Raw genomic sequence first — 72,089 nt, 5'->3', positions numbered from 1 at the left:
GCGATTCGTCAACAACAGAGGATTCTCGCATAGCGGAGACGTATACTGGGACCCGCGTTGCCAGACGCCTACGCACACACGCGCAGTGGCAACTCATTGCCCCACCCCTGCCACTGCGCACGCGTAGTGGGCGTCCGGCAAACCGGTATACGTCTACTCAAATGTATGCATATTTCCCCGCTAAAATAGACGTCTCGGCTTACGAAGAGACTGACCTGGAGTCTGGCAGGTAGAAATCTTCCTCATTGTCGCGTCGTTCGCTGTGCTCGTTTGCATGTATGTTTTTGTCTGCTATCAATAGTAGCCGCCTTCTTTTGATCTCCCCGACGACTTGTCGAGAAGTCAACAATTTTATTTTCAGTTACGGAACAGCCATTAGGGAATGCGACACTGTTAAGGATTGTGCATTCGCCAAGGTACTATGCATGCACGCGGTGTGATCTATGTCAGTTGTCCATATCGACATCCGTCGCCTTCACATTTATACGCGCTGTCGATCACTTGGGTGATAATGTACTCAAAAGGCTTTCATTTTTAAAGGGGCGGGGTTGAACTACATATGCAGCATTTCTATAACTGCATCAATTATTACAAGTGGTAGGGACGCTTTTTTTTTTTTTTTTTCTTTAAGCGATTTCCGTGTCTTGTTGGAAAATGAAAAGAAGTGTCGAGGCCATGAAACTTCCTAAACGAAAAAAAAAAAAAAAGTCTTAAATTATGATAACTGTGCTCTGAATGGTGCTTGCGATAAATAACACGCATCCTTGCAGACAAAGAGCGCCATTCATGGCAATTAATATGGGTAGCAAGTTCAACACAGCGTACAAAAATTTAGATTTCGAAGTTCCTTGTGGCAGACATCGCATTTATTTATTTTGTGACTTCAAAGACCCCAGTAAAGGCAGTTACATGAGAGGTGGATATTCAGGACTCCGCTCGTTGTTTCTTGATGAACGCGGGCGGTACGTTAAATATTAACTTTTAAAGCCACTCGTTACACGTGAACTTATAATACAGGTAACGAGTTCAGTGCGAGCAAGGGAATTCTACATGGTGAGCATACTAAATGAGCTTGTTCGCTGACTGTGATCTCGAATATCATTTATTAAGTATTACAGACAAGAACCAAAAGCGACAGCTGGCATTGCCTCCATACTATTCTAGAACAAAAAAAAAAAATGAATACCAGCCAAGGTATCGTGGCCACAGTGCATGAAGACAGGCATTAAAAGAACTGATGACGGCACGTGCGTTTAAATATACCTTAAATGTTGACAGCTCAACGAAGGATTACGAGCGAACCATTTTTCTCATTTACGAATTATTACGGCTGTATTTCTGACCCCGAATACCAGCGTCAATGTTTTCGCATTACGCTAGATTACGAAAACGTGCAGCGCCACGTCGTCCGCTGGGACGGAGTGATTTCATAAATGTTAAACTGGTTTCACCGCGTGGGCAGGTTTTCCTGCTGTACGCGAAATTTAGGCACCAGTTTAGGGACGAAATATACAAGTAAGGATGCTCAAGAGATGCTAATGAAGGCTCTTCGAAACTGCACTCAGCGGCCGTTAGCAAAATAAAACAACTCCAGTGTGAACCATGAGCAGAAGAGCTGTCGATGCTCACAAGAGAACTTACCGATTTATGCGAATGGGTTGTTGCGTTATCAAGTAGCCGCGAGCTACAATTTCTGTGCTACGTTTCACTGAAGCGGGTGGTTACCGCGTGTGACGAACACTGAACAACACTGCACCAGCAACTGAAAATCATTTCGCCAATCTGAGTATTACATATGTAAGAAAGGAAAAAGCCCGCTACACCTTTACCATATTCTGCAGTACATTTCAGACACGTTGTTACGCGCGTGGCCCGTCTTGTTGATACTGAAGGAAGCGCCTAAGCCAAAAGGCATGAAAGACAGATCCTTGCGCGCCGTTGCGTCATAGTTGCGGCTGGCTGTGGCAGGAAACGTCCGCGCCCCGACGCAACTCATCCGTCCGTCAGAGGACACGCCCGCCGGCCACCGCTGCTCCGCCTGTCGACATATGCCCGCAACCCTTCAGCCAGTGGCACTCGAGGAACAATGACGTCTTCGGTGCGTCAACTCGCCTGGGCTGCCAATTTGGAGAGCGCTGCCTCCGCGCTTCCGATGGGTGGCAGAGGTCACACCGTCGACGCGCGGGCATGCTTACCAGCGGGGAGGGGGCGGCAGAGCAAACAGGAACCCGCAAACGCCACCGCTCTTAACCTTCACGCCTCCCTGACAGACAGGCCGGCCGGCTGACCGGCGCACTTCCTGCTGAGAGCCTGAGAGCGCCGAAGGGCGAGCGACTCTGCTTCGCGTAAGCGGGGGAGCATGCGGGGAAGGGAGCGATGACAGAATCAAGGCACGCGCAGCGCGCCGGGAAAGCCCGCGACGACCCAGACTAGGCGACCGGAACGCACTGGAGCGGTTTCGGGCGGGAAACGCGGAATTAAGGCGCTTCCGTCGTGCATATATGCGCAAGTCGCGTGAGCATTCGCGGGCGTTCCGTTCTCGCGTCGCAGTTCGCTGGCTCGCTGCATATCTGCTGCGCTCGCCGGATGACCCAATTGACGAAGCAGCCAGCATAAGGATCACGGCCACCACGCTCATGCACCCATTTGCTTGATACGGCCTCGCAAGGCGAGAAAGAGTTGGTGGAGATTGCCTCCGTGCGGAGCGCTTGCTGTTGGCGCAGAGTGCGTGATCGTGAAACACCATCTGTAACACACGGGTCATAAGTTGTGTTAGGCATTCTGTCTGCGAAACCAGAAATGACGAGGAAGGAAGTAAAGTTTTCAGTGGATGGGGGTCAAGCTTGAGCCCAGTTTACTTGGCACTATTGGGAATATTTATCTCGACTCTTCACGTCTTCGCTGTGATAACTGCTCTTAGAACAGCGGTCAGGAAATCGAAATCAACATGCAATCAATGGCAAATGCCTCTGTGCACTGGATATGCATCCAGAGAGTGAGTTGAAGGTCGAGCAAAAGAAGCGATTGGTCGTTTCCTAGCAGTTGTTTATTGGTTGACGCTTAGTCTTTCCTTACCCCAAAAAAGAAAAAAAAAAAGAGAGAGAGGGGAGTCGTATTTTCTGGTGGGAATAACAGTTATTTTGTTGCTGCTGCCACAGCTTCTTTCCACAAAAGGAAAAGGAAAGAACTAGTCAGTAATCAAAAACACGCTACGCATAAACGTAAAGCGCAATGCGTGCAGAAATGTTTTGTAAGCAAAAAAGTATTTGGTTATTATGCTTCGTAGAGCAAGACCTGTGAATTTATCCTTCTGCCTCCAGTGATGTAATAATCTCGAAATTCAGACATGGGTTGAAGTTTCACAATGCAATCAGCAACACTTCTGCAGCGTAGAACGTCCCACCTCCAAAATCATGACCCCAAGAAGATATTTCTCCTATTATGCAGGTTCTGGCATGTTGACGCCAGTCAGCATTACTTTTTCCCCTGGATATACTTACTACTCAGACTTAGAATACCAAACTGGTTTGAATGAAATATTTGACTGCTAGCCGTATTGTTTTCTGAGAACATTCCGTCACAATGAGAGTAGAAGTTGCAACGGCATGCAGTAATTAGGACCAGTTGTTTGATCAAAACTGTTATGTAACGTTCCATTCTCTCTGGTCAAGGACATTTGTGTGCATAAAATCCCCGGAACATTCTGCTTACAGAGTGTAACCTATTGATAACGCGCAGTATACGTTAGGAAACCTAAAGGGGGGAAAAGCGGAGGATGAGGCACATATATGGAAACGAGGGTGGTTAATGAAATGTTCAGCTTTTTCATCATTTGTTGAGACTTCTATCACATACAGCACCATAACAAAGGCGGCAATAAAGACAAGAAAAGAGAAAGCAAGAAAGGACAGGAAAGGAAGTTTAAAGGTGCAGAGGAGGAAAGAACAACCGAAACTTACGGTCTTGCGAATGACAAACGGTGAGACACGGGCGTGTGCTTGTAAACCATTGTTTCGAGTCCGCGGACGCCACCGTACGGCTTCAGGCATATAGCTAGAGCAACTGGGCGTTATAATACGCGGCCAATTGTTAAAGAGCGGCAATTTTCGCTTTAATGGGGGTGTACTACTAGAGCAAGTGCGCGTAATGAGGCAGCGCAATTCTTAGTGCTGGTGCCTTTTCTAGTAGCGGACTTCCTTTACGCTTTAGCCATGGTCGCATCACTGATCAACTGCGTTAAAACGGTGCATGCTGCAAATTCGTAGAAGCTTGCCCATTTTGTGCCACGTTCTTGGTGTTTAAAGGAGTTTCCTACCAACGACTTCCACTATACTGTGTCGAGCAACATCAGAGCGAGAACAAAGAACGAACGACCCAATTTCCAGGGGTATTAGGAGGCATCTAGCTCTAAGCCTCGGATTGGTGTCGTGCGCTAGGAAACGACGCCTCCATAGTCACTAGAACAGAGGCCAGGTAAAATCGGAGCATCACTGCGGTCACCTATACATGCCGCCCTGTGTGAGACCTTCGGGTGCAACGCATGCATCGGGAGCAAAAATGATTACTGCTGCTTCTTCGGGGTGCTTGCAAATGATGCGAGACGGTTCCTGCGCAGGCGTGCAAAATGATATTATAAAACCGCACAAAATAAGGACATCGAGGCGGCATAGTTGTAGGAGAGGAAATTAACGGAAAGATAAATTTGTGAATGTGTTTAGGCCCAAATAGTTTGCTGCAACGCTCTACAAAAACAGCAAATGCCACACACACACACACACACACACACACACACACACACACACACACACACACACACACACACACACACACACACACACACACACACACACACACACACACACACACACACACACACACACACACACACACACACACACACACACACGCACGCACGCACGCACGCACGCACGCACGCACGCACGCACGCACGCACGCACGCACGCACGCACGCACGCACGCACACACACACACACACACACACACACACACACACACACACACACACACACACACACACACACACACACACACACACACACACACACACACACACACACACACACACACACACACACACACACACACACACACACACGCACGCACACACACACACACACACACACACACACACACACACACACACACACACACACACACACACACACACACAATGAGAGACCAGCTCTTAAAAAACAACTCGTGCATGCGCCATTTTTTTCATGCGCTTTTATATTTTCTGTATTAACAAGCTTTGCCCGCTTCAGGATATTGAATGGGAGTGAGCATTTCACTTTTGCTATTTGCAGTTATTCTGAAGTACACAGAACCGGCTAAGCGAACGGTTGGGGCCCGACGCCGTATATTAATATCTTTACCGGCTCAGACGGGCATTAGCGTTCGCTCTAGACCAGCCTGCACTGCAATGACAAACTTGACGTCGAAAGATCACACGTGGCAGGGAGTAAAGAGTGCAGTGAATACTGTTTACAACCTTGAATTCAGCAGTCAATGCAATAGTACCAATGCTGGCGTTATGGCACACTTGTCGTTGTCAAACTCGTTATATACATGGGTGAGGCGAAACAAAGTGGGAAAAGGGATAAATGCAGCTAATATAAAGTGCATGAAATAATAAATCTTAGACAGACAGCAGAAATTCACGAGCATGCTTGCGAACAGGGAAAAACATCCGTTTTGAGGAAATTGTACGGGGTTAGTCCAGTGAAGCAGCGCTGGCCTTTCAGTTAAGGGGTGATGATAATGATAATTTCCATTTAATTTTCAGGGTCCAACTGCGCTGAAAAGTGTCACGGCTGTGTGTTTATGTTTACACAAGCTAAGGTTCCAGACCCAGTTTCCATGCATTTCATTCTCCAAGGGAGGCAAGCTAGGAGAAAACTTGGGGGGAGTTTGTACGCATCGGAAAACCTGTGGTATATTCGCAGACAGGGGAGTTAAACCTCGAACGTCCCGTCCCGCTTACGAGGCGGGTGCTCAAACCATTAGACCACCGTTGGTGTGAATGACGTGTCATTAATGTATTGACCGATTGATGGGTAGAATGCTTCATTGATTTAAGTGTCTTTCTTACTTGATATTTACATTATACAGTTCATTACTTACATTGTGTGCAAGTTGCGGGGTGCTTTTTTTTTTTACTTTTTTTTTTTTTTGTTAGAGAGCCAAGTGTTCCATGAGACAGCTTTGCGCGAGATGTAGTGATAGCCAACGAGAAAGCTTGCAGTGAAGCATACGTTTGTGGAAATGTGCGATCAGGTGACACTATTGCACCGCTGCACAAACACGACGTGTTTACAAGAGGCATTCGGAAGTTTGCATTAGGGAAAGCTGGGGATGAATAAGTGAAGAACACCTTAGTATGTTTCGTTCTTCTCATGGCATTGATGTAATAAAGAAAAAAAAAAGATGGGGCCGAACTCGAGCCCACGATTTAGGACCGAAACACTAAAGAAAGCTGTGAGACGAAAAATTTACACGGATACAACAAGGGGATTGTTCAGCGGTATTGAAAGGGCAGCAAGGTATTATGGAAGCGATGACTGAATAGCTGAGGGAATAAGAGATCTTTTGAATATGGCATTTTCCCTGCACGCAATGAACGTAACGGAACAGGCAGCGGCCGTTAATGATGACGACACTTACGAACATTTCTCGTCAAGACGAAATACAACATGCATTATCAACAGTGACGGCTTGTAGCTGATAGTGCTTCCGCGATTCACATTGACCTATATCGCGTATGTTGTCGACTTCGGTGTGGTACGTCTCTCACAGTTTACATGTACAAGCTCCATAGAGTTAATACAAAGACACTAGAGGGGAAGCTGGGCAGGGAAACGAGCTTCCCACTGGTCCGTCGCCATCAGCAAATTCGTCATTGTTGTCAGCACAGTTTCTGCTCACTGCGTAAAAAATGAATGAAGGTTCGAATAAAAATTTTAAAAACCGCTGCAGATAACACAATTGTAGAAAATTTCTATACATTGTTTTCAAGTTTCAAGCACATTATATGATCTTTCAGACACCTTCTTGGTCGTAAAGGGATGATGTAGAACGATTGGAAACCATGTTTGCGAGCAGACGTAGCAGACGCCCTTTGAGTTTCGGTTTCAAATTTCAGTTTTCGAGCGCCTCGAGGTCAGACACTTGAAACAACGAGTTTATAGCAAACAGGTGCTTGCTCTTTCATGCATCGCGATGGCGCCTTCCTGCGCTGTATGCAAGGCAACAGCTATAAAAGGATCCGGCATATCACTTCACGTGTGTGTAGACGTGCCACATTTTATATTTGCAAATTTCATAATAGGTGTTCATAATAATACTTGTGCCAACTACAGTTTTCTTTCAAGCAAGTCAAGTTATGCTAGATTAGATTTGTATGCTTGATTTTTTCCCCTCTTGTTCTCTTTCTTTTTTCCTGCTTAATCTTTAGTTTTACTTTTTTCTTTTTTCTTCATGTCAGCTGACAGTCACGTATGCTCAGACTTGTCTTACGCTGCTAAAAACTGCCCTACAAGCCTTCTGTTGGCTTTGGCAGGCCCATATATGCATCATGGCATTCCACGAATGAATCATTATTATGATATACTTACATGATCTCGTTTACTGCTACATGACTGTGAAAGTGCACACTATGAGATTACTAAAATGCTCAGTCCCTTTCGGGCTGCAACTCGAATAAAAGGTCTTCAGTGATATGCCTTACCGCTGTGTGCATGTCTTGCCATGAGATGCACAAAAACCATTATGATCCTGTTTACTTTTAAGTATATTCAGCTTTCTTATCGCCATTTCCTCAGCCTGCTAGGGGACACATTATGCTAATTTTAAAAGGTGAAGGATCGAGTGTTTTCAGTGGCATCTAAATTTGTTTTAGAGTAATGTTTTGCATCGCTAATACATGCGAAATAAAGACGATATTATTTAGCGCATTTCTGATTTATCATAACTGCTACTCCGTATACTGAAGAACAAAGAGCTGTTAAAATGGCTGGAGATGATGCTGTGGTGAGATAATCCCACTGCGACATCGTCCCGCGCCAGAAAAGATACGTCAACTTCATCCTATGCGAAACGCAAGGTTAAAAAATGCACAAGATCCACAGGAGTTAAGAAGCCTTTGACATTTATAAAAGGAAACAAAATAAAAAATACGCACACAAGGCAAATCAACAGTAATTAAACACACACGAGCACCCTTTGACATTTACTGTATGCAGCACTAGCCATCCCGGATAGACCAAAAAGGGCCGTTGCTGAAGGAATTCGTCATTTTTTTTTTTTTAATATACTGTGGTCGCCGTCTTGCGCCAAAGCAAATTTCAGACGTGTTTTCAGGTGATCGGGCACAGAGCAGATGCATGTGTCCTCGACAGACGAAATGCATGCGAAGCGCGTAACAATCGCAGGGATAGCCCGCCTTACGATAACAACTCGGAAGAGGCAGGACACCTATGTGATGTTACAGTAGGTACGCGACGCAACATACCACCAGAAATGCTCCAGACGCGACGATTCTGGCGTTGTTTACAGCACCTATACAGTAGCCGCCAGTCATGGAGGAAGGAAAGAACTTAGGAGAGGCCCTGACGTCATTTTTTTGAAGCCGGCGTGGCCGTGCCGCGACCGGACGCTGCAACGTCTCTCCTCCTTCTTTACCCTGCGCATTTTCTTTCTCCGCGACGCTCACGTACCTAGGGCCCTTAGCAACGCTGTTGCTAGTGGCCCGAGTTTTCATAGGAACAGCGTCGCCGTTGCTAATGGCCCGACTTGGCTAACCCTAAATTTTGACGTCACTTCCGCCACACTTTCTCCAATGCATTGGGAATGGCAAGGGCCTCTCCTAAGTTGTTTCCTTCCTCCATGCCGCCAGTTAACTGCACGCCGCCATCTTCCCACGATCTACGTTGCCAGCTTCAAACCATCTTCATGTGCCCGATTTAGCAAGTAAAAATCATCTGGCAACCATTAACAGTGTGATGATGGCGGCAATCATGCCACCGCTCGAATGCATTGGCTGAACGGGCAGCTTTCCCTCTAGAGTCTTTGTATTAACTCTATGACAAGCTCAGTTGAACAGGTACGCTTCTGATGACGGGGTCCACATTCGCAGGCGGCCAGGCATTCCGCTTGCTGCCCTCACGCAACGAGAGTTGGTGCGCGTTGCAGAGCACGCACAGATTCGCGTGCGAGCCAGAAGCGCTCCGAGAGCGCGTATCGTGGTTCAGGAGCCACTTCCGCGAGCGTGCATTTGACTCGCGAGACATTTTCACGCTTGGAGGCGTCCGGGTAGCCGCCCCTGTGGCCGAGCTTGTTAGTCACGGCGTGCCCCCGCGAGGTCTCGTTGTGGACACCGACGAGCAGCCCAAAGAGGCCTCCCTTCAACTCGGCGCAGCTCGTTTTCTCGCTCCGTGTTCGTCTCCCCTCGGGCCGCCGTTAGGCTTCCTTCCCGCGCAGCGCGACATTTTTGTTACAGTTTGTTTGACGCCGTTGGTGCCTGCATGCGGCCCGCTCCGCAAGCGGACGAGCGCCATGAAGCTGTTGTCGTTTTAAATGTGCCACGTACCTGGCTCAGCGCCGTTCGACTCTTGCCGCTGAAATGGTTTTCCTTTAGAGAGCAAAGTTAGAGTATAAACATCTGGGAGGGCAAAAATTTAAAAAGAGAGCAGTGACTAGCCTTCGCATATGCGTGAAGAGCTAGGATCTCGATGGCCGCAAATCACTGCCTTTGCACCATGCACGTGTCTGCGTGGATAAAATACACCGCCACTTCGAGTTACTCGTAATATTTTTTAAAAAAGTTACGCGGCACACTGTATCTTTCTGTGGAATGTTAGGAGAAAAAGAAAAGCAGACTGACGCTGCCGAACATGGATATCGAGCGTCAGTTGACTCCGTCATGACGAACATGCATGCACATTCGCGATAGCCGAGGTCACATGTTCGTTATATCACATATTACGTGGTATTCATGCATCCTCGTTATAACGGAGGTTACTTGTTCGTTATATCAGACACCACGTGGTAGCCTAACATGTATTTTCGTTATAACCGAGCTTAGGCGTTCGTTATATCCGAGATCGCTGAAAAGATCCAGCGTTGGAAGCGTTCACTACCGACTGGTGTGTGCTTGAGCCACGGTAAAGTTAAGACCCTTCATAAGCGACTGCGTCCAAGCTACAAGCGACGAAAAACATGCAGGTCTCGTGGTGTGTGAGCGCGGACAGGTATGGCTGCACATGTTGCTTGGTTGTGTTGTCTGCGGGCTACATAGCCATTTAGAGAAACCGTTGAAGACGCCGCCAGATATGCTACCTATTCACGCTTCCACCACCTCCTCTCTGCCTTCTCTCTCTTTCGTCGTGAAATTCCGAGCCGTACAGAGTTCCCTGAAATCGCAAAGTAGATAGGCTACATCTGCAGCGCAACCAAAGCACATATACTAAATATTTGAATGGTCCTAAATTTGGCGTGCAAAGGTTTTTGAAAAACTTTCTATCGACAGTTGCGCCTTTGGCGCACCTATCAAATAAACCTTAAACGAAACGCCGAAAAAAAAAAAAAAGAGGAGGGATACATATTAATCACATCTTGGTAAAATACCAAAGTCCAATGCGCGAGTAGTCTGTGGCCCATGCTTTATAGTTTCTCTTAGCACCTAATTGCAAAGCGAACTTGTCAATGTTCGCACTCAGGCACTAAACTTGAAGTTAACCTGAATTTATTTTTCACTTAGGCTTCCCGCCTGTTCTGCCATCTTGCATTTTTTCTTCTCTCCTTCTAATTAGATTTATCACGCCAAAAAAATAACGTCGATAAAGTTTTACGACCCCTTCAAAGGCCTTGCTTTTTGCATACTATATTGTACATACGGCCTACGTAGTGCACGCCACTTGTATAATATAAATCAATGCCGATATGCCCATCTTACAATAACAGACAAATGGCTAAAATATCGGAAAACCAGGAGCATAACAGGATGAAATAAAGCCTTTTGGCTTATACGCAGAAAAAAAAAAAAAAGTAACAGTAATAGTTAGAATATTTGCCCGCCATACACTAAACGGTTGGTGTTCCAAGCACAAGAGAGAGAGAGAGAGAGAGAGAGAGAGAGAGAGAGAGAGAGAGGCGAAAGAGAGAGAAAGGCGCACAAGACTAGCAATGTGCAGCAAAAAGTAACACTCTGCAATAGAGCAGGGAATGTGAGGCAAAGAGCAGGCGCGGTCCAACGATTGAGTAAACAGGGAGCACGAGGAACATATATACCACAACATGCAGGCCGCTCCCAGCGATGGGCCCTGCGCGAAAACATGGAAGAGAATAACAAGGTAAAACCAGCGCCGAATCTGCAGCGGCCCGCACACGAATCCGGTTTGCACGGCGAAGAGACGTGTAAAAATGAGACCGCGCCGCATTCACTGCTCAGGTCGAGGCATGTGTACGCACAGGGGTCAGATCTTTCGCTGTGAACCGCCGCCGCACGTGATGTCGCTCTTAGTGCAGCTTGTTCGCTGGCGGCGACGAATACCCCAAGCCGCTCAGCCAAGGGGAGGACAGACATGCAGAGCGAGCGAGCGCGGAATTTCGCGCCCGAAAGGTTTCCTCGAAGTGGCGCATCACGCGTAAACGCCGCCGACAGGTATAGCCACCGCCGCTTATAGAACCGCTCCGTCTAAGGGCGTCGTCCCGCTGATGGCGAGATGCAGACGAGAAGTGTCGAGACGCGTAACCACGCTCAACAGTGTGCACCTCGCCCTCGTTGCTCAGAGTGCATAACAGCTTACACGTGATGCTTAACAGGGCCTACGGTAAGCCCCTATACGGCACGCACGTCGAACAAAGCCGAACAGAACTTCGACCGGCGGCCTTTTGTTATCGCAAGCGGGCGGAACGTCTGAACCTTGTGATTATAAGCATCAGGAACGAAGAGAAGGGGTTGGAATCGTTCTTTCTTTGATACATATTCTTTTGACTCTCTGGCATTGGTCAGCATTGTCTTAGCTGCCTGATCCGGCGGCTGACAATACTGATCAGCGCTAATGTTATATTGGCAGTAAGATGTACGAGGTGAAAACAACGAATTGAGGAAAGAGTCGTTCCGAGATGCTGCCGCTTGCTCTGAACGGTTGCGTAACAGGGGAAGGGACTGGGAAAGACATGGAATCTATGCGTAGAGTACTATTATACTGACTCAACGCAAGTGCGCTAGGTGCAATGAAGCATGTAGCACACGTCGTGCATAACGTACGGTCAGAGCGGCGAACAGGCGTAGTGACAGTAGCAGGGAGGCAGCACAAAATATGAAAACGAGTACAAGTCACGCTGTAAAGACTGAAGCAATAAAAAGTCAGCAGCTTTACGAAGGACGTTAGGCAACTTGAGAAGCTGTGTAAGCCTTATAAACAGTGAGGGTTCATGAATGCACACGTTTTCATATATTAAACGAAATCGAATCATGAATGCACCGATATTCGTCTCTGGATTGAAAACGCTAACTAGGAGCTTTCTGCTTCTTTGCTGGGGGGCCCTTTAGAAACACCTTTTTTTTTTTTTTATGCGTTCTAATAAGAACATTTTAAGCTGATTACGCAGTATACCTTCACAGATATATGAAGCATCCTTCATAGAGACGAGGAGGCACCTCATATACTTAACATTCGAACTGGGAAGGTCAAGATTTTTTTTTTTCTCTTCATAGTGTTACGTGAGCGATGACGCCCTGCTAATAATGATTCCATATCGCTGCTTCCCAGCGTGACCTCATGGTTCAGTCAGAACTCGGCGCTGGCGTACGTCCCGAGCACCCAACTGGAAAGGAAGGAGGCCAGCAGCAGCAGTAACAAACGTCCGCAGAAAGAAGAGCATTATCTAGCGGTAAGCGGGCATGAATTCCTCTTCTGGTGTGCGACCTTGCGAAGCTCCCTGCAGGAAATGCGCGCTTCGGTGCACAGCTCGACTCCCTTCATGGCACAATATCCGTTGCTTATTTGATAGCTTTGCTATACTAAAGAGCCATCCAACTATGTCTGAAACTACGCTGTCAAAGTCGTCATTGCTTTTTTTATTTATTCAGTCTTACTTATTTCAGAGGCTTATGGTGCACGTTCTATAGGCGTGTAAGCGTTTCGTGGGGAAAAAGAACGCTTTCATAGCGGCGCCCATTTTTTGAGCGTTTGACGGACGTTATTCACGTGCGCTTACTGGAATTCATGCTTATGGCTAAGCTGAAGCTAAGCTATAGAGGGTCTTTCTCGGCTCGTCAAGCAGTGCGGTGCTTGTCGTTACAATGCACTCGCCTACAACCCAGGTCTAAAGCTTTACCTTCAAACAGGTTTGAGGCTTCAAGTTTGAACACAGAAAATTTAGTTGGCGGGTGTACATGTCAGACTTTCTGTGTGAAAGGAACGAGCTCTTCTTGTGAAAGTATTATCAGTGTCATCTCCTTTTTATCCAAAGTTACCAAGAGAATTCTACAGTGAAGAACCCATAGGTCAACGTTTCGCTCTTGAGCTCGAAGGGCATTAAAAACGATTTGAGCTTAGAAGCTTCAAGGCTGAACAAATGCGCCTGAAAGATCAAGAGCATGCTATCGCTTAACCCCTCTTGACCTGTATCAGCATCTGAACTTTTACCATTTACTGTATCGATGCCTTCACACGAAGCTTGCCTCCAAGTACAGTCCCGTTAAGGCATCTCCTGACCTTCAGACGCATATAGGCGGTGTGCATGCTGCGAAGCCTACCGCCCATGCTTATATGAGACAAAAAGCAATACACCCTTGCGCGTGCCGCAGTTTCTTGAAAATGCTACAGCTCTGCAGCCCTCGGCTCCAGCTATGCATTATGGGGGAATACGTGGACGTACTGTTAAAGGGCGTTGGTGCAAATATTTGCATTCACTTATAGCTTAATTAGTCATTGTTAAATCTCGCCCGTACGAGTTGAAATGTTTTGCTCTGTGCCAGCAGTAGACAACATTATCGACAGTTAACGGGGTGGCAAGTTTTGATCCGTGCCGAAAAACAAGTAAGAAGCAACTTATGGTGCACAAAAGGTTTAAGGCTCCTCTTTCTCTGGCGCTAGAGGTTTGGAGGCTAGTTCTGTTGCGATAATTAGCCATTAGCGGACTTCAAAGGATGGCGTGCTGGGAGCCAGGAATAAAAATTTTCATATATGCAAGCGGGCGTTATGACTTGTCAACTTCTCTGTCCTTCCTTCCTTCCCAATATCTCTCTCTCTCTCTCTCTCTCTCTCTCTCTCTCTCTCTCTCTCTCTCTCTCTCTCTCTCTCTCTCTGTCCTTTCGAGCTAAAGTATACATCTGCCATCACGGGCAACTAGAAGAGGATATAAAAGTGTCTATAACAGTGACACATTGCGAACGCCTATTGCTGAATACAACTCAAGCCCGCAGTAGCCGTCACACGCGATTCGTCCGCGACAGAAAGCAGTCCGCTGTTAAGACTTTTCTGGCTACCTAAATAAAAAGTTACACTAGGCTAATTTTTTTTTTTTTTCTGAAGACTTTCGATGCCTCTCGCTTATTTGATATAGTAAAGTGACGAACTGACACTGTTTGCGGTTCAGCGGAGTAATACACACGCCGTGAACCACTGTCCATAGTTAACAATTTGTGCGTTTTTTTTAATTGTTTCCTTCTATAGAGTACAATATTGACAAATTATTGCTTTTGTCGCGAAGGGAGTCTAAATTCAGCTGACAGTGAGTTATGTTGAATTCCAATGGCAGACCGCGAGCGCTTGGCAGGATCACAAACGGAGCGCATCACTACGGCGGAGGTCCCTTCCTCCAAATTTGCCATTGGAGTGCGTTCGCTCCCGCGGGAGTATGCTCCCTGGTGCTCCCTGGTGGACATAATCCAATCGGCGCGCAGAACTTGTTCTCGGGGCACCGCTCTCAGCAATGGCCGCCGCCGCTTCGGCCACCTTCCCTGTGTTGCGAGCACATTTTTGCAACTGATGTCCAAACAAGCGTATATATAATGAATGGTTTGAATCTTGGCGTTTCTCATAATGCATAATCAAACCTTGGATAGCTAACACATTTCTTTGCAGTGGCAGAGGCGTTTGAAAAAGCTGCTAGCACCCAGCGCAGCTCGACGCATCTCAAATGAAGTGGACGCAAGTTTTTCCTTCCTGCGGTGATCCAGGGGCTCGTTAGTTGTAATGAAAATAACGTAAAAGTGCTTAGAAACACTCCTTTCATGTTGGTTGTGATGCGGAACCACTGACGAGATTCAAGTGCGAAAACATTACAGCATTGCGCTCAGCTTCGCTTAAGAGCTCAATGGAGAAAGCCTTTCTTCTTCTGTTCTACCTCTATCTTGCGTGTTTGTGTACTTGTTATAATTTCATTTCTCTCTTTTCTTTGGACTTGTCGTCGGCGGCATCGCCATCTCAGGACTCCTCTCTGACATGCGAGATTGAACTGACCTACATGTGGCGGGATTTTTGTACAGGGAATAAGCCTAACTAGCTAAACAGAGGAATTATGTAGACGTCAAAACATACTGCGACGTCCTGACCGGGAAAATTATGCGACGTCGGAACCTATTGCGACGTCTCGCGGACACATCGCGCGGACACATCTCGAGTACGCGAGATTTCCACCGTGAGCCTATAGAAAGGCTTTCGCCTTATAAAACGAGATACACGCTTCGAATATCTACGTTGTGATGGCTGATTGCGGGGTTTCGCCAAGTTGCTGTCGCCGGAGCGTGCATCAACAGCTTTGAGAATCCTGCGTACACTTCATATGACATGCCTTGTAAGGCTAAGACGAAAGAAAAGCTTACGACAGATATACATGCAAACTCGTACGACAGCAGCCAATAATACGCCGTGGCCAACGGTCAGAGGATAATATTTCCGACTGCTACTCAAACTTGCAAGGCAGGATGTTTATAGCGGCCCTCCGCGCTTTTTTTTTTTTTTTTTTAATCTAAGTGGATTTTTGGGCAAGTTGGTTGGTCGGCGCAATGTGTGTTTGTCTTCCTATCTGACCGTGTTTAGCGCTGTTTTAACACAATGTCTTTTTAAGCTGTTTCGTCGATGTGCGTGTTATTGCGTTGTATACTATTTCTTTTGCGTCGCAGCAACGGCTGCCCACTGCAATTTGCCTGGTGGCAGTGCGTACTGGCGGCGTCCGCTACCTCCTCGCTTTGGAGGATTGTCCGACGGACAATTTCGATGCAGCCTGCCGCGCAATATTTTTCACCACGAGAATTGTGCACTGAACGTTTACTCTTTGGAGGTCAGCAAATAGAATACGCAATGTTTATGTCATCCCTGGCTGCTCGGACAACCGTTTAGTGACGGAATGAAGTGAGAATGCGCCGGTCGTGACAGTGAGCATAAGCGGAAACAAGAGAATTGTCATATATGGGCTTCCGGCCAAATCCTCCGATTTCGGTGGAGAAAATATCGCTGCTCCACGGAGCATCGATACGGCATCGACACCTGATCGCAACTGCCATTGAAATGCGATTGCCCCAAACAGAGCAGGTAAGATTGATCCGGATCTACAATTGGAATTCAATATCAGACAGAGCTTCGTCAGACTTCCCTTCGTTTATTGTGCAGCCCGGCTACTATTTAGTGAAATGTTCATGTTAAGAGGTCACTGCAGGCTGCAGGTGTCTAAACAGAGAACGTTTACGTGTTACTCCAGCCTTACACACTGTAGCAAAAAAGAAAGAAATAAACTCCCAGATTTTAGCTGACATCGAGAGCAGTACCTCAGTTCACAAATTCTCCTTCTCTCCTTCCCCGTCGAGCCCACTGTCCTCCGTGATTACGTGATTATAACGCGATTACTGAAGTGACATTTTAGAGCTTGCCCGCTTCGGTATAGTTCATATGTTCTTTGCGGCTCACTTCAGTTCAGATAGCACTCGCTATATTTATTTTTTTTTTCGGTGCAAAAATACGCGTTTAACTTGAGGGCGACGCTGATAAGCGGTATAAAAATAAATGGTAAACTTAAGCTTGGCGGCTTAACGCAGCAATTAGCGTGAGTTCACTGGCATTTGCTGCTGAAATGTGTGGTGTGGTAGAGGCTTCGGATTTAGGCGGGAAGAGCAAATGACTCTATCCCATCCCTACTTTTACCCACAGCAAAGATGCAGAGCAGTCCGAAAAGTCGTTAGGGGCTGCGGTGTGGCACGGCTGCCGAAGCAGGTGCGGCCACACGTTCAAGTTTTGGCTTGCACGTGCAAGAAGTGCCTGCTTGGTCTTGCTTTGGGACTGACCTGCGCAAGAATGGATGTTGACGAACACGGTGACGCAGAGCACGAGAATGTCTCTAACTCGTGCAATGTCGGGCTGTTGCGATGGCTTAGCTGGCTAATATAGCTGCCAGAGGCGCTGACCCGCGCGCTTCGCCTTTGGTTCTATTCATGTTCTCTTTCATGTTGGTTCTAATCATGTTCACGGAGTCAAGTACGTTATTATTTATGCGCCAATCACGTGGAGCCGTGACGACACAATGTAACGACAGCAGAGTGGCTCCGGTGCCCCTCATACCAAACATTCGCCTGTGCGTGGTATTTCGTTCTACGCATGCGCGAAAATACGAAACTATTTGCGCGAACGGATAAGAGCACACTAAAACCCGCCCTTTTCCGTATGCTGCGTTTTAGCTTTCATTGGGTGATTATTTATTGTCACAATTGCAGACGAACCTGGAGGCGAGAGCAGGAAGTTAATGCACTATAACGTCGCGTACGCCAGCGATTTTTATGGGAGCTTCATTTCGTCAGTGCCGCACTAGCTTCCTCAGGATAGCTTCCTTAAATCTTTAGAGATGCAGCTCACGCTGCGAAACTCCGTACTGCCCATATTCAAACTCTACGTGAACGAGCAACGGAAGTTTGCGAGCTGAGAGAAGTTCCGCGCCTCGATATCTGAACTTCGGGAACTTGTCGCAACCGCAAGAAAGCAGTACAAAAACAAAGGCGAACAAAAACCCTCTCAATTTTCGAGCTTCAATGATATGGTCATTACTATTGCGACCGATGCTCAATCTCAATTTTGCTGTGTGTACAAAATGCCCTACAAACGCACGACAATTTTCGAACCCGTGTCCAACGGAGTGACAAGAAACAGTCACGAGGCCGGTTTCGGCTGAGATCTTAGACACCGCAATTGCACGCGCAAATATGCAAGCAAGCGTCTTTACTTTCATACCCGTATCTACAGCTTAAAATGCGGGAGCTTCAAGCGCGGCTGCACAAAGAACAAGGCGCCCGCCGAAGGCCTCGACGTAAATACATATTCCACAAGATATTTTGTGACGCTTGATGGCTTTGCTTATTTGTTGCTGTACGCGAACCGTAAAATGCAGAGCTGCTCCGAAATCCAAAGTCGCTGACCAATCCCACGGCTACAAGTGAGGCGCTGCATAAGATTTTTTTTTCTTTTTTTTTTTTACCGCGCTGAATTATTTTATGAGCGCACGCGACATGGAAAGCGGTCATAAGGACTCCCTGTTACGCGCGCGCTCGTCCGCTGCAGTGCGTAGTTCTCGCTTCACATCCTCCTGCCGCGACTGCAGCTGGCACTAGGCACCGTCGTCTACTAGGATGCCTCGTCCTCTACTAGGGTGCCGTCCTCCACTAGGGGAGCGCGCGCATCGAAGCACCATATATCCTCTACAATCTCCTCTCCCGCTTAAAAAGGATGTACCTGAAGTAACTGATGGATACCTTTTGGGCCCCTGCTCAACCCTCCTAATGATTCGGAGAATGTGCTGCTACCCGAAATCCACAGATACAATTTATATAAAAATTAACATCTTATTTGCGAGCACCCGATAATTACTGTCCAAGTGCAACTAAAAACACACATTTTATCACGTTCATTTTTCACGTAGACATCCTTTCGACAAACTGTCCAATAATGTATATATTTTTGCAATTAGCTGTAGGAACAAGATAAAGATAATGTGTGAAAGATCCAAGCACTTTCATCTTTAGTATTGGGCGCAACAAGACAAAACACGAGGAAAGCGACGTGGTTGCCCTTTAACCTTTAACTCAGCATAAATATAAACAAACTGTGGTAAGCTGCCCTTCGTTTTGAGCAAGTGCATTGAATGCCACTAGGTTCCCAACAAGTCCATGATCAGTATAATTTCTTCCGGTCTTGAAAAGTCCCTCAGTCTAAGCTTCATTCTTTCATATTATCGGATTTAATTATCCTTCTACAGTCCTCTTTCCTAATCACTGACGCCCCCTTCGAGCTTGCTTACTCTCTTCGTCGCACAGATGCCTGATTGGTGCATTGAGAGCACGCGCTTGCCTCTCACGGTGACATCTTCACCGGTGGGAATCCATTGTGTAGATTTGGCCATCAGTCTACTCTTTCCATCACGGTCCGATACTGCGATGGGACGGCGGCGCTTCCTACAGAAATTACGTGCAGCTTGAAAATGATAAAAAGAGAGAGAAAGACAGCGAGCGGCCTTCCTTTCCCCTGGCGCCACCAATTTCGTGAAATGGACCACGCGTGATTCAAATATGTGCCGTTCCACTCGCAGCGACGGCCGCGTCGCGTACTCTGCCCGCGGCGATCGAAGCATGAACGTCACGCCAGGCCGAAGCACCGAGACCGTATCCAGTTTTCCAAACAATGCCGTCGTTATGCCTCGACTGAGATCGGACGGCGCAGATACAGTTGCGCTCGAGTTCGTTAAAAAAAAAGCCTCGCGAAGAAGCCGCGCGCGGACTCGTCCACAAGAAACAAAGCACGGCCCGAGGCGAGGTCCGCTCGGAGCGGTGGGCCATTTTCTCTCCTCCGGATAAACGGGCCGTCTTTGTTTTCGTTTTCTTCTTTTTCCCTCCCCCCGGCGAGTCCACTCGGTAGACGATTCCGACGATGCGACGTCCCAGAATCACCGTTCTCGACTTCCAGCTGCCCTGTGCGTCGTCGTTGCTTGGAAACGCACGGCCGCTGACGGCGCTTGGATCGTGGGACGGAGCGTCGGAGAGAGTGCGCGGGGATAGACCGGCAGCAGTAGGAGGGGGAGTGAGACCGCGCAAGATGGCGGGCGCTTTGCGCGCGGAAATGATACGGGACGCACACATAGGCGGCGGTTGCCGTCAGCAGCGATCACAATGTTCGTCAGTCGCTAGTGGTCAGTCACGCATAGTGTTCCAACATATGCAACCGCAGGGGGCATGCGTATGTAGGAACACTAGTCGCGCACCGGGGATTTATTTGTATGCGCGTGCGAAGAGATCGACGTCAGACGCAGTTACCCATAACTCCGTCGTCCGACATGCACCGAAGCTTGGGGGTTAGTAGAAACAACACGTCTTCTTCATTGTACACGGCGGGCGGAAGGCAGTAAATTAGTTTTTCTCTTGGTCAGGTGGGAGGTACGCCCATTAAGATGTAGCATTCGATATACAAGTATGCCAAACACCTCAGAACTTGCCTTATCACGTAGTAGGCGTTTCTTTGCACAATTTGCTACGTTTGTAAATAACGTTTGCGCAAAGGCAAACGCAAAAGTAAACCGACGGCGTCTGATTTGTGATTTGCTGCACAGTATCGACATCCAGAGGCGAGAATCTGACAAGCCGCTAATGTGGAAGCCTATCGTGTGTCACTGAGCTCGCTGCACTCGCGTGATTGTATACGATTAGCTTGTTGCAAACCCGTCCAGTTGCGTGCACAGTTTGATCGCGATAAGAGGTTCCCTTATACGTCCGCACCGAAACTATTGTCCAGAACACTGCTCAACATGCATGTGCATAAAAATTTCGGCCGCCTACTTCTCAACAAGGTAGGTTTACTAACACGGCATATACAAAAGCTATAGCTCTGGAGTTGGGTGCTAAAACTCTCGGGTTGTCTCTCTCTCTCTCTCTCTCTCTCTCTCTCTCTCTCTCTCTCTCTCTCTCTCTCTCTCACACACACACACACACACACACACACACACACACACACACGCGCGCGCGCGCGCGCGCGCGCACACACGCACATATAGATATAAAATAAATCATTAGAAACTGCAGAACTACCAGAAATGTGGAAAATAGCAAAAGTGATCGCGATACATAAATCTGGAGACCCAGCCAATGTTGCTAACTATCGCCCTATTTCTCTTACGTGTACGGCCTGTAAAATCCTAGAACATTTAATTTTGAAGCATATTATAACGTTTGTTGAAGACCACAATCTAATTATTCTCAATCACCATGGCTTCCGAAAAGGTTTGTCTACGACAACGCAATTGCTAGAAACTGTCGATAAGAAGGGGCAAACAGATATTATATTTCTTGATTTTTCTAGATTTATCAAAAGCCTTCGACCGGGTATCTCATCCCAAACTGCTGTATAAATTGGTTCACTATCTTGGTAATGGAACAATCATCAATTGGTTGAAAGCATATTTAAATGGTCGACGCCAGTTTGTCTACTTCGAAAACAGCCAGTCGGATTTGGCAGAAGTGTTATTTGGTGTGCCACAGGGCACTGTGCTTGCCCCAATTCTTTTCCTTCTCTATATCAATAACCTAACCAACAATATCGACGCAACCGTACGCATGTTCGCAGGCGACTGCGTTATGTACAAAGAAATTAATAGCCCTGCCGACCAAATAGCTCTGAACAACTCACTGCAGTACGTGTCACATGTGTGACGGTTGGCAGATGGCCCTCAAACTTGAAAAAACTATCTGCATGACTGTCACTAGAAAGAAACATCCATTAATTTTCACTTATGAAATTGAACGTAACACACTCGCTAAGGTAGAACAGTTCAAGTATCTTGGCGTGATTATTGACTCCGATTCACGATGGAACAAGCACGCGACACACATTACCTCAAAGGCGCATTCTGCTCTTTACACGATAAGACGTTCCCTTCGACTTGCGTCACCGGAAACAAAACTTTTGGCATACACTTCACTTGTCCGTTCTGTAATAGTATACGGTATTATTAGCTGGATGCCCTACACCAAACAACAGATTGTTAGATTGGAGAGCATCCAGCAAAAGGCTGCCCGATTTATCTTCAATGAATAGAGTCGTCATGGCTTACCCACAGTGCTTCTGGAAAAAGCCGGCCTTCCTACGATCCACACACGAGCCATATTGTTGAGGCTCAAGTTTCTTTTCCTCCTTTTAAATAATAATACTAAACTTGATAAGACCAGATATCTACTTAAGCCTAGTACACGTGTCACAAGAACTAAATATGCAAAGCATCTATCCGAATACAGATACTATAGTGGTACATTCAAATTTTCATTTTTCCCAAATGTGATTCATGAGTAGGATACGTTGCCCCCCCCCCCCGAAATTAAAAACCAAATGTGCCTTGAAACGTGTCTATCGCAGTTGACAAGCTATTTTGAATAATTGTAAACGCATTGTCACCATGTGCGATTTATTATTTTCGTATGTAGAAGAGTGAAAAGGTTGCTTCTCTGCTGTGTGTCTCCTTTATGTTTCCGTACTCTTTTATATGCATGTAAACCCGATCCTGTTACGGCCTCAAAGTGAGGCCAACAGTATGAAATATGCATCCGCACACGCGAAATTGAAAAATCTCCAAATGCATAATGTACCTTGCTCATACATCCTACACGATAGATACATTTGATGATATATGCGAAGAGCGGAACACAAAGAAGTAGACACCTGAGCGCTAACTGTCACGCTATACCGCTCTCCGAGCAGGTAAACATTCTTGGAATAAATAACGCGTACTATCTACCAGTCTGTGATCCTGCAATTCTGTGCGCTCGTCCTGCCTCCTCTTCCATACTTGCTTCCGCGCTAAGCTTGTGTGTCGTCAAAAAAGTGTACCCTGAAGTTCTCGCATCTTCCGGGTGACCTCGCTTATAAGATTAAAATGCTGCCCGCCACAGGCTTCAAACCGGCTCTTATCAGACGATTCAATTGATTTTCATACCTGCTCGTCAAAACATGTCGTGTTTTCAAGAAAGTTTCTTTACTAAAACGTCACCCCCCAAAAAAAAATCTACGAATGAGAATTCCCACGTGATTTGTTGGAACTTAGCAATCGGAACTCTACTGCACGCAATTACACCATCCAGCGGAAATAATAGTGGTGGAGCTGCCCAATGGCACATCGAGTATATCTCTTGGTTAGTGACTGGAACCTATAGCTATCGGGATGCGGCAGTCACTGTGGACAGCCGAAGGCAGTCATTGAACAGCAGCAGTAAGTCACGCCACGGGCGGCTTCCGGCGCACTGGATGCCTTTGTGTCGCCGAATTACGGACATTCCCACGCGTATACGAGCTATATGCTGCGGTCGCATTTCACTGATTCTGGCTGCCGAATGATGCAAGGGTCATAGCCGGCAAGGAGGAAGAATAGCGCATGGCAATACAGTTGAACTTCATGGTCAGCAGCTGTGAGCAAACTTTGCTCGCAAGTTCGCTCCCTTTTATATGACTTGAGAAAGGGACATCGGAGGACAGAAGAAGAATGAGAAAGGAAAATTATGGGCGGGTACGTGCGCGCTGAAGACGCCACATCGTCGGGTCAAAGGCATTCAGACTACGAATCTTGTACAGGACGCTGTAACGACACACGATAGCCATCAAGGCTACCTTTCAAATGTGTGGCAACATCGACGGAGCAGCGTTTGGCGACCTACGCTCACCTTTCTGCAGTAATAAAAAATGAAAATAAAGGAAGTGCCGGGTAGGCTTACGCGTCATGGTTATATTTGGAAACCAGCGACGAACAATAACAAACCATTGCAGCCGCATCTGCCCGCCGGGGTACAATTGCGTTTACCAGTACGCGAAGAAAGACTATTCCAGGACAGCGCGTGAAACAATTTGAGCACAGTAGACGGAACATAGCCTATACGGAAGGCGCCTTAGCTTCCGCGAATACAGGTCTGGTCTGCGCGGCAGTTCAGGCAATAACACGGGAAATGCTTCCACGCGTAGGAGGATGGGTGAACGGATCCTTCAACAAGAAAAGTTAAAAGGAGAATACCTAGAACTGGCTGTGTGGACCCCCAACGAAGTATCGGAAAACCTACATGCTGGATTTTGCACTGCAGTAGTTTATTTTTCCCATTTTGGTACCGCCGTAAATATGTACAAAACGCCTGTTTAATATCATAGAGATCTTTGGCGAGTTCAGCCCTGCCGTGGTGGTGCAGTGGTTAAGGCGCTCGACTACTGTGCCCAAGGATGCGGGATCAAATCCCGGCGGCGGCGGCGGTCTCTCTTCGATGGAGGCGAAAAGCAAGGCGCCCGTGTGCTGTGAGATGTCAGTGCACGTTAAAGAACCCCAGGTGGTCGACATTTCCGGAGCCCTTCACTACGGCGTCTCTCATAGCCTGAGTCGTTTTGGGATGTTAAACCCCTAAAACGAAACCTTTGGCGAGTTCAAAGAAAATCAATCTTGGGGAAAACCTTGCAGGGTTTCAATATACTTAAACCGAGTACGACGTTCGAAAGCTTTTGCGCACAGATTGAAGTTAATAGAGACGACGGAGACACACTCACCGGGAACTAAAAATATATTTCAAAACAACTAAAACGAATGAAAGATCCTTACCCCGAGACATATTCAAGCACCTCGTAGCGCACCCGATCCCAAAAAATATGCACCCGGTGTACCACAAGGGGAGAAGACAGGCCAGAGCCAAAACTCTCCACAAACAATATGGAAACTGCGAGGAGGTAGTCTACGTAGATGAGGCCGAACACGAAGAGTGGGATGCCTTCGCGGTCGCCATCGTAGACCAAACATTTAAACACCTCTCCGCCGCTACCGTCCTTGACAGACGCGCGGAAGTAGCGGAGGAATCCGCGATGGCAGTTGCCATAACCAATACCGCCTGTGAAATCATTTTCAGTGACTCAAAAGCGGCCGTGTGTAACTTTTGAAAAGGCAGAATTCACGAAACGGCATATCGAATTCGACAAAAATCACATTCTCCCCGCCAGATTAATATTATCTAGGTCCCTGCGCACTCGTCCCACCCGAAGCGGCCCACAATATAGCCGGAGGATTCGTCATCCGGGCAGTTGACCAATCGTGCCTGCGAGGGGTGAAAGAACGCATGATAACGTACCAATAAATCACCATGCATTACAGGAATAGCAGACTAGAATACCCACCCCCGGATAAATTCCTCAATAAAACCCAGATACTGACGTGGTGGCAGCTTCAATCGGACACCTTCCCTAATCCTTATAAACTATCCCTGGTTAACCCAGGGCTCTACACCCCCGAATGCATGCTTTGCGAAGCCAAAAAGGCCGACTTAGCGCATATATCTTACACAGGTACCCTGAGCTCCAACCCAAAGCCGAATGGCTATTATCTAACCCACCACAATGGAGGTTGCGGTGACCAGCTCCCAACCTGTGGCACAACTGCGGGCGGTAAGCTGGGCTTTGGAAGTCGCCGAAAGACACGGTCTGACGGCCACATCACGAAGCCAACGAAAAGCCCATTGATCGTCTGACAAATCTATTTTTTATTGCGATTACTGCACTAGGTTTCGGCCTATCGCGTCGTCCTGGAAAGGGTATTGTTTGACCTTGAACAGTAGAAGAAGAAGAAGTAAAAGAAGAAAGGGCGCTCGGTCACCGGCAGCTATGCTTTCCCTCCACATTCGGGAAAGCATAGCTGCCGGTGACCGATGGCCGCCATCGCCGCGGCCATCGCTTTTACTAATGCAACAACCATAGTAAGCGACTCCAAACTGGCAATCAGTAACTTTGCTAGAGGTAGAGTCTCCAAACCCGCCTCACAAATACTCATTGAAATGAGAGAATCACCTCTAGAGCGAGAGATATCCAATTAATATGGACCCCAGCTCATGCGGGGAATCCGGGAAATGAGGCTGCCCACCAATACGCTCGAGAATTAGCCGGCCGAGCGGTGGCGCAAAATCAGGAACCGAAACCCTTCGGTGAGCCAGCCGTATCATACCACGAACTAACTGCACATTACAAAGCAATGAGAAGAACACTCCCACCACCCCATAAAACACTGACCAGACAGCAACAAGTAATATGGAGACAGCTACAGACGGGGACGCTCCCCAATCCAAACTACATATCAAAATTCATAAATAAGGATATGAATCCCTTCTGCCGGTTTTGCGGGGAGAAAGACAACTTCGAGCATATGATCTGGGCGTGCAAAGCCCATAAGCCTCCCTCAGAACTCTTGCCTGATCCCTCTAAAGAAGCTTGGGACAAGCTAAGGTCCAGCGATAACCCTGGCATTCAGTTCAAGGCCGTCGAATGGGCCGGCGTTGCCAAAAGTCTCCACGGCCTGCGGCACGCTAGCTGACTTCCCCGATCCCTCCCACTCATTGTGAATAAAGTTTTATCAGCCTCAGTCTCCACATTCGGTTCAGCAGCATTGAACCCTTCTCATTAATATGTGAGCTGGTAGCTTACGCTATCGCATCATACTCTTAAAGGATGCGCTTAAGTGTCCCCAATAATGCAGCACCTTACACTGATAGGGCGTGATAGGGGAATAATGTAGCAGGCAAAAGAAGCTTCCGCCGTTGCTATCGCAATTCAACTAGGGTTAACCAGAGTTAAACCACAACTAAATTTTTTTTTACGGAAATAAAGTTTTCACCACCACCACGTCGTGCAGTGCACAGCACGAGAGCGTGTTGTATAGTGATCGGCTGCGACTATAGCTACAAGCATCCTTTTCTACGCACAGTTTGTCAATTACGCTTGGCAAGAGCATTATCAATGTTCGTTGTGTCAACTGCTTATCATGTCGTTGGTGGAACGCGTGGTTATTTTTGTGAAATCTTTCAAGCAAATTAGTTTTTATGTACTCGTTTTTCAAGGAATATTTAGCCAATGTTACCAGAAAAAGGCTGTACGAAGATCTTATTGCAATGGCCTTGCCTGTTCTTGTATACCGGCCATCATACACTTACGGGCCGGGGCAAAATGTACTGAAACGTGTAAAAAGAATGCCTGTACAACCTGCTGTGAAAACTTTCATTTTTAAAATTGCATGTAGGGGTTGTACCTGTGAAGGCATCGATGGGGGGGGGGGGGGGGGGGGGGGGGGGGGAAGAAATCTTTGTGCCATGGGACGTGAGCTGTTTCTTGTGTAGAAAGCCGGAGGCTGTTGAACATGTTACTGTAGATTGTTGAGACGGGATGTCCTACAGCGAACTTTGCGCAGATATTTCTCTTTAAACCCCCGTGGAATTCGGTTCTTAGCTGTAGAAAATGATGACGGTGTTCCTTATGAAATGATAATGCTATTAGGCATGCACAGCGTGTGGAAACGTCGAATGGCTGTTTGCCAAGCTGATCTTCATATTAGACCTATCCGAGAGTATTTTAAGGATATTTCCTAAACTCAGTCATGTTTACCTGAGTTTGTCAATGTATTGGAAAAAGTGTCCCATTTGAGCGTTTTATAACTAAAGGTATTCCATGTAAACCGGCTCACATGTGAAAAATCAACCAGCCTGTAGTATTTGTGAAATGAATGCAATAAAAAAAAAAAAAAGCAAAGAAAGGCGACGGTATAGCTGCAACGTTCCGTAATCGCTTCCGACGATGAATTCCCGGTTCGATTCCGCTCCGCACCAACGTTTTTTTTTTTTTTTTCTTCTTTTTCTTTTTTTTTTTTTTTTTTGTAGTGTGAAGGAACTACAAGCGGACACGCAAGCGTTAGACGAGTTTGCTAAACGCAGTAGTCAGGGTTTAACGTGGTTAAACCAATGATAGAAATCACTATTTGAATTACCCGCTCCAGGACTCATCGACTGCGGTGTCACAATTTGGTGGGAGGAGACAGGCTCTGACGATCTTATAAGTGTTTTCACTCTAAAAAAAAAAAAGAAATGCTCCATCGAGGAGGATCTCAAATGTCTTGCTCCTGAGACCTCCTGTAGCATCATGTGTCATCCAAGGCTCCCTACCTTTATGCAGTTTCTTAGACGCGTTTTGGGGGCGATTTTGTGCTGAATTTCTTAAACTTCTTAGGAGTGCATTTCATCAATCGGTGACCAAACCAAGAACTAAGGAAAAACATGAAGCGAAGATGGCGGGTCCGATCGCACTTGCCTGGGACGCTTTAGCGGTGCACCGCGGAGCAAATGAAGGGAAACCTTGTCGCCGCTTCTTCGCTACGAGTCACTTAGCGTCATTGGCTTTTCTCTTCAATTTTGTTTCCTTGCATATAAGAGTGTTACTGCGCACTACATGGTTAATATTTCGGTCACTGCAATAAAGAGACGCCGGATCAGTTGCTCTCCAAAAATGAAGTCGGTAGCTTTGCTGATTTGTGCGTCACTCTCGCCTATGTCCGTCGTCTCCTATAGCCCTGCACAATCCGTAATCGCTAAGGGCAGGGCCGCTTAACTGCGCCTCTGTTGTTGCCGTGTCTATCAGGCTTCGCTCGAGCGAAAGTATTATCATTGGTGTTTGGTACCTGGTTTAGAATATCGCTTTATTTCCCCGGCACAGCACTGTGCGAGCGCTCTAGACAAATGTGAATTTGGTCTTGGAAAGGTTGAGGATCAAGCGGTACACCTATATATTTTTATCCCAACATTCATTACACTCTTAGAACCAATGTGCTGGTGCTTCCACAATACACCAATTGGAAAGCACAAAGGAGGGCAAGCTTATTTTTCGCGCAGATACGCGTAAAAGCATAAAAGCGTAAAAGGTAATCTTGGGCTCCAAGATTACCTCGGAAGGAGACTGCAGCCATGAAATTAGGAGACGCCTGCTTCTGGGAAAGAGAGCAATGGTTAGCCTTGACCGCCTAGTAAAGAGCAGAGACATTAATCTGCCAACCAAGATCCGTATAACTCGTGCTATGGTCTTTCCAGTTGTGATGTATGGATGCGAGAGTTGGACTGTGAAAAAGGCTGACCGCCGAAGAATTGACGCGTTTGAATTGTGGTGCTGGCGAAGACTCTTGAGAGTTCCTTGGACTGCCAGAAGATCAAATCAGTCGATATTGTCGACCATACACCCTGACTGCTCATTGGAGGGTCAAATTTTAAAGTTAAAGCTCAGCTACTTTGGTCATCTGATGAGAAGAGAGGAGTCGCTGGAGAAAGATTTGATGTTGGGAAAGGTTGAGGGTCGCCGGAGAAGGGGTAGGCAGCGAACGCGTTGGTTAGGTGGCATCCTCGAGGCACTGCAGATGAAGTTATGTGATGTTAGGAAGATAGTGAGAGACCGGAAAGCGTGGCGTGACATGGTCCATAGGGTCACGAAGAGTCGGACACGACTGAACGTCTAAACTGAACTGAACACAAACCCTCCCGTTGCCAACGAGAGTTTCGCTCCGCGACTTTCGCGACTTCCTCGAGGTGCCATCTACTTAGCGCACGGGTTAAAAGGCCGCTATCGAAATTAAAGCCTTGCCGAGCTTCCTGGAGATTAACCAGATCAGGTGCAATGATCCTCCCTGGCTTACATGCGCGACTTTCACAAATCCATTTCTCAGCGCCTCCGCTTAGATTTCGAAGCGGGGTTGAAAAAGAACAAAGCCCGTTTCTTCGTTAAAGCAGCGGCGAAGATCGAAGAAGCCGAAAGTTTCCTCCACAGGCATCGCACTCTTCGATCGTATCAGCGGGGCTGAGTACGAGTCTATTTCTGTGGCCAAAAGAAGAGGCTAGCCACGTCTCTCGAATTCAAGAGCGGCCAGCGGGAAAGCGTGGAGACAGCGTTAAAGGCGCACGCGACGAGCGGTCGAAATGGAAATCGGGTCGCGCGAGGCTCTCGCGTGAAAAAGAAGACATAAAAACCCGAAACACCGACCACATTGAATGAACACGGACTCCCCCCTTTTTTTCGCCCGACTGCCTCTAGAAGCCGGCAGGAAAAGTGCGACGCTAGCGAAAAAAGCAAGAGGTGGAAGAGGCGTCCTTGCTGACCTCGTTCTAATGGCGTCCTGGTCATGGGCAGCAGCCGACGTGCTCGACACCCGGCGCCCAGCGACGCCCTTCTCCGTCGCTAGAAACGAGCGGCGGCGCGGCTCTGGTCGAGTGTGTACAAACATACTGTGAGCAGTTCGACATATAAAATGTCGTTCCGACTCCCGCAGTCGCCGACATACAGTATAGCGGCGTTGACGCGAGCGTTGATGGCAGGACCGTGTTTATGGGAAAGTACATCTCTGTAGATCCCTTTACGGGTGATTGCGAACCCACATTCCCAGCCATTTCAGTCTTTCTTATATTGCGCATCAAAATGTGCCCAGTTTTCAACTTCGCCCTTTGTTTGTTAAAAATAAATGTTTTTTTTTTTCTTGTTTTTTTCATATTATGGGGCCGGCTCGAAATTGAAAGCGACGGCGTGCAGTCTGATATTTAGTATATTGCTAACATATTACGTTATAAAAAGCGTAATCTACCTTGCTGTGCGGACCCTACATTTTTAACATGCCCACGTTGTGTTTCGCTGGAGGCAGTACGTAATGGCTTGGCCTGTTCCACACGCACACAATCGGAACCTTGGCGCTGCTGTCTATTCAGTAGAGGCAAAAAGCAAGGCGAGCCTGTGCTGTACGGCGCCACTGCACCGTGGGTTCTTTAACCCCAGGTGGTTGAAGTTTCCGGAGCCCTCCACTACGGCGTCTCTCATAGCCTGAGTCACTTTGGGACGTTAAACCCCATAAACCAAACCAAAGCATATGTATATTCTTATTGTCGCTCTCGACTGTTCAGTTCTAGAAATAAATCTCCAAGCCAACGAAATTCGTACCACAGCTACTTGCTACAAGTCAAGGGCGCATCCATCTGCAAATGCTGACCGAAGCCTTCCGTACATTGCGGACGTCGGGTTTTTGCCTCGCTCTGTAACACTTGAGTTTTCTTGTGAGTCATACATTTTCTACTGCATTGTGGTCTGGGCTACGCATCTGCGCAAGTCTTGCGAAAACGCTTTCTTTTCTTTCTTTTTTTTCAGCACAAAATAAAATTTATTTTGCTTCAAGATGAGCCCCGCTTTGCTTTGAGCGTCCTATATCTACCGACAAGCAACATGACACTGCAGTAGTGTGTACTCCAATGATCAAGGTGACGAGGCTAATTGGTTCTATTTTTTTTTTTTAGCGATGTCATCTTTATTTCTTGATATTTGTATACAGTGCTGCGCAAAACTGGAGAGACCACGCGGTTTGACAGAACTGCATGCCAGCATTTCCTGATGGCTCAGCGGCTGTTTTCAGGATTTTCATATGGTATCCCCCACGATATGCTTGCCCGCTTGCCAGAGTATTTTTGTCAGGCGCGCATTTTTACATAGAAAATCAGCAATCACAGCGAATCGCGTGGCATCTCCGCTTTTTTACGTAGCACTGTACAGTAAGTGCAAGAAGCATGGGCAAGAGGGCTTACCAGAAGAGGAATTATTCCAAGGCAGTGCATTTCACAGGGTACTAAAACCTGTATACTGAGCCATGGCCGGTCTCGAGGGAGAGAGGGCTTCTCTTCTCTTACGGCCTCTCCAATGGGGTCTGTTTCCACCGCCCGCCGCGCCTCGGTGAGGTCGCCACCGCCCCACTGCTGCTCCTCCGCTACAGCCGTTCACGCGCAAGGGAAACGCGCGCTCGCTTCTAGCTTCGCCCGCGTCAGTTGCAACCGGCAGGTCCTGACATTTCGCCCCCTTATGGTTTATACAAAGTCCGTAATCTACATCGAACATTTATCGTGTACGAGGAATAAAATACAGTCAACAATCCGCTCACGCGCGCGCTCCTTCGTCAGTGCGGCCGTGCACGGTCGAATGAAGCTTCCGGTACACTTCAACATTTTTTACCCCTAAGTTTTGTACAAAAATAAATTTACCAGGCTATGCAATCTGCCTTTGAATGTTTTAGGCAGGTGTAGCGCGACCTGACGTGAGTGCATGGTGAACTGTTGGGTGGAGATTCTGTCAACCGCTACCGTTTTCGTTTAGATCAGAAGAGGCACCGGCAAAAATTCATGGCGCGTCTCAGATTCAGAGTAAATAACAAATATTTACTCATATAGTAAAAATTTCACTTGTCTAGTGGAGTGGGCTGTTCCAGCTTCGTTCAAAACATATCAGTCGGTTGAAAGACCGAAGATGTATATGCATGTAGTCTCGCGACTACTTTTAATCAAGGAAATGGGCATAAACAGTTAAGCAGAATCGAAAAGAGCGACAAACAACAAAAAAAAATTGTCCTTCAAAGTTACACTTTGCACTATATATTCATCAATTCATCAAAATGCGACCTACGTCTAGAAAATTCGGACTCAAAATCTTCCTGCACGGCTTGTGCACATAAAGAGTTGGCCCCTCGGTCTTCTCTGTCACTTTCCTGGTATAATTAATTGAGAAGAAGAATTCTGAGAAATTGTTCAAATATCAAAGAAGCGAACCTAATAACATAGCTGTTGTCAATTCCTTTCGGGCAACTCAGTGTTGAGTTCTGAAGTGCTGACTGAATCAGGATCTTAAGTACTTCGAGAACATTTGTGTGTAGTAGGTGCATGGCAGCTTTTTCGAAAAAAAAAAAAAAGCTTGTCCAATAGGGCAACAAGCTCTCGTTTCGGATAATGCAGTCCACTAGAACATTGTCCTCGTAGAAGAGCGTACTACATGGGGCTGCTTCTTTCGCTAGTTTCAAGAAGAATAGCGCAAGCGTCACACCCGAAGTTGATTAACTAAACGATATCCAGCGACGCAAGGTGAACCGGAATATGTGACAGTGGGAAATGGGATGGTAAGAGATGCCATCACTTCCTTCAGTGCCTTGATTTTGCTCTCAGATGAAACGTCCGTCTTGACAATGTAGTAATGTAGTCATGTGCCGCTAGCTGTTACGGCCTTCGCATCTTGCATATGTCGTTCCCTTCCGCACATTAGCCTTACTTTCCCGAAGACAGCTTCAATGGGTCGCTATATAAGGCTTGAAATAAGTCTTCAGTGAGAGTGTCCTTCTTTAACGCTTTAGAAGTTTCTTGTATACTTTCGATATAGCAGGTGAACTCATTTTTAAGTCACTGCATCGAGTATCACCTTCATCATTTATTGGTCTTTTTTTACCACTTCGAGCACAAGTGGTGTCATGAATATCAAACCATTTTTTTATTTTCATAATAAGCATAATATCATGTAAAAATTTCATTGAAACAATGTTTATTTACAAAATTAAAACAATATTTATAATACCACACATTGCCTAGTATATGAATTGTAATGACATTTAAAACTCAACCCTACAACGTTTAATTTGACTGTTATACTAATACTTTATATCATGCAAGCATTTTGCAATTTACATTACATTTTCATGAAATTATTTCCATCTTCGGTGCTACATGAATGGTTTCGCATCTAGCGCTGAAAGGCGGTTTTGCTGTTGCAGACGAGTTGCTGTCATGTTAGCCTTGAAGAAGCTTCGATGAGATCACTGCTCATTCAGTTTTCTTTTTGTTCCTATGCTTGTACAGGCTTGGGGAAAATTCGGATTAAAATGGACAAAAGTACCGTGCCGCAATGTATGCCATGCTTGTCGAACGTACGTTTGCTGAACGACAGTATTTTTTATATCCGTTCACGTGTGGTACGTTGACGACATGCCGCTGCAGCATCTACCTTCTGTGCTGTTTAATTTCGGGGCTGCACTCACCACGAAACTCGCGAGCAACAGCGCGAAACCATGCAAAAGCCACCCGCCGCCGCTGAAGCAGACGCGGAGCGAACAGTGAGCAGGTCGCGCCCCTTGCGGTGGCGGAGAGTGTAACTCAAGGAGAAATGTTCCCATTGTTCCCGCGGCGATTGAGAAGGCCATAAGAAAGAGCGCGCGCTCTCTCCCTCGAGATCGGCCGTGACTGAGCACAACGATTCTTTTTAAAATATCTCATCTACAATGTATGCAGTATATTTTTATGCATAATCGTCGTGTCACAGTTGCGTCGCATGATCTTATAATTCCTTTCGATCGACGCCACGACTTGATGGTTTTGGTGACGCGCCTATTCGCAATGGGGGGGCATTTTTGTCGTACTATAGCGCGCAAAGCAGTGCCTGTCGAGTCAGAAAACATACAACTAAAAGCATTCTACATGTGCGGACAAGTACAGGGGTTTCACGTTCTGGGTAGGACATGTAGTACGTACACGAGTGACACCGCCAGTCATTAAAACCAAGCAAAACATGAAATAACGTTACTTTTTGTTGTTGTTTTTTACGGTGGCGCTGATTGAGAGATAAAATTATTGTCATAATGACGTCAGATAGAAGTTAGGTTTACAGGAAGGAAACACAACTTCATGTGACCAGTATGATTTAAGCTTACGACCTGCGCACCTCGTTTACAGCTGCTCTCTTAAATGCGCACGTCGAGTACAACGCACTCATATAAGGTGGCGTTAATCCAATTTCTACCTAAGCAAATACCTAAGTCGCTTGAGAGGGAGGGAAAGGTGAGTGCCATAGGGTATGAGGCGAGAGCTACCTGCCGGATGGTCGAAGATTTCTTGCAATAAATGTCAGCAAACTTTCTTTTCTGCGCACCACTATAACATCCACGTGCAGGTTGTGCTCCGTGACTTCCGCAAACTGCTGCACATGTTCGGTTAAAGGACTACAGAAAACAAAAATTTTCTTGCCTGTTTCCTTCAACCAAATGATGGCTTAATTGGGCAGCAGTTAGACAGTAGTAGAAGACATGCATGCTGATATGTACGTTCTAGTATATGTGTCATTGTAGCTGTATAGGTATTCCCCTGCAACTACTAAATGATTTTAAATACATTTCTTTTTGAAGCCGTTTCACTTTTGCTTTCAAAAACGAACAATAGCCGTAACGAGCAAGGTGTGCGTAGGCGATTCCAGTTATGACAGAAACTGCAATATAGTGGCTGACGTAGTTCTAATGCACTTCAACGCTTAAGCCACCCTGCTTCAAGAGCTATAGAATGACAGCACAGATGACGTATGAAAGGATATACTTCACTTTTTTCATACCTCACACCTCACATTACCTAAAGACAACCTGCACGGTTGATGAAACCGAATTAGCAAATGAGAAGAAATTCAGTTACAGATTATTTAGCGTTTGTAGCCAATGCCCTGTTGTTATTCGTCTCGTGCATCGCAACCGTGAAGAAAACACGCAGCAAAAAAGGAGGGTGTCAGTAGTCCTTTATTCACGCTTTGTGCAAGCGCTGGAGGGAATTCGTATACGCGTCAGCTTTTTATCGTGAGGAAGCCTGAGCGGGGCGCAAAAGGAAAATTACGGTCGCATACCTTTCATTTGCGATCAATTGAGCGCAGCTGGCACAGGATATGGTTAATTGGAAAGATGCAGGAGTGGAATCTGCACTGGGGCTGTAGACGTTGTCAGGCTGATGATGTCGACGGTGGTGACCTCTCCGTCACGTCTACGCGAGAGCCTGCGTCTCTCACAGGTTTGCGGCACCGTATCGTGCGGCTCGTATCGTGGTACACATTCAGGAACGTGCTGTGGTCACAAGATCGGTGGCGAAATTTTAAGACTAAATAGATAAACTTAGTTCGATACTTTGGGCAACCATTATTAAAATTATTGGCTCAAGCATTGACCGGGTTCCGTTTGTCTTCGATGAAGTTAGCGTGTTCACGAGTAAGCGGTGTACCTTTACGACCGCCCAGAAAGCACCCCCCCCCCCCCCCCCAAGAAAAAAAAAAAAAGAGAGAGAGAGAGCGAACATCTCTTCTTGCACGAACCTGTCTGTACAGTGCGTGTTTTGGCGGCGATGACCGAGACAGTACGTAACGCCATCGTTAATTGCGCAACGCAAATAGCCCCGGGCGCAAACGGAGCAAGAGCGGAATATCCCAGCGTCGCTTCCGAGAACATGGACGAAGCTGGGAGCACGGCCCGGTGGCGGTTGCGCCTGACGGAGCCGGTTTAGAGACGACTGGTTGACTTGACTGCATATCAAAGCAATTATGTAAGGTAACCGTCAACTATACGAAACTGCGCACGCTCTACCAGAAGAAAAAATTACGGCGATTCCCCCCTCCACCCTAGACAAAATTAAAAAAAAAAAAAAAACCGACATGCAGTAAGTGTCCGCACCTGCTCACATTCGCGCTGAAGTCAGCGGCACAACTTAGTTCACACCGGAATATGTGCACCTAGAAATTGGTTCCTGGACGTTAATGGTACTTCAGCAGAATAAGGATTGGTCCGAAGCGTACCGCATTTTTTTTTTTTTTTGCGCAAAATACTTAAAGACCGGGTAGGCTCTGCAGGTCTAGAACGGAGCATCGGCAATGCCGCTCCGCATCTCAAACTTAGCAAGACGAATACAATATATATATTGTATTCGTCTATTATATTATTTTATATAATATAATATAATATAATATAATATAATATAATATATATATATATATATATATATATATATATATATATATATATATATATATATATATATATATATATATATATATATATATATATATATATATATATATATATATAATTTTTTTTTTAGCTAGAAATCAAGTGCGAGTCTATAGACAGGAGCATCAGCAATGCCGCTCCGCACCTCAACCTTTGTCAAACATCACACTATTTATTTCGCCTAGAAATCAAGGGCGGAGAAAGAGAACGACGCAAGAGTTTTATTTATGGAGGAAAATGCTTGGAATACGCAAGTGGGGCGTTTATCGGAGAATGAGACGGTTTCTTCTTTGGCGACGTCCACAGCGGGGCACCCGTTCCCTTGACCTCCATTGATTGCCCTGGAAAGAATCTCGTTCTGGCAAGTGCTCTACTTGGTCAGCATTTCCGTATTCCTGAGTGTTCCCAAGGAAGAGGGACAGGTCGTAACCTTCCCGGTGTAAGCCGTTAATGCTAGCGGCCGCTCTGCTGCAGCCCTTAGTGCAGTCGAAGGTTGCAACATTGTGAAAGAGGAAGAGTACCCTTAAGAACCGGCGGAGCATTTAAAGGTTTTACGTACGTGGTCAATATCGCGGACGCGATTGGCGACAGTTGCTAGGTAGAGTAGGGTTCTCTTTTTTTTTTTTTTTTTTTTCAGCAAAGCTTCTGCCGTAGATTTGGTCGGTTGTTCAAGAAAGTTGATTACGATGAGGTGGAGATGGATACATGTAATAATCTCATAACTGTTGCATCAACTGCCTTTGTGAAAGGGGCGAAGTTGTGGAGGCTGAGTGCGTTTCGATTTTCGCCATGTAGCACGCCCTGTCCTCCAGTTTGTGCGCCGTCCTTGTCCTCGCCTGTTTCCCCGAATTCGTTGTGAATTTCATTAGTATTTCTAACCACTTTTCTTCTCAACTTAGGGATGACGTGATAGCATACGCATCCCACTGAATCCTTAGGCGTGCTTGTTTACGACCATCTGTCAGAGAATATACACACGTTAGTTATCTGAAGACAAAACTATTGAGAGTATTAGGAGCATTACGAAAAACAAGAAATCGAATTCGCAGGGAAGTTCAGAGCACTTCCTCAGTGTTGAATTAGTCACTCTCATATTTCCTACAGGTAGAACGAAAGGAAGAAGATGGTTTGCACGGTATGAAAAATAACTGAACAAGGGTAAATGGGGTACGCCTCAGTTCACAGATGAGCCAACGTTTCGACAAGTGGACTTGTCTTCGTCTGGGGAAGACAAAGACAAAGACAAGTCCACTTGTCGAAACGTTAGCTCATCTGCGAACTGATGCGTACCCCATTTACCCTTGTTCAGTTCTTTTTCATATCATATTTCCTACAGTCACTTGATATGGGCACCGCTACAGCTTTCGATGTGGAAAGCATATTTATCGCGCAAAAAAAGTCAGCTACAGCCCTAGAAGGCTAAAAATATTATAAAAGAACTGCGGAACAACCGAAAACTGAGCGAGTTGGTGCATCATTGAATATCTGAAAACAGCGCCGCAACGACGGACACGAGAGAAGAAGAGGAACAAGCGCTAACTAACAACGGAAGGTTTATTAAAAAACACAGGTATTAATACGCTCTCCAACAACCAGAAAGAAACAACAACGAGAAAACAAAACCTCCGGCGGAAGTGTTGTATGGCAGTTGTTATCAAACATAACCCGAAGTACACGCTGTTGTCAGAATGTTATCTAAAAACAAGCTTCGCAAATGTGTCGTTGGTTTCATTGCTATTTTGCTACGCGCCACCAGCTTAGACCGCTGGTATCTAGATGCCCCCCCCCCCCCCCCCCCCCCCCTCCATTAAAGGTATCTTACAATATTCCACAGTTGCCTCACACTTATGTAAAAAAGAAACGCAGCCGATTGGTTCTGTGTGGAAATTTTAATCAGTCGCTGCGAGCGCAGGAAAAACATTCAGAGCAAATTTTAACCGCGTATTGGAAGAATTACACCACTTCCATTAACGTGGGCATAACAATATCTTCTTATGATGCCCTAGAATTCTGAACCTGCGATATTTCATTTCTCCACAGCTGTGCCCTTTATACTCGTGTCACACATGCAAGCAAAAACTCTTTTACCTAAGCGGTCTTTTAGCGAGTTGAAAGAGTTGTATTCAAAAGGAGTTGCGTAGCAGACATACGGCGCTGGCGATCACTTTTTAGCGTTTCCTTCGGAGGACGCTATCGAAAGCGCGGCGCTACATCTTGAAACCAAACCACTCAGAATAAACCCAATAAACCGACGTATCGCAACATATAAATCAAAGACGTGTGTTATTACACGTTGTTTATAGTACATTTAGCTACAGTATGTTCACAAACGGTAAATTAAAAAAAAAAAAAAAAGATGTTGCGCATCCGCATCGGCAGTTAACGTTATCACGTGACATCTTCAAACTGAACACGAGAGTGCTGTAGAAAAAGTGCATTATTGAGCCAAGTTAATCTTCTGCGAAGCATAAATATCTTTTTTTTTTTTTTGCACCGTGTAAACTTGACACAAAAATAAACTGCTGCTTCCTTTCCTTACTAGATGATAATCACTGGTGTACACTGGTGTGCTGGCTACGCCTTTCCAGCCGTAAAAGAGATCGGCGATCTTCGGTTTTGGAAAAGACCGGTTCTGGAAAGGCGATTGAACTTTGTCGTGTGTCTGCGGATGAAACTCCTTTTGGGGAGGTGTCTTTTTATTCAAATGCCTTTACAGTGCTTGTGTGACACGGGTATTAATCACCTTCTGAACTGCGACTTCCGACGTTTTAGCTTCGAGACGGACTCCAATTCTTTCGTTATTTCCGTTCAGTTCAGCTTCCTCAGCTTTTCTATTCATCTCATCCCAACATTTCATGATCTGCTCATGTTCAAAGCCGCCTCCCGCCCCCCTTAACCGCATCGATAATCTGTTTAATCTTCATCGTTGTCCCACAATTGGTTCTGGTGGAGTTTCTGATCTATTAAGGCCAGGTCCGTTCTACGCAACTTTCGTAAGACCATTACTGCCCTTTTCTGATCCCTGGTCTCTCAGAAGCGCGTTGGCGCTAAACAAGGCTTAAACGCTAACAGACTTCTGCCACTAACTTTCCCTACATCAGCAAAGCAAAATATTTTGTCGGTTTGGCAGAACTCAAGGGGAAGCAACAATGCACTCACCGAACCGGAGCCAGAACATCAAGCACGCCATCTCGCCGCTGTCAATCAGTTATCGCGATTCGGGATCTTAAGTGGGCTTCCCCACAGGAATGAAGTCGGACGGAGCTAGGTTGCAGATGGAAGATAAAACTGAAGGTATATTCAAAATATTTTACATACTGATGCAGTAAACAGAAATATAAAGAATGACAATTGGCAGGTTATTTAAAGGGGAAAACGTTGGGCAAAAAGCTTGTCCAAGATTGAATACACTTCCGCCGCCCCTTCCCGCCCTTCTGTAAGGATGAGGTCACCTTGTTGATTGCATGGTGCTGATTCGTCCACTGTCCGTTTCGAAGCCGTACAGATGGGTTGCCGCACTGCATTCAGCCATCACATAGGCAGCAGATATGATGCCAGCACGTAGTTGACTGCGAGGCGCGTATAGTTCACTGAAATAGGAGGCGCCAGCGGTAGGGATACCTTCTTGTAAAGAAGGCAACGCAGAAAAGACGAACACAGAAGAGAAGACGACACGACACAAATAATGTTTTTTTTGTTCGTCTTCTTTCTCGGACCTTCTTTACAAGTATGAATCGCCGACTAACCCAACACCGTGTTTCATTGAAGCGGTAGCTTCCTGTCGAAGACGAGCAGATCGAACGCTATACGCTCCCACCGACAGCTATAGGTGCAGCAAGGGTTGCAAGGTGTTCTGGGACGAAAAGTCCCAAATAAGTCTGAAAAGTAACCCAAAACAAGTCACAAACATTTTATCTAGTCACCAAAAAAGTCGGTACGTACAAGAAAGCGTCAACTTTCAACTTTATTTGGCTGGGGTACCATGTATCAATGACTTCATTCAAGGCAAACGATGTCGTGTTATGTCGACACGGTATAAGCACACCCATTCCGTCTGCTAACAATGTGGGCGCCTTTTCCTATTTGTCCTATATGATCAAGGCAATCCAGGAGTTCAACCAGGCTGGCATCGCATCTGCAAACTCCTACGTCCACGCGTCGCCAAACGCCCAGCCGCCCCAGCAATGAAGGTGCACCGAGTGCATGGTAGGGCGCAGATAGAGCAGACGGTAAGTCTAGAGGGAAAGACGCGGAGGGCAGCATAGGTGTCGATGTCGCTTCATTGCCCCACACGAAGGCGAGACGTTTGGGAATTCTTATATATATATATATATATATATATATATATATATATATAAACATTAACTACTCAAATGTTTTTTTTTTTGTTTTCCTTTCATATATATTGTGGACAAATGAAGAATGAACAAAAATGTGATCACGTGCCTGAACTTAGTATAAGCGTTCATAAAAATGATTACCCGATCCTTTCCGACGGTTTAAAACGACTAAAAACGAGAAGTCTTCAACAAAGAAACATTAAGCAACAAACAGTTGAACTAAAAGAAAACCGTACTCCTCCTACATCAGCATTCTTCATTGATGTGTAGATATTGCTGTTAACGTTTTACCACATTACACACGGTACCTCGAATGCAGAGCTGGTGGCGCACGTAAAGCACAGTCCGGACTTTATCGTGAGGATAGCAACAAGCCGTTCGTTGGATATTTCGTTCCGTAAATAAGTCACTCCTTCTCAGTATCACTTACAGTCTCTATATTCTCCATAGTCTCCATTAACAGTGACACTCTTTGTTAGTGTTACTGTTAATCTCTACAAATCAACTAATTACATTTTTGAAGTATAAATGATGTGTCGAGAAACCCCGACAGTATACGGATTATTGCCGACAAAACGTCGCCAGAAAGTACCAAGGTCGCCAGTCTAAATTTTTGTCGTCAAACCTGGAAATCCAGCCGGCGAAGGGCTTGGTCTCTTATTGAGAGCAGTAAGGGTCACTTGGCACTGCAATAGGAATTTGTGTGAGTAGGGAGGTTCGTTCTACTATAGTGTCGGCAGTCACAAGCCTCGCATGCTCCGGCTAGACAGCCTCTGCTGTTTGGTTACCTCGCCATGTCATGACAGAGTGTTTTTTTTTTTTTTTATGTGTTGAAAATATGCTATAACATTCATTCACCGAGCTTGAAATTGCAGTTTCTAGCGTTGTTCCCATAAAACATTCTCATTGTTTAATAATTTAGAATGTAGAGGCCTACATGGAAACATCATATGCGACCACTCACAAGACGAAGCCATGGCTATGACTCAGCTTCTCTAATATCGTTGCTTTCATATGATTTTCAGTTTGTTGGGTATGTTATTTTTTCACAATAAAGAGCCAAAATATAGAAAAATTACACTGCGCATCACTAAACTGTAGCAAGCAAAATTTGCCGGCCGCAGCTATAAGGTCAAAATCTCAGCGACAGAGTCATTCGAACATCGCACGTGTGGCCCATGGTTGGGTTGCAACCGCCGTTATTGCTACGCACTGATCTAACGTGACTGCTGAGACCATCAGCGAAAGCCGGTAATGAACTGTTTGTTACAGGCCAGCGCATTTAAGAATGTACCTATAGGTTTGCTGACGTCGGCAATTGGTCGCGCATCACTGGAGCATTTTAGTTAAAAAGAACATGATTTTTTTTTAATTCCTCCAAGCTTGATTCATATACAGCCTATTAATTCGCATAACTCTTAGGCATGTTTTATTACTGAACCATGAAGACCATGCTAATATCTGCAACGTTTTTGTACAGAAGACGGCAAAACTGTGACTCAAACGAAAGACAATGCTTGGACCGCTATTGTGCAGGAAACATAGAACTGTATAAAAGCTGAAGGGGAAAAAATATGGGAATAAAAGGAAAAGAGCCTCATATTTAAACTAATTCATATCAACGCTCGAATAACCAGCTCTGGATTGTTAGAATAGAACAGGTAAACACACTGTAAGCGAGGTATGACTCCTGGTAACCATATACGCAGCGGCAGTCACCTAGAAATCTCAGTCGACTCTGTTGGATGAGCTGACAGTACGAAAAATAACTGTGTCTTATTGTTGAAAACTGGGCTAGTTAGTTGCCCTTATTTTTATCTGGTTATCCTCATTTTATCTTTAAATCGTATGCTGAGACTGTGTTGACGGGTTGTGCACATCGGCTGATATGTTTTCAAAACAGCAAAACAGCCCACTAGCGATGTGTGAGGGAGGCTCTATGGCAGGATATGACCTCCCACGCTATCAATACTGTACTGTTTCTTTTTTGCTGCTGATCTTAGTTTTGCAAGCCTGTTTGCCAAAACTCAGTCAAGTAACCGCGCATATAATTCAATACGCTTAAAAACATGCACACACTTCACTTCACTGCCCTACTGAGTTAGTGAGAGAGCACAGAGAAAGCAAGAGTGCCAAGCACTATACCTTCATTACGTTTAAATTTCATTCGAACCGTCTTTGCCTCCGAAAACCGCGCCAGCCTTTCCCGAATTGTTATGCTTCACATTTATGTACCCGCGTTGGTTCTAATTATGTCCAGACGCAGAGGCCCGATTGACTTAAATGCGAGACGGGGCCTTAGCCTCTATGAAGCGCGCTCAACATGGCGGCCTTGATTTCTTCGGTCGTGGAATGGAACGCTTGGTATTTCGCTCAATACAGCGGTTGCTGTACTAGCCTCGACTTCGAATCATGACGCACGCGTTTAACACATGTATCTTAAGAAAAACTAAACGCTTAAGCCCATTCCGGTTTTAAAATAAGGGCTATTTTGTGTTTATCCCTATCGCTTCCTTTCTCCGTCCAGCGTACTGCGCAGTTTTTCTGTCTACAATTTAACAAGCAACAGTGTAGCCTCCCTAATTTAGCTCTCGGTGCGTCGGGCATAAAGTGCGAAAAATCCTGAATGCAAAATACCACCAGCCGTTAATTCCCAATGGGCTTGAGACTTTATGTAGTGCGGTACCTTTTCGGTCCATGTGGACAAATAACATAACATAACATAATGTGTTGCATATTTTTCGTTCACAAAACGTTAACAGGTCATCAAATGAACAGCAGTGAACATTAAAATGTAAAATCTCGTAAAAAAAAATAAATAGCCACCCAAAACAAGACGGCAAACGTCAGAGTCTGTTTTTCTTTTCTTTTTTAATTTTCCCTGTGTGCCACCGTTCTTCCGCCCTCACTTTTTCTGGTTGTTGTAGTCCCTCAATGGGATGGAAGTGTGCCACCTTAATCCACTGAAATCCGAAGCGATTCGTCGGCCGGCTTGAGCCAGCCTGATGAAAGAGCTCAACAAATAAAAACCGTTGGCTCGACTCATTTCCCATCATCTTGACGGAGGTGATTGGCTCAGTACTTTTCGTTCTCTTGAAAGCACCATTCGCCCACACCTATAGTGGAAGGCCCTTGAAACTCATCGTGCTGCCGATAATGTGTCAGGCTCTAGGAGCAGAAAAAAAAAAAAAGAAAGAAAAGAAAAGTGTCTGCTCAGGGAAGATGATCTATCGAAATCGTCCGCTTATATGTTCGATCAGCGTTCGGTCCTGTAATGTTGTATTTTATTGTATTGCTGTTATAATTGGAGCGGCCGCCGGTGGGTATCGAACCTTTTATTTAATCGAAATGTGTGTTCTGCAGCAAGCGATTAAATCGAGGCCGGCGACGCAATCAACCTTCAAGTAAAGAATGCCATCAAAGGAACGAGCGGCAGGCTTCACAGAAAGAACTGATAGAACGATGTAGTCGCGGCTTGGGCAACAGCAAGAAATCTTAGAATCTGATTCGAGGTGTGTCGCCTTGTAGAGCTGGCCGACACCAGTGGACGTGCGAGTATGTCCGTGTGTTTCACGCTGCAAACTTGCGAAGTCTTCGATGGACACAAAATCAACTAGCGGAAAACGAGGAAGCGGGTGCGACCCGAATCTACCAAATGTCAACGTTCTGTCTCTCTGCCGCCGGTAAGTGGCCACAGCCTGGAAAGGACGTCGACCGTTATCGTCTCTTCGCGGATCTAGAAAATGTAGAAAATATATTAAAAAAAAAAAAAAAAAAACTAAGGTAGCGTCCAGGCCCCGCGTTTTTTTTGCGCAAGCGACGTCGCTAGCTTACACCGCTGCTGTGCAGCTAAGCTGTCAACGCGATTAAAAGACGGCAATCGAAGTTGCTCACGCTCATCACGTCGTGACCGGCCCAGCGGCAGCGTTGCACAATGCGTCCTAAAAGTGCTCCGGCCAGGAGGAAGTGACGAAGGCACTGCACAGTCACGATGACCGTCATTCCCAATCGAAGCCTATATATACGTCCCGACTCGAAATACGGACGAGTTTTGGCGACAATCTCGTCTGCGGCTCACGTGCCGTGGAGACGTGATCCGGTCCGTTCGCGGCATTTACGGCACCCGCAGCCGTCACTGGCTTCGTTCGGCGCCCACGGCTACGCTCGGCGGCTTCTGAGGCGGCATCGACTTCGTTCGGCGGCCTCTTCACCGAGTGCCCGCACGTTCTGCACGACACCGGAGATCGCGGGGCCACCATCGGGTCCCCGCTATCTCCCCAACACCGTCCAATACCGCCTCGGAGAGGTCGGCGACATCGCGCTCCGGAAGTGTTTCAAACGCCGAGGTATTTTGGGCAAAAGAAGTCTCTCGCTACCAAGGATAAACAGCCGCAGCCCTGTGCACCAAGGTCAGTACTTCCTTGCCTGCTGTCAATGGCGGAGCGGCCGCCGTGTATGCCAGCTTTAAGTAGCTAGCACCGGGATGAGAATCAATAATGTCAATAACAGCGCACCAGTAGAACCATCATCTCGTTTTTCTAAAATTGCCTCCGAGTAGCATCCGCGTCTGGGCGAGGCCTAAAGTTCGAACATTGTCGGAAATTTTTGGACTTTGGACATCGTACGCCATAGAAAGCTACATCGAAGCTACGTGATTCACATGAGGAATTACAAGTTACCTCGATGCTTACTGGTAAACGGTTCCTCTTACAAGTCTACTGGCTGTTAGCTTCAGAAAGCAAATTACAATGAAGACTGTCTCCCTCGTGATGCTCCATGTTATCCGCTTGAAATGAACCGGAAGAAACAGACGGAAACTCAAGTGATATAAAGTACACAGGACGTACGCAGGAGCAGTCGTCCTGTGCACTTTTTCTCGTGGGTTTTGTTTAACCAGACATCGTATGTACTTTCCTTAGTCTTCATTCGTCTGTTTATATATGCTAGTTCATTTGAAGAACATGTACCAACTGGTTCAACTAACCACGCTGTTACAGCCTCTGTTATAAACGAAGAGGTTTCTCTGCTACCGTTTTGGTTATTGCCCAGTATTACATCCCATGCAACTGGTTACATTTTTTTTTTCTGCTTCTTCTGCTGCGAAAGCAAAACAACAAATTCCGTTCCAGTATGTTTCTTCCGTTTTTTTTTTTTTTTCGTGCGATACGTTAGAAAAAATGACAATTAAATTCAAAGACAGGGATACAACTGTGTGGCTTCAGTCGAATGCTGCAAAAAAATGAATTTAATCCGCGGCTATTTGGTGCATTCCCCGGAAACGCAAAAGAGCGAAGAGAGACGTCCACTGCTTCATATGATTTGGAGAAAAAGTCCAGTTCTTAGGCAAAGCTGTCTTCAGGTATACTGACTTCTGGATACGGGAATGCATATGTACAATTTTTATGCACGCCTTCCACTCTTTTGCAGACTTGCTTCACTCATCAATGACAGATGCGCTTTCTTACTCTCAACTTGAAGCAACTATTTTTATGTGATGATATTTTTGATACCCAGTTGTAAAGCACCGAAAAAAAAATACAAAGTGGTCTTGTGGACCACGTGGTTGATCTATCTCGTATACTGTTGAAGAAGCACGCGGGAGACTTGGCGGCATCTTACTTGACGTCAAAGTAAAACTAAAGGGGGGGGGGGGGGGGGGGGCAATGACTGTTTACTAAATTGCGTATGGCTTATGCCATTTCAGACGGCGTATTATAACATGACCACCAGCAAATGACGGGTAACTTGTCCGATTACGGAATCAGTTCCTTGGCATTATCATAGGACATGCATCCTGCATCTTATGCGACCACCGTATATCACATTTCACAATTTCTTTTTTCTGTTCTTAGCTGGACGCATGAAGTAGGTACACTATCCGACTATCATACTGTATGTCGTCAGTGTTGACAGCGTTACTGGCTACTTACGTAGTGTCGAGGTGCATTTTTCAGGAATCTGTACACTGAGGAAAGTTGCAGTGTTCAGTGATGCGCGACTTTGCACTTAGCCGCGCATGCAACGCTGACGCCACTCTTTATCAACAAATCAGAGAGACAGCCGAGAGGGCATGGAGGCGCATAAATCAGTAACGTTTCAGTGTGCTCCACAACATATGTCGGTGTATTAAGGAACGATGCAGCTGATGCATGATCAGCTCGTAGCTATGTCTTCACAAGAGTGCCCTCGGTAAGCAGGCCCATGCACGACGCATTCATCCCGCTAGGTTACCGCCTTGGTATAAGATCGTTAACAAATGTTTTATTCTACACCAATGCGGCGACTGCGATTTTGGCCGTCGAGCGAAACAACGCCTTTAAGCTCTTCCGTCTAACTACTGGAACCCAGGACAGGACAAGCGTCGCCGGCTTCATGAACTGCACGAGGAAACTGCATAGAGGCTCTAGAATGCTTACTTTTGCAACGTCAACCTTTCAGTAGTCCTCACGCTGTGCCGATGACTAAGTTTGTGTGCTTTTGTGTTCCGAGGTCATTTCTAAGCGAGTAGCCGTAATGTCGTTCTGAGATGCGAACTTCATCACAACACTTAAAGTCAATCGACCTTGACCGTCGCCTGTTTAGGTCGTTTTCTTTTCGCGTGTTCGCTGATTGCTGTCCTTAATTAATGTTAGTGTTTGAGACTCATGGCACTGGTTTATTTTTTAAGATACATTTAACGGTTTGCCTGCTTTCTTTCGTCTCTTTTGCGTTAGGCGTTTAACGACTTTTTGATAAGAACACGAAAACCTAATTAATAGCCGGTACTTGGCCTTCCTGCAGGCCCCCAGACGCAACGGTAAATATAAACGGTCAGCGATTGCACACACATTCCATTTTCGAAAGAGGCTAACGCCACAGCTACTGAACGAAGCAGTGGTGAACTCCAGACTGGAACGAATTTTTCTTCAACCACGAAGTGTATGTGAAAGCTGTAAAGATTTCCTTTGTAGCCGTATGACAATGCTTGGATGAATTAGAACGATTAATTACTCCGTTATTAAACATCTACTCCACCTTGGGCAATTACTCTAAAAATTATACCGAAGACGAAGCAAGGCTAGAGACAGCCGAGCGCACCGCGAAAGCAGCCTTCGGCAAAACTGCTTAGCGAAACGGGAACGTCATACCTGCAACTATCTCTTTTCGGTTCAAGAGCAAAGGTGATCGTTGTATATATAATTTCACCTCGGAATCTTGACAGACACCACTTTCAAAGTCGGGCAGCTACGAAGGCCTCGCTATGGGCCTCTTTCATTGTGCTAGCTCACAGCTCACGCGTACGGCCGATTTGTAAACAGCGAAAAGATGCGCAGCTGACGACAGGTACTCGTGATATCTTGACAAGGCCAGATGTAACGAACGTTTGTGGGTCTTCGCCGAGAGGAGTAGCCGGAGCCTAGCGATTCAAAGGCGATACGGTATGTCCTACATCCCGTGCGCGCACGCGCACATCCGCAGGCCTCAACTTCGGCACGATGCCGGCAGGCAGGTGACAACCCGGCGTTTCGGCAGCGCAGCAATTCATCTCGGGACTGCATGCTGACGGCACCGATCAACCTCCCAGGCACCCAACGCCCGTTGGAGGCTTGGCCGTGACCGCGAAAGCCATCACGTGGCGCCAAAGAGACTCCGTTCCCGTTCTGTGGTCGGCGAGCGCGCATCGCGGTCGCAGTGGTGACAAGTCGATGATTACGGCTCGCAGGCAACGGCCGCCGTGGGCAGCCAACGGGCACGCTCGGATGAGCGCACTCGCTCAGAGGGCGTCTCTTTTTCCGCTCCGGAGCGGCGAGCTGCGTTACTTTGCCTTATACATCTGTCACTCGCGCTCCCTGCAAATTATCTTCGGTTCTTGAGGCGGTTGAGTGGCAACTGCAGTGTAGGAGGACGACTTCCGGTGAGGCAAAAGTTGTTGCTTCTCCATGGTAGTCGATGAATAGCTCTCGGAGGAACGAACGAAGAGCGCTTGAAGATGGAGGCGTTAAATCCATCCAAAGGAAGTGGCTGTCATAAAAGCGGACGGAAGCGAGAGTAGTGTTATTAACTTCATGAAGAATCGCCTTTGCAAAAGCATCGAGTAACCGGCCCTCCTGAAGCCACTTTTCGCCTTTGTCAGCCGTTGATTCCTGCAACCTGATAACGGACACTTCTGCTGGTTAAACAATTGGCGTAACTCAACTAATGCTAACGGGATAACACCCAGAAATGCGTAGATAAGTCATCTGTGTGGATAGAGCGGCAGAAATATCATCTGTGCTGTTATTCACAAAAGCCCTGCCACGGTGTGTCCATTGCTATAACTGGCTAAATTTAGAGAGCGCAACCGCCGTGGTGGCTGAGTCTCTATACCTCACTCTCTGGTACAGATAAAGAGCTCCCGGTATCGACACCGGCAGCGGCGACTTTGCTGTACAGAAGGCGAAGCGCAAGTATTTCATGTGCTGCATGCTATTTCAGTGCACTTAACACAGTCCCAGGAAAGTTTGGAGGCCTTTTCAAGGACATGTCTATGATCCCACATGTGGCGCGAAAAATCCGATTTTTGCTTGCTTTCGTTTTTTTCTCAGTTCTGTGGAACTGTTCGATCGTATTTAAGTATCAATGGTCGCGACCGCAGCGGTGACCTATAGAGCTATGAGAGAATCCGCCGCGCATGCGGGAGGTGTGGGGTTCAATGCAATGTGCCACCGGTGATGTAGTGGATACAGTCAGCTTTCCCCTCGCCATGGTGCTCGCCTTCTATAGGTGAACTTCTTGGGAAATGGGTATCTGACCCCACCTTGCGTACATGAAAACTCTTGAGCCAGAAACTGCACTCGCGCCATGAGAATTCATCATCATCACCAGTAACGATCGAAGAATTCGGTTTCTGTTCGCTAGTGTGCAGCTATTTATCGCGCAAATTACACACTGGAATGGCGGATGCACGGACAGTTCTTCGAGGAAGCGCTTCGCGGTAATATATGCACTGTCAATGAACTTTATTTCTTAGAAAAGTGTGATCCGTGAGGTATGCGTATCGGAGCCATAACGGTTTTTTTTTTTTTTTCCAAGCACATCTTAAAACGTATGCTACGCGCATGTGTGATGCAGTCTACTGAATCTGCGAGCTAGCACTATTAAACTTTTCTGAAAATTCTTGTTGATGACCAGTTATCCGCTATAGCGGCGTTCCGCACACACTCCGCGTCACTTTTTTTTTTTCCCCACTCTTAGCAATCTACCATCGACGTGCTCTTCCCAGCAGGTTCTGAAACAGAGGCTTCCGCTGTCTAGTAAAACGGTCTCATTTCCACTCAAGCCTTGCGCGCCACCCAGGCGTGTATACAGCTTCAGCCGGCGCTTCCACCGTTCCGATATTCTCAGACAATGACGGCCATCGGTGACCCAGATTTCCCGCAGAAGTGCACTCTGCTCGTGCAGCCGAGCCCCCGGTGTGTTTATACCCAAAAACGATGCGGACTGGAGGCCACGCGTTAACTCTGCGAAGATCTTTGCCGCGCACAAATCGTGGCCGGCGCCGCGCCCGCGCTTAAATATAGCCGACCTAACCATCGACGCCGCGTGCTCCGGCTCGCCGCGTTTACTCAACACCCCCTTTGCTGCCGGGCGAGACGACGAGGGGCGCACGTATGAGCCTCCGGAACAATCCGCGCCTGACGACGGCCTTCGGGAACGAAATAAAGCCCCGAGAGGGCCACGAGTGGAACCCGAAAGCGCACGGCGAGAATAAGGAGCCAAAAAAGCGCGCGATTGGGCCAGATAAGCAGACTGGAACACGTCTCAGGCGAGCAAGTTTTCCTGCCGGCAGAGGAAGTTGCCTTCGCCTCCTCATGCAGGCAGGGTGCTTCCGAGGCGCGCCGGTCGCGTGTGTCGGGCTCCGAAATTTTACTGCACGGCCCATCTCGCCGCGGGCCGGCTTTCCTGGTTATCGACCGACGGCGAGAAGGTTAATGAGCTGCGCCGGGCGTTTATCACGCTACGCGGCGGCTGAGCGCTTCGCAACTGAGCCGCGATGCGCGTATCACTTCGTCTCAATGCAGCCTGCTTCCGAACTACAGCTTTGTTGCGATATATAGTCACAAGCTCGCCTGTCGACTCAATCTTGCTTCGCATTGACTCGCGTGCTGCAATTTTGAGGGGGAAGCAAAACAAAAAGAAAAGAAAAATCGGCAGTCTGCACTGCAGGCGGCACCATCCTGTCTGCGGACACGATTTATACCACGGCATCAATAGCAGCGGAAAAAGGCGACTGTCCTTGACACTAGCTTTTTTTTTTTTCCTGCTTTTAATAGTATATGCACTGCAACTGATTAATTTCTTAACGTTTAGTAGCAAACATTCCACATCACTGCTGTGCACATTCCTGAAACATATTGGCAAGCAGCTGCACTTCCTATACCAGCTCAGACTTGTTGAATGTCTGAAAAAGTTTGTGGCTCTTCTGAAGCAAAGATTGCAAAACATCACCCTTGCACTGCTGTGCGAAATAATGTAGTATTCCTGTGAATTATCTCTGCACTTTCATGATCGCTTTTGCATGTGCCATTCTAGCATTAACATATTCTTCATTAAATGAAAGATAAACAGTTATGCGCTCAAGTAATAATGTTACTGACTCGGTCGATAGGAAAGTAGGAAGTGCATACTCACTGCGCAGTAGCGCGCTGCTATCCCGTGTCCAGTGTGCTTCACATTGGTCGTGCAATAGCGCCCGTCACGTCACGTGACGGGCTCCCTTGCTTCACGTCACGTGACGTGAAGCTCCCTTACTCAATCTCATCGCCACGGAACCTGTACTATACGCACAAAGTTCCTCTATAGGGAACCTGCACTGCATAGGTTGCCCCGCAGCGTGCCTCAAAAATGCTGCTGTTAGCCGCTTGGTTCGCGATAAACGACAGAGCATGTTCAGCCCCATTATAGATACGCGTGTGACAGATAACGTCCTTGCCCAAGCGCTCTCGATGTAGACCAGTCATCTGACACACGCCGCAAGCAAAGCTTCGACAGAGCGTGCAATTTGATTACTGTAAGCTCATTCAGGTGGCGTGTGAACGCCCTAAAACGCCGCCTCAGAAGTATTTGCTCTTTTCGCTAGAATATGTATTATGGCGCTGCGATCGACTCAGCAAACTTCACTGCAGGTTGCCTATTGTGTTAGCTTGGGGACTGTCACTCTGACAACTGCCACTGTTGTTTGGAAGAGCTTATTCGAGGTTAATCGCATCGTAGGTATGGCTTAATTTAGTTAGGAACACCCCAAAAGTTGTTGCACGTGACGGCCGTCTCAAGAATAAGGAGAAATGGGCCCAACTATAACGTTGCATCCTATGCTATTGACTGTCACCTTTTGATACTTGTGGGTACTCGTGATGTCCTAGTAACTTACGAAAAGCTATAGGCCTTTTTTTTTTTTTTTTTCTCAGTTTTGTCTCCGCTAGTAGTTGTTTCTCGCCCGCGCCGATAGCACTGGCTTGGAGTTTTCGGGCTCGTGCACTGCGAGGCATCACCGTCAAAGCATGCGGAAAAAAACAAAAAACGATGGGCTCCTCGACACGCAGCCGCAGGGGCATTTGTTGGTCTTACCCGTCGTGAAGAATGGCGAGAGTCCGCGGCTATAGCGCATGCAAGCAAACGATGCAAACGAAAACCATGTATGCAGCGTCTAGACCATTAGCACCGATGGATGTACAGGTGCCCCCAAAATATTTTGGAGCACAAAATCCACGAAGTTGAATTGCCTGACAGTCCAAACGTGCAACTGCGAATTCGAGGTGCGCTCAGCACTTCCTCGCGCCATTAGCTTACTGCACGCTTCCGCAGGTGGGCACTGCCAGAAATCTTGAAAATTAAGCTTTTTTATTTATTTTATTTTTTTGCAGTGTCTATATTCCGAAAACTCTTATGGCTCACACTACATAAAAGCGCTGTCTCCACGGCTTGCCGTGCGGTGCGGTTCTTTAGATGCCGTTTAAATTACTGCTTACCAAGGTCGCCCATGAGCTGAAGCAGCAAACTGTCTCTTGTGCTATCGCGGGCTTTAGATTCGTCTCGAAACCGCAATGGTGGCGTATCGTCCCAATATTGAAGGGTTTCTCCTTTTAATTATTTTCTATTACTTTTGGGCAGCCTCACCATAACATATGTACTCAACACGGTGCTATGGTGCGGTCAGTCTAGGTCGTGTGACCTGTCTCGTTGCCTTATATTCGTGGAAGTTTCATGAGTGAAGTTTCTTGCGTGGTTTCGTATTTATTCTGCTGACTGTACAACAACCAAAGTACCAATATCAGTTCTCATGCCAAGTTAGATGGTCTCTGGGGGTCATGCTTCAAAAACATCGCGCGTGATTTTTCAAGTCAGCACACGCGGTGTAATACGCATAAAATACTGACTTCAAATTGGGTTCTGTGCTAAAGTGACAGTCTGCACAGTGAGTAGGATATCTGCTCTGCGTACCACCCGTTCTTTATTTTTTCTACATGCCAAGGAACGAAGTTCGTGTACTTTATTTGATATTTGTCAAAAGAAAGTCTATTCATATAGTATTTCTCGCCCTGTTCGCCACAGTCAACGACAACGCCGATAAAAAATTTTCATGTGATTTTTTTTTTGCATCTTTGATTGCATTCTTTGCAATTAACTTTTTCAAACTTTTGCAATGCGCTGTTCCCGGTGGAAATTAAATCATTTCTTTCGCGGTGCAAAATGTCACAAGAAGCAAGCGCTGGGAAATACTGGGTGACTTTATCAATTGGTTGCCAGGTGATAGAGGCTGGATACTTGGTGGGGGAGTTGGAATCGTTTCTTATCTTCGATGCTTGAGTCTGACATGTTTAGAGCACCAAAACTATTTACAAGTTTTACCACTGTTTTATAAGAGTTTTGTGGCCCCACTTTCTCAAAGGCAGCAACATTTCTTCTGCTGGTTCGTGATCAAGAGCGTCCACTACTTTCCTCATTTGTGTCGCCAAAGTGTCCCCTTTGGAATCGCCAAAACCACTTGAAAACAATGGTCCTGATTGTACTTTCATTCCCAAGAGGCTGCCGAAGGTCTACAGCTCGCTGGGTGTGACTGAGACCACAGTCGAAATGGTACAGCGTGAAAGTTCGCTTTAGCTCGTTTGAGAACATCACTGTTGTGCTGTTGGTCCCAGTCATCATGCTTATCCTGAGAAGGCAGTGGAGGAAGTGTACACCCTCTGTAAAGACATAGAGGGAACACTCCGTATCTTGACAATGGAAGAAGCTGGTGCAGGAAATGTTTGGCTGGAGTCCTCGAACGTTCGGACTAACCGTCGTAGTTTTTGCAGTGCTTCTCTCGTTTCTGACTATAGACAGCACTCCTGTATTTACTTTGTTTTGCTTTGAAGCGAAAGCTTTACTAGCCTCACTACGCGAACATCCGGTCGCGGGCGTGTGGACTCGATGGTACCCCAACAATACGGCGTTATGGTGAGAATGCTGCGCGATAGGAGCAAAGCCGCACCGCCAATCCCAAAGTCGAAGCAATGAATGTGCGCCAAGGAACGCCACGCGACAGAATCGACGGTGTACCGCCCCAATCACAGTCGCCGGGGGAGTGTGACAGATATTGCGCCTTTTCTTTCCTCGAAACCACTGTGCGGCATGAGCCCCAGCCCTTCTATAGGAAAAGCTTTACAAGAGGCGCACTATACCGTGTGCAGCAGCAACACTTATCCTTTCGCATTTCCCCAGTGCAGACTCTGCAGTGCTCTCGGAATTTTTTTTTTAATTGCCTTAATAAAGAAAACGAGAAAATGCCGAGTTTTTGTCGATTCTTTGGCTTCACTGAGAAACATTAGTAGGACATACATGCTGTACATTCTGTTCAGATGCTACAAGGGTATACGAAGCATTTATTCAGCGCCATAATGGCGATTTATGTGAAATCTGTGTATGTCATCTGCGCGATTGCAACAATGTGCGCAAATAGAAAGCAAGGACGCCATTTTAGCCGACTTTTACGCGACTCATCATTGTTTCTGGCCTGGTTTCTCATTTCAGCAGCCGATGGAGCGGCACAGACGGAGGCCCGCGGGCTACGCTTTAACGGGCCTGGTTCTGGCCAGCGTGGGCTGCGCGGTCTCCTGGGCGCGCATCTACGACCGTTGCGAACTCGCCTTGGAGCTGCACGACCGGTTCAAGTTCCCCAAGAGGGACCTCGACAAGTGTGAGCCACATTTGTACCCATCGATCTTTTCTTTTTTTTTTTTTTTTTTTTTGTATTCGCCTGTTCCCGAATAGCCAAGACAGCGATGCACTTTACCTGTCCTGTGCACTCTCGCCTCTCCTTTCGCCTCGCGGAAGGAGATGCGCAGAGGTTGAAAGGTTAGGGTATATAAATAATTATTGACGTTGAAAGGTTGAGGTTGAGGTATATAAATGTTGAGGTTGAGGTTCGTCCGCACTGCTTGCAGAGTTGCTACGCGCAATTGTGTTAATTAATCCCTTGCCTTTCTCCGCTTTCGAAGTCTATTTCTAGCCTTGAAAGGTAGCTTCTTTTCACAATTTACGAGAATTTTTCGTAAATTACGTCTCGTGTGAAGTTGTCTTATTTTCCATGCACGAAAAAACAACGCTGTTTTTTTAGTGCATGTTTCTTTCAGTGGGCTGACAGCTCGCTCATATTCAGCTGAGGTATATGTTCTAAGGAGTTCATGAATTCGTCCGCGCAGCGAAACAGGTGCGGCGCCTGCAAAACGGGTGCAGGTAATTCTACTTCAGCTGCTGTGCCAATTCTCTTCGCAGGGCTATGTCTGGCGTATTGGGAAAGCAGGTTTGATACGAGAGCATACCACAAGGGAAAATACGACGGAAGTGGCGATCACGGAATTTTTCAGGTAGGTCTTCTAAATTACAATTTCCTATTCAGGTGTGCAATTTAGCATTAACGGTTAAAAACGGTTATTTTACTTACGCATTCCATCGTTCGTAATTACTTAAATTTACTAATGTTAGTGAGAGGTTCTTTTCTGTGTGACACTTATGTACACTGGCCACCTAACCATGCCAAGATTGTACAACGCTAGGTTGTCACATTGTATCAGTTGTCTGCTAAAAGTTCTAACGTCATTTCTGATTCAGAAGACAAATCTATTGCCTAAGCGCTGGCATCTAGCGCAGTCGGCCGTCAGAAGTCAACACTACCGACGCATGTTAAAGATAATATAAATATTGAGGTTTTGAGGCCGAGAACGCTGCCTGATCGGTTCGCGCTACGAATAACGACAACTGTGCGTCGAAATTGCAGATCAACGACAAGCACTGGTGTCAGCCCCACCAAGGACATAGCGAGAATGTCTGCCGGATGCCATGTTACTGTGAGTAAGCATGCGACTCCGCGTGTACGCGGTGCCATGACCCTTCTGCGGAGCGCTTAGCTAAAACCTTTCTTTAAACTGAAGTATGTGATAAGCCATTTCAGACTCCAATAAGGAGGGGGGAAACAACACATAGTACGATGTCGTTTCGTTTACTTCGTCAGGCGTCCAAGCGTCTCTCGACGACGTGTTGATTGAAGTGTACATTACCGTTGTAGAAATATGCAGTTATCTTGCAACAGTCCTCAAACCTGCTTAACACGGCTGCGCATGCATCAATATAGCTTATATTTTCTGTAATATATGTGCCCCTAAATTTGTCACACTCAGCTCATCTGATGCGCAGTTTCTGGTGAGGGATTTTCTTCGTTACACATACGTCTAACACAACGAACGGATAACGCGATGCTCGTACAACATGAAAGTCCGCACAGAAAGTCGCTAAACGCCTCGTTGTTTACATACAGTGATAGACAGGTGTACAAACACCGGTTTGTAACTGTCAACTCGCTAAGAAGTTGCACGAGTTCGGAGAAACATTTGGTCGTCTTACATTTACTATAGTGTCAAACAGAGCGTGTCATTAGACAAATGTGCAACTTAATTATAAAGGGAGGGATTGCAGAGCAAGGCATTTTCGTGAGTTTCAGAAATGTTCACATCTATTTACTTTTCGTACCCTTGCTACAAGTCCGCGCAGTCCGCTGAATTTGAATGCTTGCGAAAAGCTTCGACTCCCGAATTCCTAATGTACAGTATATTAGCACCAGCTGTAGATTCCCTTAAGGCACCAACTAAATGTGAGCTAAAAGTACAATTAGCAGAACTCTCAGGGAGGTTTATACCTTGGTAAAACGGGTTTAATGTCTGCAGCGAGCACTTGCCAGGCATAGGCAGTATGCATGGCGTTCCGTGAAGCTATATACGGCGGTGAAACATTTTTTTTTTTTTTTTTTTTGGGGGGGGGGACTAGTAGATATAGCCCGTTCCGCGTCTCTGCCCTTAATTACAAGCGCCTAATGTAAGGATCAAAATACAGCGTGCCTCAGCACCCGTGCCGGCCGAAGCAACCGCGGAACTTGTAACGCAGCCAAGAAAATTAGTCTTGGGCACCTCCCCGTCAAGGTAGGGAGGTAGGGTTTTTTCCCTACCTTTTTCCAAGGTAGGGAAAAAACACGCAGGAGACAAGGCAGTAGGTGACTATGGCATTGGTTCTAGGAATAGCAGGGGGGAGTTACTAGTTGAGTTTGCAGAGCGCAATAACTTACCAATCATGAATACCTTCTTCAGCAAACGGAAGAACCGGAAATGGACATGGAAAAGTCCTAACGGAGAGACTAAAAATGAAATCGACTTCATAATGTGTTCAACCCCCGCCATTATGCAAGATGTAGAGGTAATCGGGAAAGTGCGATGCAGTGACCACAGGATGGTGAGGTCCCGAATTAGCCTAAATCTGAAGAAGGAACGCAACAGATTAGTAAGAAAGAAACCCATCAACGAATTAGCGGTGAGGGGGATGGCAGAAGAGTTCAGGATCTCGCTACAGAATAGGTTTTCAGCTCTAACTGAGGATGGCGACATTACCCTAGAGGCAAGGAACAATAATTTCAGAGATGTCATTACTGAGTGCGCGGTAGAAGCAGGCGGTAGGATAGTTAGAGAGGAAACCGGCAAGCTGTCTAAGGAGACGAAAGATTTGATTAAGAAACGCCGGAGTATGAAAGCTTCCAATCCAACAGACCAGATCGAATTGGCCGAGATATCAAAGCTAATCAATAAGCGCAAGGTGGCCGATATAAGGAAGTATAACATGGAGAAAATTGAGCATGCTGTAAAGAACGGGGGGAGCCTTAAAGCGGTAAAGAAGAAATTGGGCATAGGCAAAAACAAGATGTATGCGATAAGGGACAAGGCGGGCAACGTCATCACTAATATGGAAAAGATAGTCAAAGTAGCCGAGGAGTTCTATACAGCTCTCTACAGTAGCAATAGTAGTCAGGACCGTAATGAGATTGGCGGTAGGGAAAAACAATCAGACGTTCCACCAGTGACGAAGGACGAGGTCAAGAAAGCACTAGAAACTATGAAAAGGGGGAAATCAGCTGGAGAGGATCAGATAACTACAGATTTGCTGAAGGACGGTGGGGATATCGTGCTAGAAAAACTGGCCACCCTGTATACGCAGTGCCTGGTGTCATCGACGGTACCGGAACCATGGAAGAATGCAAACATTATCCTCATTCACAAGAAAGGGGACTCTAAGGACCTTAAAAATTACAGACCAATCAGCTTACTGTCTGTTACGTATAAGGTATTTACTAAGGTAATCGCTAATAGAATCAGGACAACCTTAGACTGCAATCAAGCAAAGGATCAAGCAGGGTTTCGGAAATGGTACTCTACTATCGATCATATCCATACCATCAATCAGGTGATAGAAAAATGCTCGGAATATAACCAGCCCTTATACATAGCATTCATTGATTACGAAAAAGCATTTGACTCAGTTGAAACCTCGGCGGTGATGCAGGCATTGCGAAATCAGGGGGTAGACGAGCCGTACGTGAAAGTGCTGGAAGATATATATAGTGGCTGCACAGCAACCATAGTTCTGCATAAAGAAAGTAACAAAATTCCCATAAAGAAAGGTGTTAGGCAAGGAGACACAATCTCCCCAGTACTATTCACAGCTTGTTTAGAGGAAGTATTCAGAGACTTGGAATGGGAGCAGTTAGGGATAAGGGTAGATGGAGAATACCTCAGTAATCTGCGATTTGCTGATGACATTGCCTTGCTAAGCAACTCAGGGGATGAACTGCAAATAATGATTGATGACCTAGACAGGAAAAGTAGAAAGGTAGGCTTGAAAATCAATATGCAGAAGACTAAGGTAATGTTCAACAGCCTCGGGAAGGAACAGCAGTTTACATTAGGTAGCGAAATACTGGAAGTAGTAGGCGAATATGTCTACTTAGGACAGGTAGTAACCGCAGATCCGGACCACGAAAAGGAAATAACAAGAAGAATACGATTCGGATGGAGCGCATTTGGCAAGCACTCGCAGATTATGACTAGCAGCTTACCGGTATCGCTCAAGAGGAAAGTATACAACAGTTGCATCTTGCCTGTACTCACCTATGGGGCTGAACCGTGGAGGTTAACCAAGAGATTTCTACTTAAGTTGAGGACAGCCCAGAGGGCTATGGAACGAAAAATAGTAGGGGTAACATTAAGAGATAGAAAGCGTGCAGAGTGGGTCAGAGAAATAAGTCAAGTTACCGACATCCTAGTAGAAATTAAGAAGAAGAAATGGACATGGGCAGGACATGTAGTGCGAAGAGAGGATAACCGATGGTCGCTAAGGGTAACAAACTGGATTCCAAGGGAAGGAAAGCGTAGCAGGGGGCGGCAGAAAGTTAGGTGGGCGGATGAGATTAAGAAGTTCGCAGGGGTCAAGTGGATGCAGCTAGCTCAGAACCGGGTTAAGTGGAGAAATATAGGAGAGGCCTTCGCCCTGCAGTGGGTATAATCAGGCTGATGATGATGATGATGATGACCTCCCCGTCACCACCGCCCCCCCCCCCCCTTTTTTTTTTCTCTTTCTTTTATTTGAGATAGACACACTCGAACCTCGGCGATGGCTTTTGAAACACGGCATGAAAATCGCTCAGCTAATGGGTCAGCGCAATAAGACGTGTTGCGTGCTTCAGTTTCCCTCTGCGGAGGAAAACGAAGAGTATTCTTTTTCGATTGGTCTCTTTTCGCACTAATGGGGATTGGGCATCCGGTAAGCGCAGAAATAATTGAGATAAAACTGGATGTATTGAGGTGGTAACTATACGTGCCCTTACGGATGAAGCACTAACGCGACAAAAAGCGATTCATTTAGCGTGAATATGTAGACGCGGCGTTGAAAGTTTACAAACCAAGGGAGTCAATAAAAGTTTATACCTCCTTGCAATAGCGCACGCAAACTAAAATGTCCTGCGGAATGCATTTCTTCCGCTGTATATCGCCAGGCTGCATGCCTTTGCTGCAAGAAAATTTTAATATTAATGTGGCAGCTGTTGACTCCATCCTTACTGCTCTTATAACCATGACCATACGTGACCGTGGGCTTGACCCGAAGTCGCACATAAATACCACGCTAGAACCCACCGTAGTGCACTTACTGTACCCAATTACCCCAATAATCTCAGCAAAGGCTGCATACACAGTTTGCCCGCAGAGACGTGACCACAGTTGACATCTTACACCTATACCCAGTTACTAAAGATTGGTCGGCATCGCCGTCACGTTAGCAGTTGCTGAATTTCTCACTATTCCAATGGCTGATCGCTGATTAATTTTATTTTATTTTTACTCTATTTTTATTTTACTTTTATTGTTTCGGTTATTCGCGTAGTTTCTAAGCTTTGTCTAACTGTAAGCCGTTGGTACCGAAGGCCTTTTCTTTATTTCCACATGAAAGAGTACTCGTTTGCTCGGCTAAAGTTCCGCCACCTAAATGTCATGAATGCAAAAAGTCGTTACAGTAAATGCTGCCTGTAGAAGTAAAACAATAACGTTATTGCAGACTGGCGAAACGCAGCGATGCATGAACGATGCGACATCCAAAAATTTCAGCAAACATGTTCATGCTGGCAGTGATACGCAGAAACTCTCGCATTCACGCTCGTATTAGCCATGTGAGCGTATCATCGAGAGCATGCAGCTCTTTGCTAAATGCTCTGAATGTGCTTTTTTTTTTTTTTTCACGAAGACAGGGTTTGGGATTTATGAAGTCGTTATTTTTATTCGTGCCGTGGCCGCGTTGTAAACATTGCGCATTCATGGTGCGAAACGGTGGCTTCTGCAAACTGACTGGTCTCAGGCTTTGTACAAGATAACAACACAAATCTGGAAGCGGATTGCCGCGCAGGCGTAATCTACGTTGCTTAACCACACGCACAAGAAAAGAAAACTGTTCTATACAGAGCAGATGATGCAGCAAGACGCTAAAACCAATTCCATATTCACTCTCGTGTTAGCAATCCTGATCCGTGCGTGAGCACGGCTACCTATGCCTGTTTTCCAATTTCTGTGCTGAGTACCACTTACCAATTCGTTTTGAGTTTCGTGCAGTTAACAGAGTCATAACTTACCGCTTTTAGTAAAAAAAAAAAAATACTACTCCCTATTTTTGTTACCTGGTGCATACATTACACGGTCCATTCACTCACTTCGCAAAATTCTTTCACAAGATTTCCCCGAATTATTCAGGTCATTGATATTGACGTGAAAAAGAATGCTACTTTGCTTTTGCAGTGTTACGGGATGACAACCTTTACGACGACATCGAATGCGTCAACAAAATATTTCGGCGACATGGGTTCCATGCGTGGTGAGTAATGTCGCACATGCTCTTTTCACAATCCGTAGGTCTAACGCGTGATTTGTATATCGCTAGCTCTAGACAGCGTTATCATTTGTGCTGGTTAATAGAAGCCGGCGACTATCGAGCACTAGGGTTTCCCCAAATAATTACGAGGGTCTTTAGCGACTACAGTAATGAAAGGCGAAAGTCTGAGATGTCTCATCTTGTTTAGCATTCCTACCATCTGCAATCCCACACTTGAACGCGCGCCAAGGAACACCACGCGACAGGAGCGATGGCGTGCCATCCAAACCCACACTTGTTGTAGTGCTCTAGAATATACACCTCTCGGAGAAAGTGTGACAGATACTGCGTCTTTCCTCCAGAAGTCTCATCTTGTCTAGCGTTCGTGTGATCTGCAATCCCACACTTGAACGCGCGCCCAGGAACGCCACGCGACAGCCGCCGCATAAGCGGGACACACTTCGTCCACGACAGTATGAACCATTAAAGGCTTTCGCCTTAAAAAGACACCGATCTTTAACGTATAAATCAGGACGTTGCTGACTGCAGTCTCACTTGTAGCTTTGTACTGGCACATCGACAGTTCGGTTAGTCCTCTCGTGTACGAAAAGTTGCAAAGGCGCACTCATTTTCAACAATTAAGCGACATTTAAGCTCCAGCTTATGTGTACGACGCGATAGTGGCCTGTTGTCCTCTCTAAGTGCAGACATACTCATTTGCATGCAGTCGTAAGACACCACTTTATGCAAAAGTACGTATGACATATACATAAAGTCCTTGTTCCCTTGCCGCACAAACGTGCTTTATGTGGCCAGGTCGGTAGCGTCTCTCTCTTGCAAACCCAAGTCGTCGTTTCGACTGCCGCCAGAAACCTATAAACCTTGACATTTTCCCCAAGGCGAAATTTATTTCGTTATAAACTTCAGTCGTTTTAGTCACTTGCCCTCTACGCGTGACGTCACATTTTACTTCAGCGCTTTGGGGTCTTTGAAATTCCCGCGCGAAGTCATGTGGCTACGACGCCATGACCCAATCGGAAAATCAGGATAAACGCTGGGTGCCGACTGGGTAACGCCCCGTTTACCGCTGGTCGGCAGCCATCGCTTTAAAGCGTCAACTCAGACAACACAAGGTCGAGGGCACGAGGCCGAAATGTGATGCATAATTAAAAGTACTGCAGTTCCAAAATGCTCTGCGAAAAGCTGGTTCGTGGCCTTCTTTTTTGCAGTCGTCAATCAACTTTAAAATGCATGCATTCTTGTGCCAAAGGTGAAAGAGTGACATTTGCCATATCGTCACATGTGCGGCCGTTTGAACTCCTAGCCGCCGCAGAGGCGTCACATTGCAATTTTGTGTACTGTTTATAGAAATAAATAACATCGATATTAATACGCCTGTACTTGTCATACAACAGCATCGGGGTGTGACTGATATGACATTTACACAGTATTGCAAGCATCTGCTCCGTCGTGCATAATCGCAGGATGATGTTCAGCCACAAGTGTTCGGGAAACACGCTCGAGTTCTTCAACGGCTGCGACTTCCGTATCCGACGCGGCGACATGACCAGCTCGCCAACGGGGTTGCAGATAACAATTGAGCCGCCGCCCATACTTGAGAAGCTGAGCCAGCTAAGCAAGGGCATCTACCAGGCCGGCAGTCATCCGGTGCCAACACGCCGCGCGCCGGATCCGTCCACTGGGCCCAGCGCGGGACCACCGCCTCCGCGATGGGTACCAAAGGCAAACGCGCCGCAGAAGCTGCGGCCTGTCGCTGTACGACAACAACCGAGGCCCCCGCAGCCACCACCTAGGAAGGAAACCAATGCTGTTCTGCCTCAAAGGTAAGGGACCGCCGCGGATCTTCCGCAGGCTCTGTCTCGTAAAACTGTAGCCAGGTCGTGACGTGACTTCCGTATGTTTGACGAATTTCTTCCTAAATCCACAGGCAGCCGCCCCCGATGAAGCGGGTTCCAGCACCACCTCCGCCAAAGCCACCTCGCATTGTCCCAGTTGCCGTTGCGAGACCTCCTCGCCCTCAGGGGCCGAGGTTCCCGGCGCTGGCGAGACCTTCCCTCACGCGGGCACCGGGACCACCAAAGACAGTCGGAGGCCTGCTGGTGCCACAGGAGTCCATGGGGCACGCAATCTTCGGTGTGCCTCCACCCTTCGCTCCCACGTTACCAGGGGCGCACCACCAACAGCCACCGCCTCATCATTTTGTGGCCGTGCCTCCACAAGGGCTAGCTATGTTCGGCCTGCGCCGGGGCCCGCCTCCGCTACCCATACCTATCCACGTGCCTCCGCCGCCGAAACAGCAGCAAGTCGTCTTCAAGCGCACCAAGACGCGCAGGCTTCCTGGCGGTCTCCGGCTGCGGCCTTTCCTCGGCTTCGCCAGGTCGTCTAGGGTACGTATAGAGGCTACCGTACAGGCCTCCGTAGCCTACTTGTGTTCTGTCTCTTTTCACGTACAAAAAAGAAGCGAGACATCGTGTGCACAAGCACACGAGCTTGAGATACGTTGTCCATATGCGCTTAACACGTAAATAAAACGATTGGTTTGGTTTAACGTCCCAAAGCGATTGAGGCTATGAGGGACGCTGTAGTGCAAAGCTCTGGAAATTTCGACCATCTGGGGTTAACATCGTGCATTGACATCGTGCAGTATACACAGGATTCTTGCTTTTCGCCTCCATGGACAAGCGGCCGCCGCGCCCGCGATTGAACCCGCGTATTCGGGGTCAGTAGAGCAGTAAGCTGGTCTAGTTGATGTACGCTCATCGTATGAAAACTGATCTAAAAACACGGACAACGGATCAGCAGTCGAGAGCACTAATCACTGTGCTATTGCGGCCGGGCACTAAAATGCGTTTTCGTGCAAATATGGCACCTGACAATGGGGGCTTGTATTGCGACAGCAAAGTTTAACGCATCAGAAGTTTCCGAAGCAAAGAACCGCGTTTACCCCTGTGTTACTCGCGTCATCTCCGTTTGATGCGACGGCCATAACGTGTGACTTAAAAGTGGTGTCGTCTTTTTTTTCTCTCCACAGAGTTTCAAGAATAAGGGCAAGACATGACAGCACATGCGGCTCAGCACAACTCAGTCAAGTCCTGTTCAACGCAGCTTTTGACTCGTACAACCCAGGGAATCGCCAGACCGACAAAGTCATGCAACAAGCCCATTGAACTCTCACTTGAAGGCAGCACACAGTGCGCGCAGAGAACGGGAGCAACGTTTCGCTCACCAAACACTCCATCGCCAGTGACTGCCACGCTGCGAACGCCAGCACAAGTGACGCCAATTGCAGCATCGATGTGTCAGCGACTGGGTAGCTGTACATGTCAAGCGTGCAGGAAGCGGTCTGCTTCCACGAGGAAGCATACGACGTGCAGAGGCATTTTTGGTGCGCCATTATCGAAGCGGGGAGGCTACTCACATATTTACCATTTTTCTCAGTCTAAAAATTGTGAAGCTGCTGTGTACTTACCTGCCCGATGTCATGCCCATTAGGGAGCACGCGCGTTTCGAAGAAAATGTACCAGCTGCTGTCAGGCAGAAAATGTCAGCCTCAGTATTATACTTAAAAGGTCAGTAGGTGTCAATTACAAATGGATGGTAAACTAACTTGAAGGCATGCATATATTATCTTAATGAATATTATTTAGCATCACAAATCTTCTGAACTCGTCGCTATGGTAAATTATGAAGCGGTCAGGGAAGAGAAATGGTGAATAGTTTTTTGCTATTTGCAGCCCTAAAGCATTGTTCACAACGATAAACAAAGTGCGCAAACCATGATGCGAAGCGGCTGTCGGTGAAGTAACAGCGCGCCACTTTCTCAAGGTGAGGCCGAAGGTTAGCTTCGCTCTGTTATAGAAACCAGCCCCTAGCGATGTAAGGTACAGAACCGATACTCATTGCAAGTATTCACCATGTTCTGCAATTCCAATTGGCCAACAGCGACTAAAAAGTGCAAAAAAAAAAAAAACGCAGGGAACTTCTGGGATGCGCATGGACACACAGTAAACCCGTTAGACGGGAAACACTGATTGGGAATTTCAAATGAACAGGGGAAAAGGTGCAGCAAGCATCCCTTGGCAGTGCGCATTTCTGGAGCTCCCATGGCTCCCTCGCCGAAATGAGTGAACACTCTTCCACTGCCTGAGCGGGAAGTAAAAGGCGGCACCGGGGTTTAGTTGTCAGTTCTTGCTGCGCAGGCACCGCCATGGCAGCTCATGCCACTAATCCGCGCCTATCAGCACAGGCCTGCGCGCAAGAAAGCATAACAAAGTATTTTGAAACATTCCATAAAGTTGACGCGGTAACTGACACGACGTTTTACATTTTTCGATAAACCCAGAGCTCATCGTGTCGTCACGTAGTGGTAAAATGAAACCATTTGGACACCACCAAGACATCAGCTTCAGTAATCAAGAAGAATAGATACCTCTCTCTTACGCTCAATTTACTCACACTTTTGGCAGAAGGTAATATTACTGACATGACACCTGTTTGCCTAGCCAAACAATTTCACCCCACGCGAAGGCAATGTTTTTTTTTTTTGTTTTTTTTTATAGGAAGCATAGAACAGATAGTTTTGCAGACAAGAAACAATAAAATGCCTAGAGGAAATTAACATTTTTATGCAAGGTGCTTGCCAATAATATTGTACAGTCGTTACGAACGCGTTTGCTGTTCATAAGAAATGTTAAGGTGGCGAATGACGACTCGAGGTTCATTAAATGCAGCTTTTCGGACCGCGTAGCTGGGCGGGTAAATCGTTTTCATTGTTGTAGCAATGCCTGTACATAAGATATATATGAGTGTGTAATTTATTTTTCATTCTTGTAACTCACTTCAAGAAGGCAGAACTTCAGTCTCGATTTTCTTTTGTTCTTATGCCCGTATTTTTTTTTTTTCCTCGCCTTTGAGAGTGCCAACACGTCAACACGCGAGTCTTGTTTTTGTCGCACGTGAAAATAAAATACTTCTCACCGAGACTCTGGTATGTAGTATTTTCCTCGATTCTTGCAAGTCAAAGGAAAACGTCTGTCGCCTACAGCGCAAAATAAAGGCATGTAAGATGTAATTAGAGAGCACGAGAATTCCGCAGTCTCAATGTCAAAGTTTTGGGAACTCACTGAACTCCGTTAATGAGTAATTAAGATACGTTGCTGGCCTAAACAGGACAATGTTAGAACGTGGAGATGAGACGAGGATGATATGCTGGCGGGAGGAACATCCGGCACCAGAGAGCGCCACGGGACCCTATAAGTACAAGTAGCCGGCGACCCCGTGAGGTGTGGGTGAGGATTATTCAACGTTTCTGGGTCAGTGCTAAGACAAAACTATTGAAACTTGGATGAGTGTTTTATGAATGAGATGGCGTCAGGCACACCCAACCTTTATTGAGAACGAATGAGCAGATTTTAAGCAAATTTTTTTGTTTTTTATTTATTTAAAGCAACGCACCGAGAAAGGTAGATTAACTGTTGCCATCGGAACAACGAAAATTCACAGCAATTTTCTTTATCATATGCAGTTCTCACTGAACTAGAATAATTTTGCAAGCCCACTTCTTTTAAGTAAAAAAAAAAAAATAATAACCTTGACTTTCGGTTTATCACAATTTCTTCGGTGATATAAAGATATATTATAAAAGCGAATTTTTGGGCGCATCCAAACTTTAGTTCAGTAGATGCAGCAGGAATACATATTAGTGTTCTGAACGTTTCATTTCATTACTTATAATGGTTGGTAAGAAAATGTTCCAAATAAGCATACACCGCTTTTTCTCAGAAATTGCTTAAGAATTGTTTTTGTTGTTTGTTTTTTTCCTTTAGCACTTAAACGCACCTATAAGAATAGGCACCTATAGTGCCTATTCTTTGTCTTCCTGTCGCTCACTTACCTTGAAAAAACCCTTTCGGCTTGCTCTCCTGGGCTTTCTTAATTTTGCGTTTTTTTTTTTTTTTTTTTTTTTTTGCCGAAGCCCGACAGTATCCTTTTTTAGATTTTTAGGGTCACAGTGCAGAACACTCCCAGCTCAGCGTTTTGCCGAGCGCCCTCAAGGACTTTCTTCCGTGTCTTGTTTCGTCATTGTAGTAGCACACCGCATTGTCCACGTCATAGGTTAGCAGAAAGAGGTAGGATAAGCCCAAACTTGCAAATCTGGCTCGCAGTGAATATATGTATACAACGGTATTGTGAAAACGTCTTGGAAAGCACGCTAAAAAAAGCGCGGGAAACCCGGTTTGAAACGCTTCAAAGGTCATCTGCGGCCAAAATGAAGAAGTAGGCAAAACAAGAAACTGGCCTATGAATTTTAGAGCAAACTTATAACAATTTTACGTGCAAATCGTTTAAAGAAAACAAAATATATGTGCTGTCAGTCTCCCGTCTTTTAAACAGGGTGGGTACGTTTGGCGGGACTTTTAAACCGCTTCCGCTCCTCATTTCAGTCTGTAATTTCAAAGACATGCTGTTAAGATGTACTATATGTTAATGACAGGATTGAAAAAAAAAAAAATGCTGATTTTACCTACCACTCCCTTAAGAGGGAACGTAAGATAAAACGAAGTATTTCATAAAACATGCAAAGTGCTGCAGATTTCATGAAGGAAACCGTGAATGTTTATGCGAAAAATGTGGCGAGCGTAGTGTTCACTCCCCATTGCTCTATTTGTTGACAGAAGTCCGCAGATACAAAACACTCTACGCGAGTCGCGGGTCCTAAGACCTGAGTTGGACGAGAAACCGCTCGAGACTGACCGTCTGGTCGGATGTGGAAAGCAGAGGATGCTAGGAACTCGGTGCCACCAGTCGTGATTTCAGTTCAGGTGACGTTGAGTGCTCGAAAAGAAAATTGTATGGATTGCGGAATGCCTCTTTTCTCTACCTTACGAAGCGCAACACGCAAAATGAGGAGAGAAAATGCTTTCCTCCTTTTCCAGCGAGCTGGGAGCCAATGGCTTCCCCGTGGGCGGCATTTCCCTTTTCCTTAAAAGTCGGTCAGGAATGTTGATCGCCAGACCTCCGTGGTAGCCCCCACCGATTTCGCCGAATCGGAAAATGAGCAAAATGACCAAAAATCGGCAGGCGCCGACCAGTGCCGGACAGCATCCAGTGACTGCAACCACTGCGATAGGACTCAGAGTAAATACTCTAGGCTCTTCTATCGGTCGTTTCACTTAAGCCAGACGGTTGGCGTCACCTCGGTAACATCATTATCAGCCAGAACTACTATATCCACTGCAGGACGAAGGTCTTTCGCATGTTCCTCCAATTAACCCGGTCATGTGCTAGCTGCATCCACTTGATCCCTGTGAACTTCTTAACCTCATCCGCCCGAATAACTTTCCTTTCTACGCACTACATGCCTTGCACACGCCCATTTCTTCTTGCTTTCCGCTAGAATGTCATCTCAAGTTCTGACCCACTCCGCTAGCCTCCTATGTTTTAACGTTACATCTACCATTTTTTTTGTTGGCAACATAACGTGGGCTAGAGGACGTTTTTAAGGCAACCGCCCAAAACGAAACAACCGGCAAGTAAATATTTAGGAAAACCTGTTTTCAGGAGTCAGCTAGACATCTTCAATCGGCAATATAGCTTGTCTAATGTCCTAGTCAAAAGACGATGCAGAATCCATATTTTAGGCGTCGGCAAAAAAAAAAATACAAAAATTGTGAAAATGGACTGCGGTAGAACCTGTTCTATACGTCATCACAACGCCTAGAAATCAAATATACCAAGATCTTTCCTCAACAAACGCGTGTAGTTTAAAAAGACGCCTGCAATACATCTTATAGCAGGCATTTTATAGCCGCGAATTTTGTTCTTTTTGATCAGAGGAAGAGGAGCACCGTGTAACCACATCAAGGTTATACTGTTCAGGACATAATAACTTTGTTATACGCTGCTAGCTTGGTGCTGGTGTCCACTGCTTCTGTTCCGTGTGAATGAAAAGAAGCAATATCGAAACATTTCTCTTTATTTTGATTAACAAACGGTCACATCCAAAAGAAACATTGCAAGCAGCATCTAAGCTAGATTCATTGAATGTCGCTAGATAGGAAGAAAGAGTATGTCAATAATAACATCCTATCACCAGCCCATCAAGGAGCAAAATGGAACAGAAAAGAAGAAAAAAACAACAGAATTATGACCCAAACAGCTGAAGTCGATATGGAATCTCCTTTATACCTTGAGCATTGACAGGTAGGTGTATGCGCGTGCCTGTAATGTCGCAAAGACCGCCAAGCAAAACAATGTCAAACAGTGCTTTCGCACGTCTTAAACGTTTTAAGTGTAACCAAATATTGGAAATGTTCGCTTGGCGTGACCACATGATGGATTCGTCTCTAAGAAAAGTAGTTCACCATTTCTCTTCAGCTTTGGTCTAATGCAAGAAATAAGAGGGAGCCCCCCCCCCCCCCCTCCCTCTTATTTCTTGCATGAATTCCCCTTTCAACTGCGTGAATTCCCCTTTCAACAGAAAAGAGATAAGATTACGCAGTTACGGCGAACAATTATTTTAGCCAGAGCGAAAGTAGCTTCTGTGTTTACTTGGTAAAGAAGCGAACCGTGCCTATAAACTCATGCGAACAAGATAGGACGAACAGTGTATGATTATGTTGGGGCATCTAGGGTAGAACGAGGGGAAGAAGATGGCTCGTACGAAGACCACCGCAGGGCGGGCACCGCGCGACGACGGGAGCTCTTCTGGAAACCACCGCACAACGGTGGTGCGAAGAGCAGGGCGAGAGCCTGGAGACGCAAGCAATGGCCGCCATGCATCGTAAAAGCAGTGCGAACGACGAAGAATGCACTACTGAAATTTGGCAGTTTCGATAAGGATTACGTGCGCATACAGATACCCACAAAGTTAGCTCCACGATAAGAAATTTGATGAACAGTGTTAAGCAGGCTTGGTGGAGGAATTGTGAAGAGAGAGCGCACCATTTCAGGCGTGCGCTGGGGAGGCCGCAAACATCGCAAAGCCGCCCCCATCTGTCAGCAGAAAGGCTGGCGACTGTTCACTCAGATGAAAACCGAGCCGAAATCCGAGCCCGTCGCTCGACTAACTGAGCTAACCAGGATGGTCAGCATGGTGGTGCTGACCCTCCAGGATGGTGCTGACCCTCCAGGATGGTGCTACCAAGATTGCTAACCAATAATGATGGCGCTAGCTAACCAGGCTGGTGCTGAAGGTTATATGTTTCCTTTGTAGACGTCTGGCGGCGCTTGGGTGGATGTTAGTGAGTAATTGCTCCCTTATTGCAAACACCTTGGGGGATTCCCCTGAATATTCGATCAATGCGACCGTTATTGTGCTACCATTCGCGCTCTGCTCATTTATATCGACACGCAAGTATAGTTCTTGATCCTCAGGCACTCAGCGACTTACGGTCGGCCAATGATGCGAGCCCTCATGTCCGTCTTCCACCCGCTCAATCATTTCTCTATGCCTGCTCCGTCCACGCATCCAACAGAATGAGGACGAGTGTATATTTGCAGCGCCAGCACAGCTATAAGGTGACTGCATCATCCTTCCGTAATACTGACTTTGAGCTTGTAGTGATAAAAAACGAGAGTGAAATGCCAAGTTGAGCGGAAGCATAGGTTAGACCTCAGGCAATTTATCGCGGAAAGACTTCAGCGCACGCCCAAGCGCGTCTTCAAGCTTTGATTACAGGACAAGGTTATGGCCATTTTGAAGAGACCGCCAAGGCAGGCGGGAAGTGCTAAACAGGGCAAAGTGTAAAGTACCACTTTTCTCTGTATTTTACCTCCAAACGCGGGGCTTTTTGTTCAGGTGGTTCATTTGCCTGAGCAACTGTCTTGGCATCGGCTTAAAAGATGGCGTTCCGTCTTTACCAACCCTAAACGCGCGCCGCCGCTGATTGACCACGTTGGTGCCGCTTTCCGATTGGCCACAGCTCCATAACGCGAGAGAGCAGCGGTTAAAGGGACGCTGAAGAGAAAGTGAAGTTGGCTTCTGTCGATTAAATACCGGGTTCTACTCACAAAAGTACCAGGCTTCTTGCTGAAAGCAGCCATAACGTATACAAAATAGTGAGAACAGATACACAGATGTTGCCGCCACAGCCCATTCTCCCAACGGACCCCGGAAGTTGACAAATGTTTATTACGGTTACATGACAAGTCTGAATTGTGTAGTAAGTTTTGTTTCGAAACTGCCTGCGACGGAAAAAAATAGCCTATATGTTGAAAGACAAAAAAAAAAAAAAAGATTGACGGCCAATTTCTTTGGCTATGCTTCGGCTTCGCAATCGCAGCAGCGCACAGCTGTGCATTTCCATGTGGTTTTGTTTTTGAAGTGCCTCGGTTTACAAGCGCGAAGCAGCGGAGGGAGTCCAAGTTTTCTCCATTCTCGGCAAGCGCATCCCTGTTGAAACGTCTGCCGTGATATTTACACAAGATTGGCCATACTAGTTTATTGCGCAGGATAAACCTGTAGGAAATCGGGTGGGGCTGCCGTACAGGCTGGGCCTGTATCACTCGCCCACCCTGCAGTGGTAAGGCGCCCGAACACTG

At 46.5% G+C, this 72,089-nt stretch overlaps 1 protein-coding gene across 2 annotated transcripts; it reads left to right on the top strand.

The window, feature by feature from the left end:
- Positions 1 to 44,787: 44,787 nt before the first annotated feature.
- LOC146202143 (uncharacterized) lies at positions 44,788 to 66,073 on the top strand. Of its 2 annotated transcripts, none has more exons than XM_084587978.1 (8): positions 44,788 to 45,208; positions 54,831 to 54,993; positions 55,572 to 55,663; positions 56,074 to 56,143; positions 61,454 to 61,529; positions 63,011 to 63,370; positions 63,475 to 63,934; positions 64,579 to 66,073. In XM_084587978.1, the coding sequence occupies exons 2-8, from the start codon at positions 54,834 to 54,836 to the stop codon at positions 64,603 to 64,605; spliced, it is 1,245 nt and encodes a 414-aa protein (XP_084444104.1). In that variant the 5' UTR covers positions 44,788 to 45,208; positions 54,831 to 54,833; the 3' UTR covers positions 64,606 to 66,073. The 2 variants fall into 2 exon arrangements, with proteins under 2 accessions (XP_084444104.1, XP_084444103.1); XM_084587977.1 differs by having other exon boundaries at positions 54,828 to 54,993.
- Positions 66,074 to 72,089: the final 6,016 nt, after the last annotated feature.

Source organism: Amblyomma maculatum, chromosome 1 (assembly GCF_055883805.1).
Source record: "Amblyomma maculatum isolate TAMU_Amacu chromosome 1, ASM5588380v1, whole genome shotgun sequence".
Lineage (NCBI taxonomy): Eukaryota > Metazoa > Arthropoda > Arachnida > Ixodida > Ixodidae > Amblyomma > Amblyomma maculatum.
Note: the sequence above shows the minus strand (reverse complement) of the source record. Positions and strands in the feature narration are given on the sequence as shown.

Coding starts and splice junctions, on each gene's coding strand:
- LOC146202143 (XM_084587978.1), top strand. CDS start 54,834: ATGGAGCGGCACAGACGGAGGCCCGCGGGCTACGCTTTAACGGGCCTG. Junction 55,664..56,073: donor GCGATCACGGAATTTTTCAG/GTAGGTCTTCTA, acceptor TCGAAATTGCAG/ATCAACGACAAGCACTGGTG. Junction 61,530..63,010: donor CGACATGGGTTCCATGCGTG/GTGAGTAATGTC, acceptor GCATAATCGCAG/GATGATGTTCAGCCACAAGT.